The sequence below is a fragment of the Heptranchias perlo genome, chromosome 15, assembly GCF_035084215.1.
Source record: "Heptranchias perlo isolate sHepPer1 chromosome 15, sHepPer1.hap1, whole genome shotgun sequence".
NCBI lineage: Eukaryota > Metazoa > Chordata > Chondrichthyes > Hexanchiformes > Hexanchidae > Heptranchias > Heptranchias perlo.
In genome coordinates, this window is record NC_090339.1 from 29,507,549 (window position 1) to 29,568,496 (window position 60,948).

The 60,948-nt window shown below is 41.7% G+C and overlaps 1 protein-coding gene across 1 annotated transcript; it reads right to left on the reverse strand.

Moving 5' to 3' along the window:
* Positions 1 to 26,879: 26,879 nt before the first annotated feature.
* LOC137332941 (enolase-phosphatase E1-like) lies at positions 26,880 to 59,848 on the reverse strand. Its single transcript, XM_067996987.1, has 4 exons — positions 59,713 to 59,848; positions 33,142 to 33,402; positions 32,534 to 32,806; positions 26,880 to 32,172 (listed from the first exon to the last, which is right to left on the reverse strand). The coding sequence occupies exons 1-4, from the start codon at positions 59,741 to 59,743 to the stop codon at positions 31,721 to 31,723; spliced, it is 1,017 nt and encodes a 338-aa protein (XP_067853088.1). The 5' UTR covers positions 59,744 to 59,848; the 3' UTR covers positions 26,880 to 31,720.
* Positions 59,849 to 60,948: the final 1,100 nt, after the last annotated feature.

The window sequence follows — 60,948 nt, forward strand, 5'->3', positions numbered from 1 at the left end:
CATGAGATTGTATGAGGATTGGGTTGAGTGGTAGTGGCGGGATGAGTACTGGCGAGGTGAGTAAGTGCAGGTAAGATGAGGATGATCTTTGAGTGGGTGTGAGAGGTGATGTGACAGAGTAGTGTTGGCAGTGCAGAAGGAGATGTGGGGTGGGGGTGGTGATGTGGCAGACGGAGTGTAGGGGAATGAGTAAGTGTACTCACTTTGGCTGACCTACTTAGGTCATTGCAGCGCCTCCTGCACTGTATGCAGGTGCGTGATATGTTGGTGGTGCAGGTGACCTCCTCTGCCACCTCGAGCCAGGCCTTCCTGGTGGCAGAGGCAGGCCGCTTCCTCCCGCCCGCCGGGGGGAAGATCTCTGTCCTCCCCCTCCTCCTCACTCCATCTAATGATGCCTGGAGTGAGGCATCATTAAACTGGGAGCAGCCTTCCCCCTGGGCTGCTCCATGCTGTAATTTTTCCTATTTGTTGCAGCATCTGTCAGTGGAGGACTGCCCCTTTAAATAGAGCTCCTCCAGCTGACAGAGCTTACTGCGCATGCGCAGCCCGCCCGACGTGCAGATCAGCAGTGGGGAACCCGGAAGACCAGGTAAGTGGATCCAATTAGGCTGCGATCGGGCGGGGGGCAGACTGATTTCGCCGGGCGCGTTACCCACGCGCCCAAAAGCCCCCCCCGCCGCGAACCCGCAGCCCTGGTAACATCGAGCCCCAAGTTTTTCAGCAATGATGAAGGAGAAATAGATCTCTGGTAGACTTTTGGAGCTTCCGAACACTAGCAATTTAGTGATGTGTTTGCATTGGTGCTTTTTTCTGATGCTTTTTTTGGTCTGGATGGGGGAGCTATGTACACATCTAATCCTTGTACGAGTGAGCATGAGAAACAGATTTAAAATTTATGAACGTTGGCAGATTATAACCTGCACCTATTTGGGACCAGTGCTCGTTCTCACAATATCACAAGATATATAAACAATGACCGACAGGAAAAGACACTCTGGTCCATCCAGCCTGTCTCACATAATCCTGATATCTTGTGTATCACAATAGATACACTCCCCACCCCACACCATGAGATCTCCTGGGAGAAGCGAGAAACCAGATAAAAACTCAGGCCAATTTGGGGGGGGGAAAAATGGGAAATTCCTCTTCGACCCTTTTGGCAATCGAAACTAGTCCAGGAGATCACTCTGGCCCTGATAATTCTATACATTACATTACCTACCTTTTGTAAGAGGCGCTCTCTGCCCAGCCAGAAACAGGTCCAGCTGTCGCATGAAGGAATTCAGCAAATTGACGTCTACCGCGTGAGCCGGCAGCCTGTTCCAGAGGTCCACTATTCTCTGGGAAAAGAACCACCTCCTGACATCTAACCTAGATCTGGCCTTGTACAACTTAAAATTGTGGCCCCTAGTCCTCCCTAACGTATTTAATTGGAACAAACTGTCAACTAGAACATAATCTATTCCTTTCATCATCTTATAAACCTCAATCAGATCAACCCTAAGTCTATGCTTCTCTAAAGTGTAGAGTCCCAGATATGGCTTTCTTCATTGGAGCTTTTGGTGCATTTGGGGGCTGACTTCCCAATCAGGCACTACCAATGAGCAGGGGCACTCACCGGGAGCAGGGCTAAAATGTTCTGGACCTACAGCCCCTGATTTTAAATTAATGGATCAAAAATCAGGGACTGCAAGCCTGTGATTTCCCAACCAGCTCTCTCTAAGAGTACCACTTCTCACCAAGAGAATTCAATTGGGGAATTGGCCTGATGGTCTCATCCCTCTAGAGTACCAACTCAGCATCTTCTCATTACAGCATCTAGCCATTACAGTCAATTCTAGTCATATCTGAACTGAGTTTCAGTGTGCTGAGACTAACAGCCCTTCCTCAATCTCCCGAGGCGTTCCACACAGACAGTGAACACTAAGTGCAGTTTTCAGGTTAAGTGGAGTTAGGATAATTGGACTAGGGAGGGAGAGTAGGTGATGGAGTCAAAGGGCATTGCAAGGGGAGGGAGGGAAGAAGAAGGAGGGAGAGAGGGGAGGAGAAGTGCGAGGGAAGGGAAGGAAAAAGGAGGGGGTGGAGGATGGAAAAAGAGGAGGAGGAGAGGTGAGCAGAGATGATGGACAGAGAACGGGGAGTGAGGGGCAATGGGGGTGAGGAGGAGGAAGAAAGTAGAGGAGGAAGAACAAAGAAAGGGATGAAGAGTGGGGGAGAAAGGTAGAGAGAGCAAGGGGAAGGGCAAAGGAGGAAAAGAGGGTGGGAGAGGGGGGAGACAGGAACAGAGGGGGAATGGATGAGGTTGGGGTCAAGGGGAGAGGGATGCAAATTTTAAGAAGACTCTAACAAACTGACTGAAATGTAAAATGTAATCAAGAGTACCTTCTAGGCTAATGGAGCTGCACGCTCAGCACCATTTATAGTACATTGTGTTGAAACGGGTAATCAGTAAACAGCAGATGTCTTTTGGGTTTATTACTGACTGAACCTAATAACAAACACTAGAACAGCTATATTGCCCTTTATCTTTGGCTCCAGCTATTGCAGCAGATTAGTAACCCTCAGGGTTCTGACCTGAATAATAGCCAATGCAGAAACTAAAACAGAAAATGCCGGAAACATTCAGCAGATCAGGATCAATTGTTTTGCTTATTACAGCCAATGCAGTGTACATTCATAATACACTACATTCCTGCTAGAATGGAACAAATATCTCAAGTAAAACCAATGTCTTTGTTAGAAATGAGATGGCAGTCCGAAACAGGCCAAGTAGTCTCAAAACAAATAAATCCCCAGAGATAGATGGTATTTAACCCAGAGTGCTGAAAGAGACTAGGGAGGATATCTATGAGGCACTGACAATTAATTTGAGGGTGTAAATGGACAGTGAGGAGGAAGCAGTGGTTTGAAAATAACCCATATTCAAAAAGGGTGACAAAACAGACATGGCTAACTACTGACCCATTAGTCTTTTACATTCCATTTAAAATAATGGAATTAATTATCAGGAGTTAACTTGAAGATCATCTGTACAATTAAAGTTAATGGCAGGTGAGGAGCACACAAGATTGGGAGCAGCAGTAGCAGCTTGAGGAGCCGTTCAACTCAGTCCAGTGAAGTGCAACACATTGGAAGGAAAAACAGATGACACACATACTCCATGAATGGTGTTGGAACAGCTGAGGATGAAGCTTAAAGAGTCCTAGGAGTCTCACTAGATTCAACACTAAACATGTCCAATCAATGCAGATCAGCAATCAACAAAACCAATAGGATGTTGAACTGCATAGCCAAACAGTAGAATACAAGTCAAAGAGGGTAATGATTAAAAACTTTATAATGCTCTGGTTCGACCATACCTTGAATACTGTGTGCAGTTTTGTTCACCAAAAAACAAAAGAGACATTCAAGGGCTAGAGACAATGCGGAAAAGGGCCAATAGGTTGATCTTCAGTGTCAGGGGTCTGAGTTATGAGAAAAGACTGAAGGAACTTGGGCTTTTCAACCCCGTAAGGAACCACCTGAGAGATGATCTATTAAATGTATATAAGATTGTTAAGGATATAGAAAAAGTTAACCTGGAATATTTCTTTAAATTATGTTATAGAGGTAGAACTAGGGGATAAGGTTTCAAACTTGTAAAAGGTAATTTTAGGACAGATATCAGAAAATTCTCCTTCATGCAGACAGTAATTGTGTGGAATAAACTAAAATAGATGAATTAATAATCTTCCTCATCTGGAAAAATCTTGTGATCTTTGAATGCTCAAGGCAAAGAGCATGACGCTGTGACTGAAGTACACAGATTGATTATGGTTTAGATTCAAATTGCTGGACACAGTATTGGTATTCCAGACAAAGAGTACACTATTCTGTTTATCTGATTTCAAAATATTTGACCACATATCACACATTCTGCTTTTCTATAAATATTTAAATATAAGACAGACTAAAATAGTCTCACTGTTTGTCAGTTATGTCACTGTTTGACTTTACTGAAGTAAAGCTTAACAGTCAAATGTTCAAAGAATTGATTCTGATCAACATTCAGCAAGTCTTACTGAAGGCAAACATTCCAGTTTCAGAATGTCTCTTGACATAATTTATTTTTACTTTGTAGTTTCTTTTATATGTCTGTAATCCACACTAACATTTGGAGTAAGTGACATTTACCACCCATTTTTGGGTGGGTTTGGGGTAGCAACAAGAGGAAAGTGGATTAGGGAGGTGTGGCGTTGAATCACTCATCCTAAAACCCCTGTTGCAGTTTTCTTTGAAGCGCAATGTGGGCAGCCCGCAGCAGTCTCCGAATATTGCTCTTTGCATGCTAATAATATTTAAATCTTCCTTTAATGTTGCACATTGAATTTTCCTCCCTTAACGGCTGTGCCTCACTTCCCAAAATGAACAACAGCATAAAAAAGGCATTTGGGGTTGCTAGGCTGCTGCCCACAAGTGAAAGTGGAGTTAAAGACTGCTTGCAGAAGAAACTTGCTAGTTTGCCACAGAAGATTTGTTTATCTAATTGTTTTCAGTTTCTGCCTCTTGCTGATACGATCAGCATTGTTTTTGGTGCTTTTTTCTGTTTTTCAGTTGTGATTTGTTGACCTCAGGAAACAATGGTGTTTCCGTTGGGGATTCCTCTTTTTACTCTGCTATGAAGAGGAAGAAGAGAAGGATCAGGAGGAACAATGCAGGGAGGCCAGGCTAATGAGACACCATAGATGGCATCTGGCACCCACCAAAAGGTCTTTCTGTATGCAGACTCAGGCAGTCATATCTGAACCTTGTGGCTGAGCGATGGTTGAGAAGATTGCACATCCCTTGTCAGACTTTAACAGAGTTGTGCTACCTGTTTACCCCAGATGGGTGCACAAGGTCCAATTTCTACCCCTATGTACTATGGCAATAAAATAAGCTTGAGGTTTATGGCAATAAATTGTATAGTGCTATCACCAGAAAGGATTTTTTTAACCTATTATGGAGATTCTGGGTATCTGTTGTCCAGATGTAATGCACACCATGTCTGAAATAATGATGGCATTTGTCTCTTCACAGTTAGTTAAGCAGCAATTGCGAATCTTTATGATGTACAGTTGTTTTAGTTGCTGTTACCTGCTCTAATAATTAGTCTTTCATCTCCAACACAGCAAAAGCAGCATACTCATTGCAGAGAGATTCATCACTGTTACTAATTTCAGGTCTGCCTTAGATATTGTCTAGGGTACAGCAATGCTGATCACTCCCATAAACTTCTGAGCATCTTACTTTCAGGAGTGTGTCCATACTGCCCAAAATCTAATTATGCAATAGTATAACCCAGGAATGTAACAAGAGAAGCCTCTTGTGATTTGAACTGGATATTGGCCCATAAATTGCTCTGAATGGCGAAGCAGCAGTGGTGGGCGCTCATTAGATTTAAATTCACCCAGTAAGTTACCCCATTCCTTTTGGCGGCAGCTTCCTTGAACTGTGAGTTCAAATAATGTTCTTTCCTGGGCTTTGTGAGTGGTGAATGGATCTCTAAGACCCCTCAACCAATCAGCTTGAAGCAAGGCACACTTTGAGAACCAGGAAGTGCAGTTCATTCACAAACCGCGCAAATTAAAAATCCAGATGTGCCCAATAAAGTATTATAAAATGACATAGGAAAAGCGAAGTAAAGAGAGGGTAAGATTAAAAGACTGAGATAAAAGAAACATAAGGAAAAAGTACAAAAAAAGTTTAATTTAATTTTTTAAAATGTCTTACAACTAATAAAATTAGGCGTAATGAGACTCCACATTTTTAAAAGTTCATTTTTAGTGCCAGAGAGGTTGTTTGGCAGTTGTTAAAATTCAGTTTAGACTTAAAAAACTGAATGCACCTGTTTTGTGGCCAGATTAGTTCATTTCCAGCTGGGCAGGATAGCAAGTTGATGCTGGTCAGTTGATTTCATTGATTGCTACCGGTGATATCCTTTTAAGGAGAAGCTGTCACATCGCCAGCGAACCAGGAAGAGCAAGTCGTGTATATTTGCATTTAACTGCACACGTGCAGTCACTGGAACTTGCTCTTCGATTTCGCCACTAATAACGGTGAGCGCTGTTAAGCTCATTGTTATTTTAAAAGCAATTTCTGGGCCATTTCTTCTTTCACAAGTACACTAATACACTTCCCCAATCTTTTCAAAGACATTGGGAAATATCTAGTCAGTTGAGGACAGATAAAAATTGTTATAGCTGTTTCATTTTACAGACTGCAAGTGAACGTACAGAGAGATTTACTTTTCTGTTTTGTTATTGACTTACTTTCTAAAACAACCTGTAACTGCAAAACATGACCTCCTGCATTTTAGTTTCCAGCTCCAGAGACCAGGCCAGCAGCTAGCATTCTCTTGTTTCAAAAAGGTAACTGGCTGCTCCTGAGCCCCTTTTTAGTTTTTCCTGTGTTCCCAAAACGGAGGCAAGGCTGTGACACCAACCTCCCCCCGTTCAGTGGTTCATTCGTAGGTTTGTCATTAAAGCTGGCTCCTCCCTTCCCCCTTGGGGTATGGGTTTAACAAAAACTTCTCCTACTGTTCCCAGAATGAATAACGGACCATCCTGGCTATGGGTCCTGGCTATGGGCCTGGGTTGAAACAATTGACCATATTTTATTAATTTGAAATAGACCAAGCTATGACATTCCACACATTGGCTTATCTGGCTTTAATACACATCTTCAGTGCCTGCAGCCTATGGCTTTTGTTAAATCTCTGCAAATTCATTTTGTTTTAAAACACAACACTTAAACTAAACTGCAGGAGAATGGTCAAAAAGTCGCATAACATGAAATTGCCATATCACAAGATTGATGAAGGAGTGCTGTTTTTAACATTTGATTTCAACTATCTAGAATACCATCCCTACTGTCTTTCCATTACAGCTTTTAGCTGTTTCGTGAATAACTCCAGTCTCCTGGGCTCATCCACTCTTCCTAGAAACCTCTTCCAGGTGTTTACTACCCTCTGTGTAAAGAAATTATTATGTACATAAAACATCCTCCATCCTTAAGAGATATGTGGAGAAACATGTGCCCTGATAAAATATGACCTCAATCTGAAATTAAGCAATCATCGAAGGATTTCAGAATCGAGGGAATCTGATAAATAGAATATCCACTGTGTATCTACATCCCAGGTGGCAATTTTTTTTAGTGTCATAAGATTCACTGATAGGTTCCCTAAAAGCCACTACAGTTTTGCCAGACAAACGCCTTTAACGCCACTCTCCTGCTTTAACTTTGACAGGAGATCAGCAGAAACTCTGGAAGAATGTCTTAATTAGCCAATTTCAGCCATTTACAACGTTTCTCTGGCTGATCTGTTAAAATTATAATGAGAGATTAGGTGAACTCCCACAGAAATTTCAAATGATAACGTTGAGCATGCAGTATAAGAATATATCTAATACTAGCAAGCTCAGGCTAAACAGATGTGACCCTAAATATATTAATAAACAAATCAAATGTGAAATAAAAAGGAAAAAAGAAAATTGGCCTCTAGAAATCCTGCAGAGAGAAAGGGGATGGAGTTGACTGGAATGAAAATAAGAACATACATAAAGAGACATTGAACAGAGCTGGGAACCATAAAGGATGCAAACGAGTTTGAAGCAGAGCACAGATATTTAGAAATTTGAATGATTACTTCTTCCAAGTAGTCACAAGTGACAACACAAGCGATACTCTCTCCCCGAACAGAGATAACCCAAGCAAAATTAATGATTTCAGCATATATGTTCTAGACAGGCAAAAATGGCTTAAAACTATTGGGGGTAACTTTAAACTTCCGCAGAAACGTAAATCGGGTGGGGTGTATAATGGGCAGCCGATCCATTACCACCCATTTTGCACCCCCACCGAAGTTGAATTTTAGGACCCTAAAATTCCACAGGAGTTCTCCGAGTCTCCCACAGGAGTAACAGTGCAAAACCGGCAGAACCCCCTGTGGAATTTCTGTGTCTTGGTATTTATCCTAGAGTTTTTTTCACTCTTAGGATGTGGGCATCACTGGCAAAGCTGGTAAATATTGTCCACCCCTAGCTGCCCTTGAGAAGGTGGTAGTGGGCCTGAAGATGCAACAAATACAAACTTACATGGACTCTAGGTGAAGGACAAGGTGAAGCAGACACAGAAGGCTATCACACAGGGGGTGGGGCGGGAGGTAATTTTGACTGTGCGATAGTGTTAAACGGATGATAGCAAATCATCAGTCTGTTTTACATTTCTCCCAATCTTTATTTCCATTGAAGTCAACTGAAATAAAAATTGGGAGAGCTATAAAACTGGCTGCCAATTCACTATCACACATTATGCACTATTGCACAAAATCAAAATTACCCCCAGGGGTCAATGTGAGAACCTGCCACAGGAGATGTGAAAAGGATATTTGGAAGAAGATGCCAGACTTGAAGAAAACTGCTAAAGTAAGAAATAAGAATGTGTATGAACAAATATAGCCTATAATAGACACTGCTATATATAGAGGTGGCCACTGATGACAATCATAGTAACTTGCTGGAGTTTGTTTGAGCCTTTTAGGGTTTATAAACTGAACTGATCCTACTGCAAATACAACACAATTGAATATGGTTGAGAACCAAACAGCAGGTTCAAAAAAAGAGAAATACACATGAACACAAGCATGACTTAGCTCCGATGCACACCCTTTGGCAAAATGAGATTTACTTGACATCATATAATGTTAAAGTGCTGTAAAACCAAAATCAAGTATGAGGTTACAACCCCTTCTTGGGATCTGGAATTTTACTTTTCCAACATCCTTGCATTAAATATTGGTGAATTAATCTCACTCCCCCACAGGGGAAAACTGCTGGTAAATAATTGAGTGGAAATCGGATCAAGAAAACGAGGCAGCAGCAAACAGGGCTAAAAAATAAAGGAAGCATATTCCTATGAGAAATTTATTAAGAGTAGGACTTTAGTGGTTATATAAAGAGGTCAAAAATAATCTACGTAAAAAAGATGGAAGGAATCAAGGAATAGTGAGGATTGGATGCTATACAAAAATCATTTGGAAAAAAATATATAAAACTAAATATTGGGACAGGTAACTACAGAATAAAAAGTTGGACTGCAAATGGCAGCCAACAAATCAAAAAAACTTTCTTAACTGTGCATGAAGTTTATCTCGTGTTAAAGGCAGATAGGTACTTAAGGGATAAGTTGGTTTCATCATTTGGCTGCCATAAAGTCTTCAGGTTTAGGGCTCCCCTGGTGATTTAAACTTTGGGATTCTTGATTTTAGGATTGCAGATCTCAAAGATTTAAGGGATAGTTTTAACCTAACCAGCCTGGTGGGTAACTGACAGAATCGAATCAACTGCCCATATTACACCCCGCATGATTTTACTTCCCATTGAAATCAATGGAAGTCAAGGCCGGCTGATCCAATCCCATCAGTTTCCCACCCAATAGGTCAGGTTAAGATTACCCATATTGGGTCCTTGAGCAGGACCAGTGCACTGATGCTGCAGCAACAACAGGATAATCATAATAACAATGTTCAAGTGACTAAAGCACTGTTTTCATCCTGTGTCAAATGTGAACATTTATGTCTTTATTTGAGACAATTTCAAAATAGCTACAGATAATATAAAAATGTCTTCCCTTCCCAAAATTCAATGTGATGTAGTGAATAGGTTGTAATTCCAGTAGTCTTTAAACCAAGCTATTCAATGTATTGGTCCTTTGAAGGACAACAGTTATTGATGTGTTAACTCCAGATCATGCCAATCAGAGAAAATGATTTGTTTCAGTCTGGTGTCAAAAACAAAGACTATTAATTGGTCAGGACATGACAGTTTATACTGAAGTGCTAAAGGGTTTACATTGTAATTGCACAACCAACAGTAAGAAATTATTTGATCATCATATATCAAAGAAAGAACAGCTACTGGATTCCAATCCCATGGTTTTCAGTTTTCTATTCAGCTCACCACTAATACTTGCCAATAAGGGGTCTGAGCAGAATTATTCTCATATAACTCACCATTCAAGATTGTTTTCAACATTTTTTTAGAAGAATCAGCAAGGAACATCTGTCTGAAATAAGTTATACCATCCCTTTGTGCAGAGATTTTATTTTTATTGTGTTTAAGTATTGTATTTTTTCTATCTTGCTGTATCTTACTACTTTTGTGAATTATTCTATCTAAATAAATCTGACTATTTTAGCCTATCCCATTAGTCTGATTGCACACCATTTTCTGTCTTTGGAAGGATTTAAGAGAACATGGTTGACATTCCATGTGATCTCCTGTGTACAATATACCATAATTAGGAGATAATTGTTAATTTTTTTTTATTCGTTCATGGGATGTGGGTGTCGCTGGGAAGGCCAGCATTTATTGCCCATCCCTAATTGCCCTTGAGAAGGTGGTAGTGAGCCGCCTTCTTGAACCGTTGCAGTCCGTGTGGTGAAGGTTCTCCCACTGTGCTGTTAGGTAAGAAGTTCCAGGATTTTGACCCAGCGACGATAAAGGAACAGCAAGTCGGGATGGTGTGTGACGTGGAGGGGGATGTGCAGGTGGTGTTGTTCCCATGTGCCTGCTGCTCTTGTACTTCTAGGTGGTAAAGGTCACGGGTTTGGGAGGTGCTGTCGCAGAAGCCTTGGCGAGTTGCTGCAGTGCATCCTGTGGATGGTACACATTGCAGCCACTGTGCGCGAGTGGTGAATGAAGTGAATGTTTAGGGTGGTGGATGGGGCGCCAATCAAGCGGGCTGCTTTGTCCTGGATGGTGTCAAGCTTCTTGAGTGTTGTTGGAGCTGCACTCATCCAGGCAAGTGGAGAGTGTTCCATCACACTCCTGACCTGTGTCTTGTTGATGGTGGAAAGGCTTTGGGGAGTCAGGAGGTGAGTCATTTGCCGCAGAATACCCAGCCTCTGACATGCTCTTGTAGCCACAGTATTTATGTGGCTGGTCCAGTTAAGTTTCTGGTCAATGGTGACCCCCAGGATGTTGATGGTGGGGGATTCGACAATGGTAATGACGTTGAATGTCAAGGGGAGGTGGTTAGATTCTCTCTTGGTGGAGATGGTCATTGCCTGGCAATTGTCTGGTGCGAATGTTACTTGCCACTTATCAGCCCAAGCCTGGATGTTGTCCAGGTTTTGCTGCACGCGGGAAAGGACTGCTTCATTATCTGAGGGGTTGCGAATGGAACTGAACACTGTGCAATAATCAGCGAACATCCCCATTTCTGACCATATGATGGAGGGAAGGTCATTGATGAAGAAGCTGAAGATGGTTGGGCCTAGGACACTGCCCTGAGGAACTCCTGCAGCAATGTCCTGGGGCTGAGATGATTGGCCTCCAACAACCACAACCATCTTCCTTTGTGCTAGGTATGACTCCAGCCACTGGAGAGTTTTCCCCCTGATTCCCATTGACTTCAATTTTACTAGGGCTCCTTGGTGCCACACTCAGTCAAATGCTGCCTTGATGTCAAGGGCAGTCACTCTCACCTCACCTCTCGTATTCAGCTCTTTTGTTCATGTTTGGACCAAGGCTGTAATGAGGTCTGGAGCCGAGTGGTCCTGGCAGAACCCAAACTGAGCATCGGTGAGTAGGTTATTGGTGAGTAAGTGCCACTTGATAGCACTGTCGATGACACCTTCCATCACTTTGCTGATGATTGAGATTAGACTGATGGGGCAGTAATTAGCTGGATTGGATTTGTCCTGCTTTTTGTGGACAGGACATACCTGGGCAATTTTCCACATTGTCAGGTAGATGCCAGTGTTATAGCTGTACTGGAACAGTTTGGCTGGAGGCGCGGCTAGTTCTGGAGCACAAGTCTTCAGCACTACAGCCGGGATGTTGTCGGGACCCATAGCCTTTGCTGTATCCAGTGCACTCAGCCGTTTCTTGATGTCACGTGGAGTGAATCGAATTGGCTGAAGACTGGCTTCTGTGATGGTGGGGATATCAGGAGGAGGCCGAGATGGATCATCCACTCGGCACTTCTGGCTGAAGATGGTTGCAAACGCTTCAGCCTTGTCTTTTGCACTTACGTGCTGGACTCTGCCATCATTGAGGATGGGGATGCTTACAACATGTTTAGTTGTTTAACTGTCCACTACCATTCATGACTGGATGTGGCAGGACTTCAGAGCTTTGATCTGATCTATTGGTTGTGGAATCACTTAGCTCTGTCTACAGCATGTTGCTTCCGCTGTTTAGCATGCATGTAGTCCTGTGTTGTAGCTTCACCAGGTTGGCACCTCATTTTTTGGTACACCTGGTGCTGCTCCTGGCATGCTCTTCTACACTCCTCATTGAACCAGGGTTGATCCCCTGGCTTGTTGGTAATGGTAGAGCGAGGAATATGTCAGGCGGTGAGGTTACAGATTGTGCTGGAATACAAATCTGCTGCTGCTGATGGCCACAGCACCTCATGGATGTCCAGTTTTGAGCTGCTATATCTGTTCTGAATCTATCCCATTTAGCACGATGGTAGTGCCACACAACACGTTGGATGGTGTCCTCAGTGCAAAAACGGGACTTTGTCTCCACGAGGGCTTTGCGGTGGTCACTCCTATCAATACTGTCATGGACATGCTACTCCAACCATGCTATGCATAAGAACGCAAATTTCAGATCATAGGAGAATCAGTCTGCTTTGCAAATTGCTTTTTCACTGTGAACATGACAAAAGCTCTCAGAGAAAGCTCACATTGTGAGAGTTCATTTTCACCATGCAGTGGATTAGCTGGTGGAAAGTTTGCAGCTTAATTTGTGAGATATCTCCTGTTTTAGGCTATAGAATGATTGCAATGAAAACTGCCATTCTGGGAATATCTTCCAGCATTGGGGCTGCAATAGAAGATAACTTTCAATCTCTGACAGCATCTGAAGGTTGGCAGTAGCATTCAACAAATAAAGCCCCTTAACTGCTATAAGGAGGCAATCAGCATTTTTCAATCTCTTCCCTGTATCCCAGTCTTTGATATAAGTGCAACACTGAAAACCACTCTTGTGTTTGCATTAGACATGGAATCAAATCTCCAACAGTTCTATCATCAGGGCTTTTTAGAAACTAAAGAGGGATTCCAGTTATCTGCAAGAGAAGATTTAGCAGAAGTTAAGGATGGCGTTCAATCTGGTCTCAGGCAGATGGATGGTCATCTTGAGCTTCTGAAAAACTCTATTGGCCCCAGTTTGGGATGTCATAGACAAGACATTAAAACCTCTGCAGAGATGTCTAAAGCAATTCATTGCCTCGATACTTAGGCATCGGAATGTCATTGGTCTTGTTAAAGTAAAATTTAAGCTGTTGGGTTAAAGGCAAAGATGAAGTGACTATTGTGTGCATGGCTACGGTCACTGCCCCGAGACCACACTGAAATGCGCTTTGCGCAGACCAGACTAACCATAATTAAAAGCTTAAACATAACATATGACAAATTAGTGTACTACTAAACAAAATGGACTCTACTAAACAAAATGGATTCTGCTCAAGATGGACTGTGTGAGAAGACATTAAAAAATGCTGAGCTTGTGTGTTTAGAAAGCTGACTTACAGTCTGGAGTTACAAAGATAAAAACTACAGAACCAGACTGGATAGATAAAGACCATACTGTCTTAAGTTGATAACAGTTGTTTTAATGTGATTGGAGGTCAATTGTTGCTGTGGGGGCCTAATTGGCTAATGTGTAACTAATCAAGACTAATAATGTAATAGCTGCTGAAAGTCTGTACTTGAAAGGTATAAAAAAGCGCGACAACCATTTTGAAGTTGAGAAGGTGGCTGCGTACACTGCGGAGTGTCCAGTTCTTCTCCCAAAGTACTTTGTCCAATAAACTGCATGTTGAATCTTTAAGTCTGACTCCGAGTGGTGATTTTCCCACAACAGTCTCCTCATTTTCCATTTGGATATGATTACTTCCTTCCCTGGTACCACTATCAAAATCCAGGAGCATTTACATCCCCACAAACTTCAGCCTACTTTATGTATTCAAGTCTCTGATGTGTGAACCCACAACTTTGTGAGAGGCAAGAGTAGGATAAGGGGTCAGCCATTTAAGACTGAGATAAGGAGGAATTTCTTCACTTGTGAATCTTTAGACTTCTCTACCTTGGAGGGCTGTGGATGCTGAGTCATTGAGTATAGTCAAGGCTGAGATAGATAGATTTTTGACTCTAGGGGAATCAAGGGATATGGGGATCGGGCAGGAAAGTGAAGTTGAGGTTGGAGATCAGCCATGATCTGATTGAATGGTGGAGTAGGCTCAAGAGGCCGTATGGCCTACTCCTGCTCCTATTTCTTATGTTCTTATGTACTACCACTGAGCCAAGGCTGACACTAGATATTAACTTTATTACATACAAGCAGATAATCAATTAAATAGCCTGTGAATAGATTTTTTTAAAGAAAGCTGGAAAATAAACATAGGGCTTTGTAGGGTGTAAAGAGGAAAGAAATAGTAATTATCACCATAAAGAAGGAAGGAACAAAGACAAGTTTTAAAATAGAAATAGTGAAGAATGTTCTGAGCAAAGGGGTATCACTATTAATTAATGTTCTGCCAATGGATTTAATAAAGCTCGGTGGTAATCCTTCATACCAGTAAGATTAAAATTAAAAAACAAAGACAAAGTAAATATTCTGCACATTGTAATCATAGTCAGGGGGTGGGGGGAGGTTAATTTAGCTCCATGAAAATCCATGGGGCCAAATTAGGGTTACCCAGCATAATGGCAATCTGTTGTCATTTTCAAAATAATCATGTTTTTGAACAGTTTAATAAATGCATATTTGTTTCTTTTTAAATAATCATGTAATTATGGAAATTATTATAATCTCAGTGACTACTGCCAATTAAAATAACTTTTTTACTCCCTAGAAATTTGCACCCATTGGCTCTGAATTTCCTCGGAGTTCCACTAGACTTCCGCTACAACTCCAATAGGAGTCTGGCATAACCAACTGAAAACAGCAGGGACCCAGTTGTGCTGGGTTTCTGCCATTTCTGAGATTTTCCTATCAGCCTTGTAATAGTCCAAACCTCCACTTGCCCCTTACAAGGCCCATAATGTCAGGATGCAACCCCAGGGGTGGAGCCAGAGGCAGGGAATTCCTACACCAGAAGTTCCTACTTCCCCAGCTCATTTGGAACCCAGCGTGGACTGGAGACTAGTATGCCAAGTGGATTGAGGCATTCCGACCTTTTGATGGGTGCAAGGGGGACCACACCAGTGGGGTCAAAGAATGGACCCGCAAAGACTGGCAAACTTTTTTTAAAGGCTGAGGAGGTGCACAATTGGTCTGAGTGAGGGCCTGGCCAACCCTCCCATTTTTTTTTATTTGTTCATGGGATGTGGGCGTCGCTGGCGAGGCCAGCATTTATTGCCCATCCCTAATTGCCCTTGAGAAGGTGGTGGTGAGCCCGCCTTCTTGAACCGCTGCAGTCCGTGTGGTGAAGGTTCTCCCACAGTGCTGTTAAGTAGGGAGTTCCAGGATTTTGACCCAGCGACGATGAAGGAACGGCGATATATTTCCAAGTCGGGATGATGTGTGACTTGGAGGGGAACGTGCAGGTGGTGTTGTTCCCATGCACCTGCTGCCCTTGTCCTTCTAGGTGGGAGGTGCTGTCGAAGAAGCCTTGGCGAGTTGCTGCAGTGCATCCTGTAGATGGTACACACTGCAGCAACTCGCGGCAGGCAAACACCATATTTTTCAGCTGAATGGGACAGGCGAGTGCGAGGGATGCCAATTCCATGCAAATTAGATGTCCTCCCGCTGACCCTAGAAATTCTGGTGAGCTCAGTGCTGGAGGGCGCTGGTGAGCACAATGCCAGTGTAATGGCTGGGATCGAGGCTTACAGATTTTTAAGGCCATTATTGAGTTTTTCTCTTGTAAGAATGTTGTGTACTAGAGATTAAATTAAATGTGCGTCTGAAATCAGAGTAAAACCAAGACAAATCTGAGGCTTGGAATCGGAATTTGTTTTCCCAAAGTTAAAGTGGAAAGTTGGAGCTAAGCCATATTTGGAGCTCAGCCTGTTTGATGCCAGGGAAAGGCAGAGAATTATTATGTTTGCAGATCGAATTTGTTCTGAATTCAGTGGAAGGCATTCACTCATTACAGATTAAGATGTACATTCATAACCATGAGGTTTTTGGGGTTAAATTTCAGGGCTGCCTTACACTTCAATCTGTTAGTTGGAGCTAATACTGAGTTTTGTCTCATATTAATTGGGTTTCCACAAGTGATTGTGACTGCAGAACATATCACCTAGCAATGAGAATACGAAAGGTGAATGCAATCTATGTTAATGATATTCTGTCAACGTCAATACTTACTTAAAAGGAGCAGTTGATCAGACATTAATTAATTCCCCATATAACATAGCATTTGCCTGAAGGGGTCTTGCTGCTGGGACTGTTAAAAATAAATTAAAAGGTATTAAGATTTTCTTTCTCATGTTTATGTCTTTTTAATACAAATATTTAAACAGTGAGAAACAAAAACAGAAAATGCAGGTCAGCAGGTCAGACAGCATCTGTGGGGAAAACAGAGGAGTTAACCTTTTTGGTTGAGGACCCGTCATCAAAATTCATATAAACAGTGAGTGCTGATGACAGCACTGAAGGAAAATAGCTAGGGGTAAAATACTGAGGCTATGCATGAACTCAGTGAATCCAGCCATTAAGCTAAGGGCTTCTGCAATTGTGTCCTTTCAACTGTGTTTGCTATTTCAGTAGTTAGGTGCTGTTACAATTTTGGAGATTTCTATCAATATTAAATCCTTTCACAGAGTTGCATGACCCAAGGGTTAACAATTATTCTTGCTTGCAACAATCTGCTCATTGGATTTACCATAGTCTCACATGATGCTACCACTTGCTTCGGATTGGCAAAATATTAAACACAGACCAATGAAGTGACAGGCTAAAGTAACTGTGATCTTTATTTACTAGATAGCTCAACATTAGATGCTCTGTATAGATCAAAGGAAATTAGATGCACAAAAGAGTTTGGTAAATAAAATTGAGACCAATATTACAGGTAAAACATTGAGCGAAGTCCATAATGGGTTAAAGACCCTTTTCCATAAGTTCTGTTAAAGGAACGTAAAAATAATTTCCATTTTCTGAAACAAAGTGCAGGCGGGGCAGGTGCAGCAAGTATTGATCTCCACTCCCACAGAATTTGGCAACATACAAAAAATGGGGTGAAGATGCAACAGAACTAGTTCCTGCCCCTATTTCTGTCTAATTGCCCATTCAATTGTGCTGCCACGATGTTTCCTCGGCCCAGGAATTTGAGCCTAATAAGCTTAGAAATTACTCTTGATGATGTAAGCAAATGAACACTTAACATGCTTGCATGACATACTTGTGTTTAATATTTTAATGATTTAAAGTAAACAGGTTAGTACCTTTGTTAAAAATTTGTTACTGGTCCTCTCCTCCATCCAGGCAGCCTATAATAAGAAGTTTTAATGTTATCCCATTGTTTCTCTCCTGTTTCAGGAGAGTGACCTCAACCGTTCCAGCCAACAATGACCTTGTCAAGTGGATGAATAAATTTACATATTCATACAACCAGCTTGTTCAACTCATCATTTTAATGCTAATTTAGTTTATTGAGAATCTCCACATTTTTCAGTAAAAGCTTTGTTGAAAATTTTCAGAAGTTAATAAACTTCCTGTCAATCAAACAGGAATACAAGAAAGGACAAGGATGAGAAATGGTCTTCCATCCTGTCACAGATCATCCCTGTAGTGCCCTAACACTCTCATTTCAGTTTCCAGCCTCATTTGAATCTTTCCAATGATTTTGCCTTCCAAAAATGTATCATTCTTTGACTTTTGAGTCCATTAATGGTCTTACACATCCATTATCCATGTCCTTGCCATGCTCCACTGCCTCTCTCTCAAAACCACTCCTCCTTGTTATCCCTCTCTCTTCCTTCAAAAGCCTCTGAAAAACAATTTCTTTGACAAGTCCTTTAGTCTTCCTCCTTAATAATTCCTATGTTCTGCTTCAAGTCCTCCTCTCTCTCCTGTAAACTATGAAGATGCAAGTTGTTGTTGTTTGTATAGAGAAATTCTTCCCAATATCTATTTAAAACTATTTCTCAACTTAAAATTTGTGTTCCTGACCCTACTTTTCTAGATTAATTTGAAGTAAATACCATTTAACACTTGCTTTTTATTCATTCATGGGATGTGGGCATTGCTGGAAAGGTCAGCATTTACTGCCCATCCCTAATTGCCCTTGAGAAGGTGAGCCGCCTTCTTGAACCGCTGCAGTCCATGTGGTGAAGATTCTCCCATAGTGCTATTATGCACTGGAGTTCCAGGATTTTGACCCAGCGACGATGAAGGAACGGTGATATATTTTCAAGTTGGGATGGTTTGTGAGCGTCCCTTAGCGAGATCCCCTCTTAATTGCTTTCTTTTGAGAGTGTAGAGCTGGAGTTTCTTTAATCGTTCCTTATAGCTCATCCCCTGTACACTCAAGATCTGTCTTGTAGCTCTTCTTGGCTCCTTCTTCAATGTTTGTATATGTGACGTAATTACCAGAAAGGAGCGCAATTCTCCATGTGTGGTCTGACCAATACATTGTAAACTCAACATAGCCTTGGAGACTTGTATTCTACTACTCTAACTATATACCCCAATAGTCCAGTACTTTATTTATTGCATCACCACGTTCAGATGTTGAAAGTGAGTCCAGCATTACTCTCCAGTCCTTTCTGAGTCTCCCCTTACCAATTCAATAATATTCATTTTATAATTACTATGCATAGTTTGTGAACATTGTGTAATACTATACATTCTCAGTGTTAAATTTCATTTGTCATTTGTCTACCCAATTGCACAGTCTCTTTAATGTTTTTGCTGTATCCTCCGTCTCTACTGCTTTTCCTATTCTAATGTCACCAAATCTGACAAGTTTACATTAAGTTTTGATATCCGGAACAGTAACATAGATTAGGAACAAAATGGGTCTAAAGAATCACAACAGATTAATAAGACCTGATATTTTAATAATTTGAATTCAACCATGTATTTTATTTAATATTTAAACTTTCATGATCTTCCTTGAAGCTACATTCTTTACCAACTGAACTAAAATAGGTTATAATCTATCAAATTCAAGAGGAAACAAACAAAACAATGTTTTACATACAGATCTATTAACATATGGAAGAAAAATGAGTAGCCTGGTGTAATGAAGGTTTGAACTGAGCAGTACACCTCTGCCTTGACTCCTTGCTTTATTTCAATAATAGATGGCAGACTGCGTCGAGTGCCATAAAAGCAGACATTCCATTCACTCCAGCTTCGATTTCTTTCTCCCTTTGATGACTGCTAGAAAATTTTGAGCAAGATCTTAAAGTGTACAGAAACCTGACTCATCTAGAACAATATGTCAAGGAACTAATTAGGGAACAGGCTATTTTAGATCTAGTCTTGTGTAAAGAGATGGGGTTAATTAGTAATCTTATAGATAAGGATCCTCTAGGAGAGAATGATCATAATATGATAGAATTTCGTATTGAGTTTGATGTAGTTAAGTCCGAAGCTAGGGTCATAAATTTAAACAAAACCAATTAAGTAAATATGACGTGCAAGTTGGCTAAGGTAGATTGGGAAAATAGATTATAAGATATGACGGTAGATAAGCAATGGCAAACATTTAAAGAAATAATTCATAATTCTCAATGAATATACATTCCCTTGAGGAATAAAAACTCCACAGGAAAAGTGATCCAACCGTGGCTAACTAGAGAAGTTAAGGACAGTATTAGATTAAAAGAAGAGGCTTAAAATGTTGCCAAAAGAGCAGTAAGCCTAAGGATTGGGAGGGTTCTAGAAGTCAGCAAAGGAGTACCAAAAAATTGATAAACAGGGAAAAAATTGAATATGAGAGTAAACGAGCAAGAAATATAAAAACATAGTGTGAGTGCTTCTACATGTATGTGAAAAGGAAGAGATTAGCGCAGGTAAATGTGGGTTCCTTAGAGGCAGAGACAGGAGAAATTATAATGAGGAATAAGGAAATGGCAGTGACATTAAACAAATATTTTGTATCTGTCTTCACAGTAGAAGGCACAAAAAACATATTGGAAATAGTGGGGAACCAAGGGTCCAATGAGATTGAGGAGCTTAAAATAATTGAGATTAGTAAAGAAAATGTACTGGAGAAATTAATGGGACTAAAACACAACAAATCCCCTGGCCTTGATGGCCTACATCCTAGGGTTTTAAAAGAGGTGGCTGCAGAGATAGTGGATGCATTGGTTTTGATTTTCCAGAATTCCCTAATCTCTAGAATGGTCCCTATGGATTGGAAGGTAGCAAATGTAACCCTGCTATTCAATAAAGGAGGGAGAGAGTAAATAGGGAACTATAGGCCAGTTAGCCTGACATCAGTAGTAGGGAAAATGCTAGAATCTATTATTAAAGAAGTAGTAACAGGACACTTAGAAAATCAGAAAATGATTAGGCAGAGTCAACACGGTTTTATGAAAGGGAAAACGTGTTTGACCAATCTGTTAGAGTTTTTTGAGGGTATAACTAGCAAGGGGGAATCAGTGGATGCAGTATATTTGGATTTTCAAATGGCATGTGATAAAGTGCCACACAAAAGGTTGTTACACAAGATTAGGGCTCATGGGATTATTAACGGACAGAAAACAGAGAGTAGGAATAAACGGGTCATTTTCGAGTTGGCAGGTTGTAACTAGTGGGGTGCCGCAAGGATCAGTGCTTAGGTCTCAGCTGTTTACAATAGAGATCAATGACTTAGATGAGGGGACCGAGTGTAATGTGTCCAAGTTTGCAGACAATACAAAGCTAGGTGGGAAAGTAAGCTGTAAGGAGGATGCATAGAGGCTCCAAAGGGATATAGATAGGTTAAGTGCGTGGGCAAGAAGGTGGCAGATGGAGTACAATGTGGGGAAATGTGAAATTATCCACTTTGGTAGGAAGAATGGAAAAGTATAATTTTTTTTAAAAAGATGAGAAAGTTAGCTTGCAGGTACAGCAAGCAATTAGGAAGGCAGATGATATGTTAACCTTTATTGCAAGGGGGTTGGAGAATAAGAGTTCCTGGAGTACTTTGTACAGTTTTGGCTTCCTTACCTAAGGAAGGATATACTCGCCTCAGAGGAGGTACAACAAAGGTTCACTAGATTGATTCCTGAGATGAGAGGGTTGTCCTATGAGAAGAAGTAGAATTAGCTGGAGTTTAGAAGACTGAGAGGTGATCTCATTGTAACATATAAAATTCTTAGAGGGCTCGACAGGGTAGATGCTGAGAGGTTGTTTCCCCTGGCTAGGGGTCATAGTGTCAAGATAAGGGGTCAGCCATTTAGGGCCAAAATGAGGAAAAATTTCTTCACTCAGAGGGTTATGAATCTTTGCAATTCGCTACCCCAGAGGGCTGTGGATGCGCAGTCGTTGAATATATTCAAGACTGAGAGCGATAGATTTTTGGGCACTAAGGGAATCAAGGGACATGGGGATAGGGCGGGAAAGTGGAGTTGAGGTAGAAGTTCAGCCATGATCTTATTGAATGGTGGAGCAGGCTTAAAAGGCCATGTGGCCTACTCCTGCTCATATTTCTTATGCTCTTATCTCTATCAGCCTCAATTCATCAAAACTTGCTGAAGCCACAGGCCATTAATTTTAGGTTGCAGCATTTGCTGTAAATATAAGGCCCCATATAAATAGCCCCTCCCACTACTTCCACTGCTTTCCAGCAACCATGCATTTCGTGAGTAGCCTAAAGTTGGCCCATTGTTCATGGGTCATCTGTACTTTATAGTGTTAATAGGCTTGTTTTCTCTGCGGAACAGTGGAAGGTGGCTTTGTTTGGCAAAGGCTGTTCTTTTTGAGATTATGGGATTGAAAATTAAAGTTATCCTAACTGTTTTGTTTTGCAATATTTGTAGTTTTTGCAGCAGTTACTTATTTGAATGATGCCCCCAGAAGACAGTCATGACTTGTGTGAGACAATACAGCTTTCTGTGTAACTTAGATATATACAAATGCCATTTTCACTGATTAATTTGGTTATGCAAACTCTAAAGCATAGTATACTTAGGGGTGGTCTCAAAAGTTCTCATTCAACCCCATGTGCAATGAGTTTTATTTTCCTAGATGATATTTGTGTTCCCTTTTGTGTGAGGATTTGTATGTAAAAACCTTTCCCAAGTCTAGTCAAAATATATTCTTATTATCCAGGACAGAAATACCGATTTTAGTCAATCTCGTATGGCACTGCACACAAGGAATTAAAACCAAGTATGATCTTCAGGTGAAGCAGGAATAGAAGCTGGATGACAATTAGACCAGGATGTGCAGACTTAATTCAGTCCCCATTTTAAAGTCATAAATTCTGCCCTGGTTTTTATATATTTTCATTTTAAATTACTATGTTCACATTTATAATGTAAGGAATCTTACAACACCAGGTTATAGTCCAACAAATTTATTTTAAAATCACAAGCTTTCGGAGATTATCCCCTTCGTCAGACTTTGGCCGAGTCACAGGAGTATGAACCATGTACCTGGTGGGTGGTGTCCTCTCGTTGGCCACCAGGCCAACGTTGTCTACCTCATACATTGCAGGAAAGGATGCCCCGGAGCATGGTACATTGGCGAGACCATGCAGACACTGCGACAACGGATGAACGGACACCGCGCAACAATCGCCAGACAGGAGGGTTCCCTCCCAGTCGGGGAACACTTTAGCAGTCAAGGACATTCAGCCACCGATCTTCGGGTAAGCGTTCTCCAAGGCGGCCTTCGAGACACACGACAACGCAAAATCGTCGAGCAGAAGTTGATAGCCAAGTTCCGCACCCATGAGGACGGCCTCAACCGGGATCTTGGGTTCATGTCACGCTACACGTAACCCCACCAGCAAAAAGGGGGAAAAAAATTATATGTTTTTTAAAATTCTCTCTCTCTCTGCCATTTTGAGTTTCTTTCTGCCTGCCTGTGTAATCGACACAATGTATATCCAGTGTACTGGGACGTGCTGTTCTCCGTGACTGGCCTGTTTGAATAACAACGACACCTTTTGATTGGTGTGATGCTGTCCCAACATAGTATAAGATATGCGATTTGAGAACCTTTTCACACATTCATCTGACGAAGGGGATAATCTCCGAAAGCTTGTGATTTTAAAATAAATTTGTTGGACTATAACCTGGTGTTGTAAGATTCCTTACATTTGTCCACCCCAGTCCATCACCGGCATCTCCACATCACATTTATAATGGAAAGTGCTTATGTAAACTTGTCACACTGTAATTACAACCATCTGCTAGTAGTGGCACTGCAGAGATGCAAAATTTGCTGACAGAATTTTGCTGGTTGCAAGTAAAAATAAATTAGTTAGTTAAAGCCATGTGTTTATTAGCTATTACAGAGTAGCAGAGACAAACAATTTAATATTTATGCAGTTTTTTTTCAGGAAAACAATATTATTCTCAGGAAACAATCAAACAATGCTTAATTCAATGTTTCTGGTGAAGTCTCTTCCAAACATACATATCGGTCAGACTCCTGGATCTCCTTCTCATGCTGGCCTTTCCCCCCAATGCTGACAAACCCCAGGAATCACCCAACGAGGCAAAGCCCAGACTCCACAGTATTGCCAAACCACAGGACTCCCATCTCCCAGTGGCCCAAGTCCAACACCCTCCTCAAGCTTGCCAAACACCAGAATCCCCATGCCAATGCTGCCAAACCCCAAGACCATCTGTGCTGCTGAACTGCAAGACCCCTATTCCAGTGCTGACAAACCCCAGCACCAATACGCAAGTGCCAAATCCCAAAACCCTCAACCTTTCACTTCCAGTGCCAGGTACCTGATCCCAACTTGGACGTCCTGTGTACCATCTTGCTATGTATCCTAGGCTTAAAAAAATTAAATATTAAAAAATTAAAGAAACATGTAATGATAATAATAAAGACCATTCATTTGCAGTTTTCATGTACGATATCACTCTTTTGAGCTTTTTGGGGGATTTTTTTTGCAGGTAGTTTGGTCCATGGTTCGTTTGTGCTATATTTTTGCATTTTTATAATGTTTTAATTTCTTTCTTTATTCATCTTCTACCATTGAAGGGTGTTCTACTCTCAGTTTAAACAACCTACAATGAGAGAATGGTAATTCCTTGTGCCCTCAGAGAGCCTGAAGATGAGGAGGTATGGCAAAGGAATAATCAAAGGGCGGTCTGCCTGCCCCTGAGGCAAATTGCAGAGACCCACCATTACCGAAGGATGTAGATCCCCTGACCACCACCCCCACAAAGACCTATTTGAGCATTTTTGCGATGCGACTTTGTCACCTATCCTTCAGCAGGGAGGTTGGGATTAGGATCTTTATGTGTCATCTTGTCATACAAGCAGAAAAATAGTCTTCCAGTGCCGGAAATTGAAGGAGCGCATGCACAGTGACAGACGTGTGCATAACCTACATGCTCACTTGGGTTTCCTAGCTGGGCACCTTTCCTCGCACATACAGCTGCACATCTATTCTGCCAGCCATCCAACAATGGGTTGGGTGCGGTATCATTCCATCACTTGCCCGCAGAATTTGTTTCATGTTTCCACAATGAATTTTCCTTTACTTCATTTTTCCCTGACGCATCTTCTCTTCCCTCACCAACAACCCGCCCCCCCACCCACAGCATTATCAAAAGTGACACATAGTTAAAATGCATTCTGAGTTTTATAAAGACAAACAATATTTGTCTTCATATGCAGCCATTTATCTTCAGTGCTTTAAATTTAACTTCTTGGCCAGATATTTAACCTCTCCCATTCGACTGGTTCATTGAACAGACAGCTATCAATAATTACTCAAATCAGCTGACCACATAAAATTGGGGACAGTCAGTTCACTGTGCTGCTGGCTAATGTTACTCCAGCTGGGCAAAAAAGTCTAAACTGAGCCTGAAAAATTAGCCCCATTTTCTTCATCATACCTAATTTGTTTTGAATTGAAATGATGATTACAACAATGTGCAGTCTATTGCTGCTAACAACAGCTCAAACTGAGTAAAGTCTAATTTAATTTTCCAAATCTAAGCATGGACATGACTTTCAACCGTCCAGCTTTATTCTTAATTTCCAAGATGCATCAAATCAGGTGGCCCTGTCAAAAATTTATATATTACGGGTGCAACCACAGCCGTATATAATGAAATCACACAAGTGCATTAATTACCTCAATGTTCAAAAACCAAAATAAGCATATTGCATGGTCAAGATCATTTATGTTTGAAACACAAGTATAGAAGACACATTGGGCTCAATTTTAAAATGGAGCTGGGAAGGGGAGGGCGGGGTTAACTTGAGGTGGGGAAACCCATGAGTACGGGACGTACTTACAATTTTGACATAAGGACGTCTTTTATTTTTTTTTGTCAGTTTCCCGTCTAACTGACCGGCCTGAGTGATAGACTGGTCTCATTCGGATAGGAGACCAGCCAGGGAGAGGACGTGTTCAGGCAAGTCTGCAGGTAAGGCTTTGTTTGTAGGGATGGAGGGGGCACGGGTGGGCACAGGTTGACACAGATGGGCACAGGGGTCATGAGTCATGGGTGGAGGGATCAGGGGTCAGCCACGGTGGGGGGGTGTCAGGATCGGGGGTCATCGCGCGAGTCCGCGATCGTTGAGGGGGAGGATCGGGGGTCGGGGGTGGGAGGATCGGAGTGTGTGGGGGGGTAATGAGTGGGGTTGGGGCCGGGGATCGGGGGTCAGCGATCAGGGTGGGGAGTTGGCGCAGGTTGGGCCTGGGGAAGCACTCCTGCTCCTCCGGGCCCACAAGCTCTGCCTTTCTAGGCACCTACTTTTAGTCTCGGGCCTTCTCTCCTCCTTTCACGAGGCGTAAAACAGAAAGCCCGGGAATTCCTGCCTCCCGGGATTTAAATCGGGAAGTCCAGAAAAATGGAGGCTCGAAGCCTCCTTGAAAGGTTTTAAGGCCCGACCCACCTCCTGGAAGCAGGTTGGTTGCCCACCCCAGTGAAAACCGTACATTGATGAGTTGGAGGTGGCTTTGAAAATTGAGCCCATTGTCCCTGACTTTAACTGGGGGCCAGTTTTTGATAGGTGAGTTTTGATCAGTTCAAAACTCACCCTCTGCAGCAAAAATGAGGCCTGGGATACGTTAACTCTCATGCCTCATTTAAATGCTGCCATCTCAGGGTGAGAAGCGGCACAAATTCACGCTGTCCAGAGGTCGTTCGTGAAGATCTGGTAAATCCATGGGATTGGATACACTCTTGCTCTTCCTGCCCCCATCAGGACATTTTTTAAAATTAAATTTACCTTTTGGGGTTTCTGCTAGCCCCAATCTGGTTCCTCGCTGGGTAGGCCTGACAGGAAACTCACTAACATTTAGCTCTCAGGCTTACTAGTAAAAATTGCAGTCTGATCCCAATGATGTCATTGGAACCCAACATGCATATGGTAAAAAGGACTCTGCAGGCTTTTGGCAGCCTTACTGCGTGCAGTGAAAATCGTGGCAGGTCAGCTCCCAGCAGCTCCAGGGTGGGTAACTGACCTGTGGGGTTTTTAACAGCCCACTTGCTCGGTTACTGCTGGATGAGTAGGGATAAAATGACTTCCATTAAGTTGGTTATCCAGGTTATGCTGAGACCACTGCAGAAATCTTAGAAAATGACAAAAAAACAATGGGGGTGCTCAAATTCCGGGATGTTCTCCCAGTCTCCTGCCATAACATCAGCAGAAGACCATTTTTAGTATAGCCAAGATATATATATTTGTAAACAGCGCAATACTAATGCTGTATTGTACGTGGATTTGCAAACAAACATACACGAGAAAAGTACCCAGAGTTGCTTTAATTTATTCTTTGACTGTAAGAACCAGCAGCTTTATAGTATGGGTCAAATCCTCCAAATATTCTTAATCATTTTACAATTAACCATAAAATCTCTGTTCTTACATCCTGTCTCAGTGTTAATTTACAATAGATTATTCATACAGAATATTAGCCCATATGAAAATGGCTGGAAAGCTGAAGCATTGTTCTGGGAAAGATCGCTGGAATCTTTAATGATCTGATCCGTTGTGGCTATCAACTGTCCTTCTTGATTTCAGTTCTGATCATTTGGTTTTACATCAATTTGATCAACATAATGCTGACACTAGACTATTGTTATAAAGGTTTTGTTCGTTTATGATCAAAGAAAGTAATTGTATAAAGTTTTTGTAATAAAAGAGATACACTCCAGGCTTATTATAAAACTCATAATACTACTGTCTGTCCTAAAGTTACTGACATTGGGTGGAATTTTCAACTTCAGCTGGGGCATGAAAAGGGCAGAAAGAGATTGGCCGCCCATTATACGCACAGCCTAATTTTTTTCTTCCATTGACTTCAGTGGAAAGGAAAATCAGGCGAGGTTTCCAAGTAAAAATATATTTGTTCTATAAAATACCAGCAACAAACCCTTGGTTAATAAAATCTTGAATAAAACCAGAAAATGCTGGAAACACTCAGCGTGTCAGGCAGCATCTGTGGAGAGGAGGGTAGGGTTACTGTTTCAGGTTGTATGCCTACATGTACAGAACTACTCAGTATTTTAAAAGACTCTACAGTTTCTCTCTGAAACAAGTATTTACATTTGATTTTCATTCTCACATTGCTTTGAAAAAAGTGTATTGATTACTCTTAAAGATTATTACAAGTTTTGTTTCAAATTTATACAACCATGATATTATAAAAAAAATTAAAAGATTTCTCATCAATTTTTATATTTTTTTTGTAGCTTACTGTGCTACATTTTAAATGTATAAATCCTTGTTCCTTGATCACACTGCATGATATTAGTAATGAACTTGTAATGGGGTCATAGGAAATTTCTCTCTTCTCCATTCTAACATATACATTTGTAAAAAAAATTCTCTAACATTTAAATTGATGTTCTAATGATGTTTGCAAAGGGATCAAAGCAGTACAAATATATGCACTGGGAACAATAAAACAGATAAGCTAAATTTAAAAATGTTTTTCATAGAACAGCATTACAGGTGACCATTTGGGTTCACAATGACTACAATATTTGTACTGTATTCACCTTTGTTAAAATAGCCAACACTCTAACAAGAATTCAGAAATAGACTACATTGGTATCTGGGAGCAGGGGGAAAAGAAGATGGCACATCCTAAAGAAGTGGTAGTTGTTATTATGGGGGGCACTTTACCTTTTCTTGTTCGGCAGGACCTTGCTCACCCAAATTGTGCCCATTGGATAATTCTCCATTAGGTACATTGCAAATGCAGTTGGAAGCTTCATGGCTAGGACAGTTAAGGTACTACAGGAATGACCTTTGGTGGGACAAGTCGCCTTTTCTTACCTTTAACAGTTCTTGTGGTTTTATGATCAGAATCCCACACTTCTTTGATCATCAAGTTCTACTTAAAGATGTGTTAGGCTGGCAGCAGAATGTAAACAATTAAGTTGTGTCACCTGTGTTGGTTTCAGTAAACTAGCAAAACTATTTACATCCCTTTGAAGAGTCAAAGAATTTGAATATTCAACATACTGCCAGTGATCATGAGATAGTTAATTTATTCCTGTAAGGGCAAGTTACTTTCAAATGATTAAATTAAAAGATGCACTTTATTATAGTACAGTTGTAATGCTTTACATTTAACAAATCACAAAAAGAAATGTCAAAAAATAGCACTCCCTATATATTCCTCCCTAAAATCAATCTTCACTAGTACCACAGCCTATTGCTGTTAATGCAGTTTCATCCTACCTAAAATCAAATCTCTGTTCAGATAAACCTAGTCACTAGAAATTAAACTAGTCGTTTGAGTTCCACTACACTTCAGTTATTTATTAATTTTAAACAGAAAAAAACATCATTGGATTCTGCACAGTTAATCAAAACTGTATCTACACCCTTATGAATTAATTAGTTTCCACTTACACCTTGTATTTGGATCAATCATGGGCTTGATTAGCAAAAAGCTTCAATTTTGGAAACATATTTTACAAAATTGCACACCCAACGGGCAATTTCGTAAAATGATCGTATAATTGAGTATACGTTACCTGGTATTATTTGCTTTTATTTGGGGGGGTGGGGGGAGGGAGGCAGTGATATACACAATATATTTGTTACTGTTGTGCACCGTCCATCCCTGGGAAATTGCCATTAAATTTTAAAGTCAAGCTCCGTATTGTTATATATCAGAATATGTTCAAAGAATAGAAAGCTTGAACTTATAGTGATAATAAGGGGCTTGATTTTGGCGTCGGGTTTCCGGCGGGTTTCCAGCGGGGGGGCCCCGAAAATCCCGATATCCGGTCACGTGACCGGATCGCGACGAAATCCCGCCCACTTCCGGGTACCGCGCTGACGTGCGGGGCTGCGCGCGCAAGCCCCGCTGGTGGGAATCCCGCAGGCAATTAAAGCCAGCGGGGTTCCACTTGAGAGTACTTACCTTGCTTGTTGAGGTCAGTTAATGAGCTGAATCAGCTGTCAAAAGAGGAAGTGTGGGATTTTAGGTTCAAGGCAGTGAGTTTCCCACACTGGGGGAAACAGTCTCTCTCCAACCAGGAGTGTTGCAGCCAGCAGCCTGTGGCAGGTGCCAAGGTGCACTCCACGGGGGAGAGCCCTCACCCACGCAGGAGGCTACCGCCCCCACCACCCCCCGCCAAGCCAGAGGACAGATCGACACGAAACCGCAGCCCCAGTCCGAGGAACCACCCACCTACCCTGCACAACCCCTCAGACCAACACCTGCCAGATGGGTGGTGTGTGGACACCCTCGGAGGACGAACAGCATGACCAGCCCCAGCAGCCTCGCAGTCCACGCCGTCCGCCGCAGAGACGTGGAGCCCCCCAACACGGTGTTGTTGCACGCCCACCTGCACAGCAAGAGGGAGGGCTACCGCAGAGAGAGACGCATCGCAGAGGGCACTACCCTCGCCACAGGGTCCACAGACCGAGGCGCAGCTCCCCGGACCTCTCCGAGCAGCAGTGCACAGGGAGGCGCAGATTCGCTCGACATGTAGTCGTGGAGATCTGCAGCCTCTTTCATGCCGAGCTGCTCCTGGCTGGCCCCAGCACCAACTGCTTACCTGTCGCTGTCAAAGTCACCACTGCCCTCCACACCTTCTCCTCCGCATCCTTCCAGGGTGCAGCCGGCTACACCACCGATGTCTCTCAGTCGTCTGCGCGGACGAGCCCTGCAAATACACCTGCACCTACTCTGCAGTAACACGATGGGTGGCATCAGTGGTGGGTCCTCATAGTGATACCCAGGAGCGGGCATTATTGGACACAGCGGACAGGATTCGTGGAGACATAGCAGTGGTGGTGTCAATATAATGTGTGCTGTTTGTTGCTCTGAAATTCAATATAGGTAACACCCATGACAAACCCTCAGACACCCTTGTGCACCCCCTTCATGCTCACGACATGTTTGCCTTACGCTGCCTACTGCACATATGTGATGCTTGCCCTGTGGCTGCAGCACAGGTGGTGGCAGGTTGAGTGAGGCTGGCCGTGAGGGAGATGCACGAGAGGGTGAATATGGGATGGAGCAATGAGATTGTATGAGGATTGGGTTGCGTGTTAGTGGCAGGATGAGTACTGGCGAGGTGAGTAGGTGGAGGTAAGATGAGGATGGGGTTTGAGTGGGTATGAAGGGTGATGTGACAGAGTAGTGTTGGTGGTGCCGAAGGAGATGTGGGGTGGGGGCAGTGTTGTGGCAGACGGAGTGTAGGGGAAAGACTTCGTGTTCTCACTGTGGCTGACCTACTGCGGTCATTGCAGCGCCTCCTGCACTGTATGCAGGTGGGCCATATGTTGGTGGCGCAGGTGACCCCCTCTGCCACCTCGAGCCAGGCCTTCTTGGTGGCAGAGGCAGGCCACTTCCTCCCGCCCGCCGGGTGGAAGATCTGTGTCCTCCCCCTCCTCCTCACCCCATCTGATGATACCTGGGGTGAGGCATCATTAAACTGGGAGCAGCCTTCCCCCTGGGCTGCTCCATGCTGCAATTTGTTCCATTGGTTGCAGCATCTGTCAGTGGAGGACTGCCCCTTTAACTAGAGCGCCTCCAGCTGACAGATCGTACTGCGCATGCGCAGCCCGCCCGACGCGCAGGCCAGCGCCGCGGACCCCGGAGGATCAGGTAATTGATTCCTATTAGTGTGTTGCCTGCTACGATCGCGCGGGCAACCCACTGATTTCTCCGAGCGTGTTGACCACGCTCCCGAAACCCAACCCGCCGGAAACCCGCAGGCCTGCTAAAATCAGGCCCAAGATGTCAAATTCCCACTATTTTATGATTGTCAAGTAGACTGGACAACCACAGTAAATGAAACTGGAGCTAATGCACTTAATTAGTAGTGATTGTCAGTGAGAAACAGCAGAAGGTTCTGTAGTTGACAGCATGTGCTTGAATGTAATGGAAAGTGTAGTCTAGGTCAGACGGATAGTGCGTTAACCATAATAGGTACTAATGGAAGATCTAGTAATCTATTTATTTCTCTATAGGTAGTCAGCTATTCTGATAGATGTTAATGTTCCACAGTGCTGATATTTATATTACCAACTTTTCATTTGTCAACTCTGTCAGGAGAAAGTTGCCAAGTATAATTGCATAAAGTGTTATATCTGTTCTGATATTCACCTTATTTCCTACAGATTTACACATCATATTTCTTTAGCAATTCATTTTGCCAGTGCCTTTGCTTCTTCAAGAACGTGGAGGGTATTTTAAGTTTTTTCAAATCTTCTATGCATTTCTGTAGTTCTGCCTCCAATGTTTGTTTTTCATCATTATTTTTACTTTGATCCAGTTCTGTGGTATTACCTAAACTGCTTTGATTTGTGTTTGCTTGATTGTTGGTTTTCTGCTGATGCAGCACTTTGTCTTCATTCCGTTGTATTCTTTGCACATCATCTAGTTCTAGAGTGGTTGGTCGCTCCTGGAAATTTTTGTTCATGACTCCTGACCCAGTGTTTACCTCAGAACAGTTCTCCGTGCTGGACGTGATAATGTCATTGCAGTCTGTTGCATCTTCTGTATCCTCATTAGTTTCAATGACTTTGTTCTTTTCTTCTGTGGCTCCAGCCAAATCAGGTGATGTTTCTTCAACTGTAGTAAAACATAAAAATAAATACTGAATTATAAAGGAGATCAATCGACTTATTAGTCACATTTCAGAATAAGCAAACTATTCAGTAAAAAGTCTTCTCAAGTAATCATTTATTTTAGAGGACAATTCTTCTTTGAAATTATTCCTATATTTAAATAAATTACCTTCTTTGCCTGCATTGCTTTCGAAGAGTTTGAAAAGAATAATTTTCAATTTAAAATACATAAATATTTGTTCAAAAATAACATTGTTGAGAAAAAGCACAATGGACAGATTGATCTTTAGCCCTCTTGGATAGTGCCATTGTTGGTAATAGGCTCAGCTGTTCAAGGCTTTTACCTCAACTGCTCACTTCCTCACCTTCTTCAGAGTGATGACAATGCACCATGAGCACTTTGTCTTCAGCCCCTAGCACTTCTTGCATGTCATCTAGTTCTTGTGTGGGTAATTGCTGTGTGGACTCATGGGAACTTTCGTTCATGACTTTTGACCCAGTGTTTGCCTCAAAACAGCTGCCCATACTGGACGTGGAGATGTCATTGCAGCTCGTTGTGTCCTCTGTATTCTTTTTAGTTTCAATGACTTTGTTCTGTTCTTCTGTAACTCTAGTTAGATCAGGTGATATTTCTTCAACTGCATTATAGAGATCAATCGACTTATTAATCACATTTCAGAATAAGCAAATTTTTCAGAAAGAACAGTCTACTCAAAAAATCATTTATTTTACAGAGTAATTCTTTAAAATTATTCCTATATTTAAATAAATTATCTTCTTTGCCTGCATTGTTTTTGAAGAGCTTGAAAAGAATAATTTTCAATTTGAAATACATAAATATTTGTTCAAAAATAACATTGCTGAGAAAAAGCACAATGGACAGATTGATCTTTAGCCCCCTTGGATAGTGCCATTGTTGTTGGTAATAGGCTCAGCTGTTCTAGGCTTTTACCTCAACTGCTCACTTCCTCACCTTCTTCAGAGTGATGACAATGCACCGTGAGCACTTTGTCTTCAGCCCCTAGCACTTCTTGCATGTCATCTAGTTCCTGTTGTGTGGACTCATGGGAATTTTCGTTCATGACTTTTGACCCAGTGTTTGCCTCAAAACAGCTGTCCATTATGGACGTGGAGATGTCATTGCAGCTCATTGTGTCCTCTGTATATCTATTAGTTTCAATGACTTTGCTTTGTTCTTCTGTGACTCTAGTCAGATCAGGTGATGTTTTTTCAACTGTAGTAAAACACAAATATAAATATTGCATTATAGATGAGAAAAATAGATTTATTATTCATATTTCAGAATAAGAAAACCATTCTGATAGAACAGTGTACTAAAATAAACTTTTATGTTAAAGGACAATTCTTCTTTGAAACCAAATATTCCTATATTTAAATGAATTGCCTTCTTTACCTGTATCCTTTTTGAAGAGTTTGAATAGAATAATCTTCAGCTGGAAATTCATAAATATTAGTATTGATAAACAATCATGATGGACTGATTGGCCCTTAGCCCTCTTGGAGAGTGCCACTGTTGCTGGTAAAAAGGCTATGGTGTTCTAAGCTTTTACCACAACTGCTTATTTCCCCAGAGATATGACAATGCCCCACATGCATGAAACCTACCCTGAACAAAATACTCAACATTAATGATGTTTTAATGAAAACTGTGCTAGACCTGAGTATTGAAAAAAGATTGTGCCTCCTTTTTCTGGATTCCCCCACCGAAGTAAATAGCTTCTATGTTTATACCCGATTGAATCCTTTTATAATTTTAAACATCTCAATTAAATCACCCTTCAACCTTCCAAATTTAAGGGAATACAAATCACGTTTATGCAACCTGTCTTTATAATTTAACCCTTTAAGCCCTGGTATCATTCTGGTCAATCTGCACATTACCTCCTCCAAGGCCAACATAACCTTCCTGAGGTGCAGTGCCCAAAACTAAACGTAATACTCCAGATGGGGTCTGACTAAGCCTCTAATACAATTGAAGCATAACTTCCTCACTTTTTAATTCTAATCCCCTTGAGGCAAAGGCTAACATTCCATTTGCCTTTTTAATTACTCTTTATGCCTGTACACTAACTTTTAATAATTTATGTACCTGGACACCCAAATCCCTTTCCTCCTCCACAATCCCTAGTCTCTCTCCATTAAGAAAATATTCTGATTTGTCTTTTGTGGATCCAAAGTGGAAGACCTCACACTTCCCCACATTGAACTCCATCTGCCACAGTTTTGCACTCTCATTTAATCTGTCTATGTCCCTTTGTAACATTCTGCTCCTATCTACATAACTTACTGCGCTTCCTAAATTAGAGTCATCTGCAAATTTGGATATACAACTCTCTATTTGTTCATCCAATTTATTGATATACAAGTTTACCCAGTAATAGCTCAGTCCAGTTTACTGTGGTCAATTCATTTTTCATTCCTTTGAAGCTTGCCTTACTTAAATTTAGAACTTTGGTTTGTGATTCTCGATTCCCCCTCAAACCTAACATCAAATTCAATCATATTATGGTCACTACTCGCAAGATATTCCCTTGCAGTCAGACTGTTAACTAATTCTGTTCGTAACTCATCACTAAATCTAGTATGGCCTTGCTCTTGTTGGTTCTAGAACATATTGTTCCAGAAAAATATCCCAAATACATTTTTAAAATTCATTGCCTTTACTACTTGAGCAATTCTGCTTCTCCCAGTCTACGTTTAGATTACATCCACATTGTTGTTGCTACATGTTTCACTGATCTCCATATTTATACATCCCCTCACTATATCACTACCATCAGGACATTTGTAGACAACTCCCACCAGAGTCTCACATCCTTTACTGTTCCTTGATTCCACCCATACTGTTTCCAATTCCTGTTCGCCCTTACTGAAGTCCTTTCTTTCTGCTGCTGTAATTGCGTTTTTTATCAATATTGCTACTTCTCTTCCTTTCCCAATCCTTTCTAAAAATCCTATACCCTGGAATATTTAGCTCCAATCCACACCCAGCTCGTAGCTAGGTTTCTGCAATAGCTACTACATCATGTCTTTTAAGCTGAATTTGTGCCATGAAACCCAGTTTCCTTCAGCTCTGTGTGCTTTTCAAGTGGGTACTTTAAATTGATCAAACACTTTTTAAAATTTAACTCTATCATACTCAGTGTGATGGTATCAGCTAAAAGGTTAATTAGTGCATAAACTTAAAATGTTAAGCACTGGGAATCTCTTATTCAAAATATGCCATTCCCAGAAAAACTGGAGATGACATGTAACCTAGCAAGTAATTGGAAAAGTACTAAGAGAATTTAGAGTAAAGTTATGAGATTGCATCATATCTCACTAAGCAATCAAAAGATATCAGAACTGCTACGTTAATTACCTGTGTATGTAGATTGTCTTCAATTTGGAATGGATGAAGACAAGACTGATAAAGGTTGTTCTTAGCAAATAAAAATAATTTTACATTGAAAGGATTACTGAAACCTATGAAAGCTATATATTTGATAATTGAAACAATTGAATCTATTTAGTGAATTTCTGCATTCTAACTAAAACATGTAATTATTGGGCTCTTAAAGAAAAGTGTCATCAGAGATGGAATATACGGAACAATTCTGCCAGCAATAGACTTTTACAAGAACCAAGACTGACATTGAAAGCTTCTGTTGACATATGTAATGCTAGTGAATCGACAGCAAAGCAGCAGAAAGAAATAAGTACAGAGGAAGAAGTGCAAAACTTTACTGTATAAGAAAAAGGAGAATGTTTCCAGATGCGCCTGCTGGCTACCTTTCCAACAGCATGTGGGTGATTTTACTTTGTCCGGACATCATGCACTCAGCTGGTGGTAAGACGCGCCACTGGCCAGATGTCCTTGGCGAGAAGCCCAAGCCATTTTGAGGGCTTTGTCTCATTTCCATTTCCAGCTGCAAGCGGGAAATGTGGCAGCTTGTTCGTGGAACTGAAGTGGAAGTAACTGTTGGACTTTATAATTGATGTGGATTTTATGTTGTTGTTTATAAAGTGTTTTCATTTAAAAGTTCAATGTAAAAAAGAAGCTATACTTCAGGAAAGCCAAACAGCTTTGTTTTACAATAAAAGTACCCAAGAGAGCATGCTTAGAGAAGAAGAAGTTGTCAGAATTCAGCTAGTGGGAAAAGGGAATTGGATGGCAGAACAAATACAACAGCAAGCAGATAGCACATCCTATAATGTAACAGAAGATAGGATGATAATTAGGAGGAACTGGAGACACCTGCAAAAACCAGAACCATCATTTGTGGTGAGGCCTGACAGCCCAGTTGCATACTTCAGAATACAAGTGGAACTAGCAAGTCAGTTCACAGTAAACAAACAACAGGTACAACAGACTTCAACAAAAGAAAATATAGTAGCTGGTGACTAGCAAAACAGTGAGCTACCTCCTCATCTAGAGTCTCTGATGGAAAAGGTTCCATCAACAGTATGAATAACAAGACCATTATTCTAACCATGATGTGGAGATGCCGGTGATGGACTGGGGTTGACAATTGTAAACAATTTTACAACACCAAGTTATAGTCCAGCAAAAGAGTGTGAAAATCACATAACAATTTGATCAATGATTTTGGTTCAGCTATTGATATTGGCAGCATTGGACTTTATAATTGTTATGGGATTTTATTGTTGTTTATGAAGTGTTCTTATTTTCAGGAGGGGCATCTATTAATATTTGTGTAACTTTGAGTTCATAGTCAAATATAGGAAGTTATGTGACTATTCCTCCAGCCTGGAAGAGTTTGTATGATTGATAGTCGTCTGTAGTTAGTTGGAATGGCTGATTAATTTTTTTAAAATTAAATCTCTGAAAACTTTTCTAGTTTGTTATCAAATGAAATTAATAAATGCTACACTTGTCTGTATCCCAGCCCCAATTGCTTGGAGTTCAGAAGGGACAGTCCTCTCCAATCTAGTGCTTCAAGCTTTGTTTGGAAAGGGCCTTTGCTCATTTCTTCCCTTACTACTTCCTTCAAGCATTCACAAGGGAAGACATGAGCAACAGATTCTCTCCAAGAGGTCCCAAATATAATCAGTGGCTCAATCAATAAGTGAGATGGAAGTCCTAGACAGGCTAAATGGATCAAAACAAATAAATCTCTAGAAATAAATTGTATTTATCTCAGAGTGCTGAGAGAGACTACGAAGGAGATTTGTGAGGCACTGGCAATCATTATGAGAGAGTCAATGCACGATGGATTGGGAACAGGCGAATGTGATGCTCATATTCAAAAAGGGTGACTAAACAGACAGAGTCAACTATAGACCAATTAATGTTACTTCCATTCTATGTAAAATAATGAAATCAGTTCACAGAATCATTGTAGTTGATGTACAATTAACTAGGTTATTGTACATCAATAACTTAGTTAACAGCAGCAAAATTAATTTAGATGGGGAAGATTCTGTCTGACTAACCTCCCCAACTTCTTTCAGGAAGTGACAATCCAAGTAGACTGTAAGAGGCCCTGCTATGTGATGTAGCTTGACTTCCAAGAGGCTTTTCATAAAGTTCCACATGAATGACTATTAAATGAACTCATAGTTTTGGGGATTCAGGGTAAACCCTAAGAATGCATGAGAAACTGTGTGAAGGGTAGGAAACAATAAGTACTCGTTAGAGGAGTTATATTGGAGTGGAGGTAAAAGTACTATGTGGGGTGCCTCAGGTGCTGGGACTAGTATTATTTCCAGGAGCAGCACCAGCATACCTTAAAATGAGGTGTGAACCTGGTGAAGCTACAACACAGGACTACCTGCATGCTAAACAGCGGAAGCAACATGCTATAGACAAAGCTAAGCGATTCCACAACCAACGGATCAGATCAAAGCTCTGCAGTCCTGCCACATCCAGTCGTGAATGGCGGTGGACAATTAAACAACTAACGGGAGGAGGAGGCTCCATGAACATCCCCATCCTCAATGATAGCGGAGTCCAGCACGTGAGTGCAAAAGACAAGGCTGAAGTGTTTGCAACCATCTTCAGCCAGAAGTGCCGAGTGGATGATCCATCTCGGCCTCTACCCGATATCCCCACCAACACAGTAGCCAGTCTTCAGCCAATTCGATTCACTCCACGTGATATCAAGAAATGGCTGAGTGCACTGGATACAGCAAAGGCTATGGGCCCTGACAACATCCCGGCTGTAGTGCTGAAGACTTGTGCTCTAGAACCAGCCACACCTCTAGTCAAGCAGTTCCAGTACAGCTACAACACTGGCATCTACCGGACAAAGTGGAAAATTGCCCAGGTATGTCCTGTCCACAAAGAGGACAAATCCAATCCGGCCAATTACTGCCCCATCAGTCCACTCTCAATCATCAGCAAAGTGATGGAAGGTATCGTCGACAGTGCTATCAAGCAGCACTTACTCACCACTAACCTGCTCACTGATCCTCAGTTTGGGTTCCGCCAGGACCGCTCAACTCTAGACTTCATTGCAGCCTTGGTCCAAACATGGAAAAAAGAGCTGAATTCCAGAGGTGAGATGAGAGTGATTGCCCTTGACATCAAGACAGCATTTGACCGAGTGTGGCACCAAGGAGCCCTAGTAAAATTGAAGTCAATGGGAATGAGGGGGAAGACTCTCCAGTAGCTGGAGTCATACCCAGCACAAAGGATGATGGTAGCGGTTGTTGAAGGCCAACCATCTAAGCCCCAGGAGATTGCTGCAGGAGTTCCTCAGGGCAGTATCCTAGGCCCAACCATCTTCAGTTGCTCCATCAATGACCATCCCTCCATTATATGGTCAGAAGTGGGGATGCTCGCTGATGATTGCACGGGCTGATAAGTGGCAAGTAACATTCGTGCCAGACAGGTGCCAGGCATTGACCATCTCCAACAAGGGAGAGTCTAACCACCTCCCCTTGACATTCAACGGCATTACCATCACCAAATCTCCCACCATCAACATCCTGGGGGTCACCATTGACCAGAAACTTAACTGGACCAGCCATATAAATACTGTGGCTACAAGAGCAGGTCAGTGGCTGCGTATTCTGCGGCGAGTGACTCACTTCCTGACTCCACAAAGCCTTTCCACCATCTACAAGGCACAAGTCAGGAGTGTGATGGAATACTCTCCACTTGCCTGGATGACTGCAGCTCCAACAATACTCAAGAAGCTCAACACCATCCAGGACAAAGCAGCCCACTTGATTGGCACCCCATCCACCACCCTAAACATTCACTCCCTCCACCACCGATGCACCGTGGCTGCAGTGTGTACATCTACAAGGTGAACTGCAGCAACTCGCCAAGGCTTCTTCACCAGCACCACCCAAACCCTTGACTTCTACCACCTAGAAGGACAAGGGCAGCAGGCGCATGGGAACACCACCACCTGCACGTTCCCCCTCCAAGTCACACACCATTCTGACTTGGAAATATATCACCGTTCCTTCATCGTCACTGGGTCAAAATCCTGGAACTCCCTACCTAACAGCACTGTAGGAGAACCTTCACCACGCGGACTGCAGTGGTTCAAGAAGGTGGCTCACCACCACCTTCTCAATAGCAATTAGGGATGGGCAATAAACGCTGGCCTTGCCAGTGACGTCCATTTCCCATGAATGAATAAAATAAAATCCATTTTTATTTGTTTTGAATTTTTAAGTAAACCTTTTACATAATAAGCACACAATAATAATCTTACACCCTACCAGTAATTTTATAGCTCAAGAGCACATTTATAGCTCCTCCCTAATTGCCCTTAGGTGACGATGGCCTTCTTCTTGAATCGCTGCAGTGATCATGGTGCTGCCACTATTGTGTTGGGTTGGGTATTCCAGGATTTTGACATAGCAACAGTGAAGGAAAAGCAATAATGTCCAAATCAAGGTGGTGTATGATTTGGAGGGGAATTTTGAGGTGATGCTGTTCCTATGATTTTGCTGCTCTTGTCTTTCTTGATGGCAGAGGTTTTGGGGTTGGGAGGCACTGTTGAAACAAGCTGCTCAGTTGCCACAGTGCATCCTGTGGATGGTACAAATCACAGGCAAGTGTACTGATGGTGGAAGGGAGAATATTGAGTGTACTGGCAGGGGCACCAATCAAGTGGACTGCTTTCTCTTGGATTGTCTCTGGCTGTTGTTGCAGCTGCATCCATCCAGGCAAGTAGTGAGCATTCCATCACACTCAACTTGTACCTTGCAGATAGTTCAGAGGCTTTGAGTTGTGCGGAGGTGAGCCACTCATCACAGATCGCCCAGCGTCTGCCCTGTTGTAGGCATAGTGTTGATATAACTGGTCCAGTTAAGCTTCTGGTCAGTGGTGAATTCTAAGATGCTGATGATGGGAGACATTTAATTGGGGCCATTAAATGACAGGACAAGATGTTTGGGCTTTCTCTTGTTGGAGATAGTTATTGCTTGGCACTTATGTGAGGCGAATGTTACCTATACGTCAGCCCAAGCCTGGATGTCTTTCAGGTCCTGCTGTAGGCTGGCATGGGCTGTTTCATTATTGGAGAAGTTGTGAATAGATCTGAATACTGTAGAATTACCAGCAAACAACCCCACTCCGGACATTGGGAAGGTCATTAATAAAGCAACTAAAGATGCCTGATGAAGCTTCACTGAGGAACTCCTGCAGTGATGTTCTTGGGCCTCCAACAACCATGACCATCTTTTTGCATCGGGTATGACTCCAACTATTGAAGAGTTTTCTCCCTAATGCCCACTGACCTCAGTTTTGCCAGGCTCCTTTGTGCCAATACTCGGTCAAATGCTACTTTGCTGTCAAAGGTAGCTGCTCTCACATCTCCTTTGGAATTAAGCTTGTGCCCATCAAGGCTGTGATGAGATCTGAAGCCCAATAATTCTGATGGAACCTGAACTGAGCATCACATGAGTAGGTGTTGTTTGATGGCACTATTGATGACTCCTTCCATCACTTTACTGATGACTAGGAGACTGTTGATTGAGCGGTTATTGGTCAGGTTAGATTTATACTTTTTCTCATAGATACCTGGGGAATTTTCCACCTAGTTGGAATGCCATAGCTGCACTGGAACAGCTTGGCTAGTACTAGTGAGCAGATCTTCAGCATTACAGCCAGGATGTTGACAAGGCCCACAGCCTATGCAGCATCCAGTGCACTCTGCTGCTTCTTAATGTCACATGGAGTGAACTGAATTTACTGGATACTAGCACTAATGAGAGTGGGGATCTTGGGAGAAGACGGAGTGCAATTGTCTACTTGGCAATTTTGGCTGAAGACACTTGTAAACATCTCAACCTTGCCTCTTGCATTTATGCTGGGCACCACAACAGTTGAAAAAGGAATGTTCATGAGCCTCCTCCTCTCCCATTAGTTACTTGATTGTCCACCAGCTAAGTGTGATAGGGACACAGAGCTTTTCTCTGATCAGTTGGTATGGCATCACTTAGCTCTGTCTATTTCAAGTTGATTTTGGTGTTCAGAATGCAGGTAACTCTGTGCTGCAGGTTCACTAGGTTAATACCTCAGTTTAAGGTTTCCATGGTGATGCTCCTGCTTTACTCTTTTACAGTCCCCATTAAACCAGGGTTGCACTCCTAGCTTGATAGTGGTGGAGGAGTGCAGAATGCGCAGGGCCATGAGGTTACAGATTATGGTGGCATACAATTCTGCTGCTACTGAAGGTGCACGGCACCTAATAGATGCTCAGTTTTGGGCTGCGAAATCTGTCCTTAGTCTGGCATGCTAAATACAGTGGTAGTGCCATGCTATACAGTGCAAGGTGTCCTCATTGTGAGGATAAGATTTTGTCTTCATCAGGACTGCACAGTATCACTCCTATCAATGTTATCACGGATAAACATGTTTGTGACAGGTAAGTTGGTGAGAATGAGGTCAATTAGGTTACCCCCTCTTGTTGGTTTCCCAATCACCTGATGCATGCCATCTGGCAGTCTGTCATTTAGTTCTCAACCAGTGGTGGTACTATCAAGCTACTCTTGTCTCTTCTGTGCCCTTGCTTTCCTCAGTGCTTCAACATGGAGGAATACTGATTTGTCAGTTGAGAGTGGGTGGTATGTGGTAAGCTGCAGGAAGTTTCCTTGGCCTTGTTTAATCTGAAGCAATGAGACTTCATGGGGCTCACAGTCAATGCTGAGAACCCCGGGCACTCCCACTCAACTGTATATCCACTGTGCTCCCATCTACTGGAGGGACAGGATATACCCAGAAAAAAAAGAAAATAATGGAAAGATACATCAGAACTCTGATTAAAGGCTGAAGACAAAACATGAATCCATCTTTCTCTTTTCAGATACTTACTAACCTCCATTACATTTCCAGCATTTTCTGTCTACTTCAGATTTCTTTTTATTTTGGTTATGCTCTGAGGATCATTATAATTGGTTAGAACTTTTAAATGGATGTGTCTATTGTGGTTTCCAGTATCAGCTGAGCCCTTTTACAACATCTGGTATTGAATTCCTCTGAGGCCTGAATCACTGTTCATTTTTTACCTGTTATATACTAAATGCACACTTGCCAACCTAGAAAACTAGCAAAAGCTGCCACTGCTACAAATAAAAACGGGCACAGCCACAAAAAAGCTGACAACTCAAGACTATGCCATTTGAAAGTATTTACACGAGCTTTGCAACTTAGTGGGGAAACTTCCAAAGGTGTTTTCTCACTTACCTGTCATAACAGGATTGGGCTTCTTTGTAACACCCGACCAATTGTTCCCAGTTGTATATCCTGTCCATAGGCTTAGGACGGGAATTCCAGTGTGTGGGGCTAGGCAGCAGAAGGCACAGCCACTAATGGTGGGCTGAAGTGAGGAGGGATGCGCAAGAGGCCAGAGTCAGAAGAATGGGAAGTTCGGGGGAAGGCAGGAGGACATTTGAGGGCTGGAAAAAGTTATAAATATGGGGTGGGCAAGACTATGGAAGGATTTAAACATAAGGATGAAAATTTTAAATTTGAGGATGAGGCAGTAATGTATTTCACCGAGGAAAGGAGTAATGGGCAAGCAGGCCTTGGTGCGGGATAGCAGAGATTTGGATGAGCTGCAGTTTCCAGACGGCAGATGATGGGAGGCAAATAAAACAGCACTAGAATAGTTGTGTCTGGAAGAGACAAAGACATAATTGAAGGTTTCAGCATCAGATGGTCTGAGGTGGGGGTGGAGGTGAGTGATGTTACAGAGGTCTTTGTGATGGAGAACATAGAAGATCAGGCCAGGGTACAGACTTTTTGGTGAGTGCCAAAGGCAATAGCTTGAGTCTCCACGTAGCTGGAGTAATTTACAGCGCATCCAAAACTGGATGTTGGACAAGCAGTCTGACAACAAAGAAGCAGCGGAGCAATCGAGAGAGGTGAAGAGGTAGAGCTGGCTGTCTTAGCATATACGTGGAAGTTGACCCCATGTCTGCAGATGATGTTGCTAAACGATAGCCTGTAGATGTAGAAGAGGGGGCTGGGGATAGATCCTTGGAGGTCTCCAGAGGTAATGTTCCAACAGTGGGAAAAGAAGCCGTTGCTGGAGATTCTCTGGCTACTATCGCATAGGTGAGAGTGGAACCAAGTGACAGCAGTCCAACTGAGTTGGACAACGGAGGAGAGGCATTGGAGGAAAATGGTGTGGTTGACAATGTTAAATGCGGCAGAAAGGTCAAGGAGGACGAAAAGCGATAATGCAACATGGTCAGAATCACAAAGAATGTCATACATGACTTCAGTACCAGCACCAGGATCTGTCAGTGCCTTCAGATGATGTTCTGCATCTGTTAAAACTCCTCAAGAAAAGCAACAGCCAGCAGCACTCCTGAGTTACAATCATTAAAGATCAGATTTAATGTATGAATTCCATGAATGTAAATAATTTAATTGTCCAATGATTTGATACTAATTCATTACAGTGAACTATCATTTAATGACCTGATCCACATGAGAAAGTATAGAATATATTTGAAACTAAATAAGAATCTTGGATAAATGGAATATTGCACCACTGACATTATACTATGGCTGATCTTTCTGTCATGCAGAAACCCACTATAGATTACAGGCAGTTTGCAACATTTGTGACTTATGAGACTTTTATGCTGTACTATCAGTCATACAATATCCCACATAGAATTCATAATGTATTAATTCCAGGATTTACAACGACCTCACTCTTGATGAGTTACTATTAGATACATTAGGCTCGATTTTCCACCGAAGTAACGGGTGCGTTGGAGGCGGGGCAGTTCCGAAAATCGGGGAAATCTCGTTCGGGTTTGGAGCCCGGCTCCAACCCGCAGACTTCCAGGTTCCCCACTGACGCATCTGGGTGCACGCGCGCCACCCGAATGCGGAAGTCCCACTGGCAATTAAAGCCGGCGGGATGATCATTTACAATGTTCTTGAGGTAGTTTAAGTACTTGAGGTACTTAATTTTCTCCACATTTTGGCAGGGGTGCGATTTTGAAGCATCCTCAGCGTGTTTCCCATGCTGTGTTTGTGTTTCCCGTGCTGTGGGAAACACTCCATGTTGCAACAGATGTGTTTCAGCCAGTAGCCATTGGGAGAGACAAATGCTTATTTGACAGATGGGGAGAAAAGGTCACGTATTGCAGCAGGGCACTCAGTTCTTTCAGACAAAGTTTGCACTGAAAATCTTTACTTTCCACTCAAAATTCTGCTGTTCAAACATATTTAACTACTTTGTGGACCCCCTCAAACTCACACTGTCAGGATGGGGGATGCCATGGCAGCATTCACCACTACATCGGAGGACGAACAACATCACCAGTCTCGCCAGGCACGGTGTCCACCTCCGCCACATGGAGCTCCACAACACAGTGCTGCGCCACAGGCAGCAGCACAAGAGCACAGAGGGCAACAACAGAGAGAGTGACGCTCCAGGAGGCACTACCCTCGCGCATCAGGGTCTACAGACTGAGGCTCAGCTTTCTGGACCTCTCTGAGCAGCAGTGCATACGGAAGCTCAGTGTGAATCACCAGGTGGTCGCAGACATCTGCAGCCTCCTTAATGCTGAGCTGCTCCTGGCTGGGCAGAGCAGCATCTTCTTATCTGTCGCTGTCAAAGTTACCACTGCCCTCAACTTCTTTGCCTCCGGATTATTCCAGGATGCAACTGGGGACATTGCCGGGGTCTTTCAGTCGTCTGCACTTAAGCGCATAAGGCAGGTTACCGACGGCTTGTTTCACAGGGCCTCGCAATACGTCAACTTCCCCATGGATGATCTCAACCATACGGAGAGGGCAGTGGGATTCCACTTCAGTGGCTGGCTTCCCAATGGGTGTAGTGTGCAATCAACTGCACCCATATAGCAATCAGAGCACCGCCACACGGGCCAGGACTGTTCATTAACAGGAAGGGGTATCACTCCATCAACACTCAGCTCGTTTGTCACAATCTCGGTCTCCTCCCGATATCGGCACCATCACAGAAGCCAGTCTTCAGCCAATTCGATTCACTCCACATGATATCAAGAAATGGCTGAGTGCACTGGATACAGCAAAAGCTATGGGCCCTGACAACATCCCGGCTGTAGTGCTGAAGACTTGTGCTCCGGAACTAGCGGCACTTATAGCCAAACTGTTCCAGTACAGCTATAACACTGGCATCTATCCGACAATGTGGAAAATTGCCCAGGTATGTCCTGTCCACAAAAAGTAGGACAAATCCAATCCGGCCAATTACCGCCCCATCAGTCTACTGTCAATCATCAGCAAAGTGATGGAAGGTGTGGTTGACAGTGTTATCAAGCGGCACTTACTCACCAATAACCTGCTCACTGATGCTCAGTTTGGGTTCCGCCAGGTCCACTCGGCTCCAGACCTCATTACAGCTTTGGTCCAAACATGGACAAAAAAGCTGAATTCCAGAGGTGAGGAGAGAGTGACTGCCCTTGACATCAAGACAGCATTTGACCGAGTGTGGCACCAAGGAGCCCTAGTAAAATTGAAGTCAATGGGAATCAGGGGGAAAACTCTCCAGTGGCTGGAGTCGTACCTAGCACAAAGGAAGATGGTAGTGGTTGTTGGAGGCCAATCATCTCAGCCCCAGGACATTGCTGCAGGAGTTCCTCAGGGCAGTATCCTAGCCCCAACCATCTTCAGCTGCTTCATCAATGACCATCCCTCCATCATATGGTCAGAAATGGGGATGTTCGCTGATGATTGCACAGTGTTCAGTTCCGTTTGCAACCCCTCAGATAATGAAACAGTCCGTGCCCGCATGCAGCAAGACCTGGACAACATCCAGGCTTGGGCTCATAAGTGGCAAGTAACATTCACGCCAGGCAATGACCATCTCCAACAAGAGAGAATCTAACCACCTCCGCTTGACATTCAACAGCATTACCATCACCGAATCCCCCACCATCAACATCCCGGGGGTCACCACTGACCAGAAACTTAACTGGACCAGCCATATAAATACTGTGGCTACAAGAGCAGGTCAGAGGCTGGGTATTCTGCGGCGAGTGACTCACCTCCTGACTCCCCAAAGCCTTTCCACCATCTACAAGGCACAAGTCAGGAGTGTGATGGAATACTCTCCACTTGCCTGGATGAGTGCAGCTCCAACAACACTCAAGAAACTCGACACCATCCAGGACAAAGCAGCCCACTTGATTGGCACCCCATCCACCACCCTAAATATTCACTCCCTCCACCACCGGCACACAATGGCTGCAGTGTGTACCATCCACAGGATGCACTGCAGCAACTTGCCAAGGCTTCTTCGACAGCATCTCCCAAACCCACGACCTCTACCACCTAGAATGACAAAGGCAGCAGGCACATGGGAACACCACTACCTGCACGTTCCCCTCCAAGTCACACAGCATCCCAACTTGGAAATATATCATGATGTGGAGATGCCGGTGATGGACTGGGGTTAACAATTGTAAACAATTTTACAACACCAAGTTATTGTCCAACAATTTTATTTTTAATCCCACAAGCTTTCGGGGGCTTTCCCCTTCCTCAGGCGGTGTGGAAAAGACAATTTCCACACCGCCTGAGGAAGGGGAAAGCCCCCGAAAGCTTGTGGGATTAAAAATAAAATCGTTGGACTATAACTTGGTGTTGTAAAATTGTTTACAATTGGAAATATATCGCCATTCCTACATCGTCGCTGGGTCAAAATCCTGGAACTCCCTTCCTAACAGCACTGTGGGAGAACTTTCACCACATGGACCGCAGCGGTTCAAGAAGGCGGCTCACCACCACCTTCTCAAGGGCAATTAGGGATGGGCAATAAATGCCGGCCTTGCCAGCGACGCCCACATCCCATGAACAAATGAAAAAAAAAAGACTGTTTCCAGTGATTGAGGAGTCTAGAATGAGGGGACAGATATATAAGATTAAATGTAATAGGTTTAGGAAAGAAAACTAGAGAATCATTTTTGTGAGACTGTTAAATGCACTACCTGAGTTAATGATTGAAGCAGAGACCATGTCAACATTTAAAAATAGGTTAGATATGTGGTTGAAGGAAAGGTGAATAAAGGTCTATGGGAACAGGGTGAACACATAGAATTAGGACTAATGCTCATGTGGAGGATAAATACCAACAAGGACTGGTAGGGCCGTATGGCTGTTCTGTGTTGTAATTTTTATATAATTCCATGTAGGTTTAATCCTCAATCTATGCAATATGAGCTGATCGGAGTTAAGGTGGTGGTAGGGTCACTACACCTGATTTCGATGCCCCTGAGCTAGGGAGAGAATCTGGACAGTGAAGCAGACTTGACTGTGGCAGTATCACAGCTGAGCCCGATTTGGTCTTCATTCAACATCAACACATGTGCTTTCCAGTAGGAGTCATTGGATGCCAATCGGAAGTGGCTACCCTGGATGATTTTCCCCTCCCGAGTTTAGGGACATTTAGACCAGCTGCAGGACTTGCACTGTTTCTCTAACTGAGATCAGCTATCATTTGCTATCAACTCACTATCATTTGATTTTGTCACTTCCTCAACTCAGTTACAATATCATTGGTTATTCAATAACTCTGGTTTGCAGTTTTCACTGAAAAATGGGAAGAATCACAATGTGTCATCCCCAAAACACTGGTTAAGAAATCCTGGAATCCCATATTATAGAAATGGAAATTGACTTACTCAGTCACCATAAGTGTCCTTGCTAATAATTTCTTTGCCTAAATTATTCCATCATTAAATTAAATCTTTTGAAACTAATTGGCCTAAAAAGAACATTTTCATGTAAATAGGGTTTACAGATTTTCTCATTTAAGTCAGAATCATAGAATCATCAAATCATAGAAAATTTACGACACAGAAGGAGGCCATTCGGCCTATCCGCGCAGGCCGAAAATGAGCCACCCAGCCTAATCCCACTTTCCAGCACCTGGTCCTTAGCCTTATAGGTCACAGCACTTCAGGTGCAAATCCAGGTACTTTTTAAATGGGTTGAGGGTTGCTGCCTCTACCACCTTTTCAGGCAATGAGTTCCAGACCCCCACCACCCTCTGGGTGAAAAAGATTTTCCTCAGCTCCGCTCTAATCCTTCTACCAATCATTTCAAATCTATGCCCCCTGGTTATTGACGTCTCTGCTAAGGGAAATAGGTCCTTCCTAGCCACTCTACCTAGGTCCCTCATAATTTTGTACACCTCAATTAAATCACCCCTCAGCCTTCTCTGTTCCAAAGAGAACAATCCCAGCCTATCCAATCTTTCCTCATAGCTAAAATTCTCCAGTCTTAGCAACATCCTCGTAAATCTCCTCTGTACCCTCTCTCGTGCAATTACATCCTTCCTGTAACGTGGTGACCAGAATGTACGCAGTACTGATGCTGTGGCCTCACCAATGTTTCATACAGTTCTAGCATAACCTCCCTGCTCTTATATTCTATGCCTCGGCTAATAAAGGAAAATATCCCAAATGCCTTTTTAACCACCTTATCTACCTGTCCTGCTACGTTCAGGGATCTGTGGACATGGACTCCAAGGTCCCTTTGTTCCTCTACACCTCTCAGTGTCCTCCCATTTATTATGTGCTCCCTTGCCTTGCTTGCCCTCCCCAAATGCATTACCTCACATGTCTCTGGATTTAATTCCATTTGCCACTTTTCTGCCCACCTAACCAGTCCATTGATATCTTCCTGCAGTCTACAGCTTTCCTCCTCACTATCAACCACACGGCCAATTTTTGTATCATCTGCAAACTTCTTGATCAAGCCCCCACATTCAAGTCCAAATCATTAATATATACCACAAAAAGCAAGGGACCTAATACTGAGCCTTGCAGGACCGCACTGGAAACAGCCTTCCAGTCGCATAAACACCCATCAACCATTACCCTTTGCTTCCTGCCACTCACCCAATTTTGGATCCAACTAGACATTTTTCCCTGGATCCCATGGGCTTTTATATTTTTGATAAATCTGCCACGTGGGACCTTGTCAAAAACCTTGCTAAAATCTATGTAGATTACATCAAATACGTTACCCTCATCGACACACCTTGTTACCTGCACAAAAAATTCAATCAAGTTAGTCAGACAAGACCTCCCTTAACAAATCCATGCTGACTGTCCTTGATTAACCCGTGCTTTTCTAAATGATGATTTATGCTGTCCTTCAGAATCGATTCCAATAATTTGCCCACCACCGAGGTTAGACTGACTGGCCTATAATTACTCAGTCTATCTTTTTCTCCCTTTTTAAACAACGGTACAATGTTAGCAGTCCTCCAGTCCTCCGGCACCATGCCTGTAGCCAGGGATGATTGGAAAATGATGGTCAAAGCCTCCACTATTTTCTCCCTTGCTTCTCTTAACAGCCTGGAATACATTTCATCTGGGCCTGGCGATTTATCTACTTTCAAAGATGCTAATTCCCTTAATACCTCCTCTCTCACTATGTTTATCCCATCCAATATTTCACACTCCTCCTCCTTAACTACAATCTCTGCATCGTTCCCCTCTTTTGTGAAGACCGACCTGTGACCTAACTCCATATACCCGCCTTAGCCCCATATCCCTCAATACCTTTGGTTAACGAAAATCTATCAATCTCTGATTTAAAATTAACAATTGAGCTAGCATCAACTGCCATTAGTGGAAGAGAGTTCCAAACTTCTACCACCCTTAGCATGTAGAAAGTATTTCCTAATTTCACTCCTGAAAGTCCTGGCTCTAAATTTTAATCTATGTCCCCTAGTCCTAGACTTCCCAAACCTATCAGTTTCCCTTAATATCTTGAAAACTTCGATCAAATCACGCCTTAATTTTCTAAATTCCAGGGACTACAATCTTAGTTTGTGTAATCTCTCGTGATTTAACCGTTGAAGTCCAGGTATCATTCTATAAATGTACGCTGCACTCCCTCCAAGGCCAATATATCCTTCCTAAGGTGGGGTGCCCAGAATTGACGCAGTACTCCAGGTGTGGTCTAATCAGGACTTTGTATAGCTGTAGCATAACTTCTACCTCCTTGTATTCTAGTCCTCTAGAAATGAAGGCCAGCATTACATTAGCCTTTTTGGTTATTTTCTGTACCTATCCATGACATTTTAATGATCTACGTACATGGACCCCTAAGTCCACTGTTGCGATCTTTTCACCATTTAGAAAGTATTCTGATCTATCCTTTATATACCCAAAGTGGATGACCTCACACTTGCCTAAGTGAAATCCATTTGCCACAGTTTTGCCCATTCACTTAATCCATTAATATCTCCCTGTAATTTTAGGCTCCCATCTACATTGCTTACAATGCTGCCTATCTTAGTGTCATCAGCAAACTTGGATATGTGGCTCTCTATCCTGCCATCTAAGTCGTTAATAAATACAGTGAATAGTTGAGGCTCGAACACAGGTCCCTGTGCGACACCACTAGACACATCCTGCCAATTTGAGTACCTGCCCATTATCCTTACTCTCTGTCTCCTGTCGCTCAGCCAATTTCCTAACCAGGTCAATGATTTGCCCTCAATTCCATGAGCTTCAACTTTAGCTAACGGTCTCTTATGAGAGACTTTATCGAATGCCTTCTGAAAGTCCATATTACCAACATCCATAAACATTCCCCTACTGTCCACTACTTTAGTCACCTCTTCAAAAAATTCAATCAGGTTCGTCAGGCATGACCTACCCATTACAAATACACGCTGGTTCTCTGATCAGCTGAAAATTTTTAAGGTGCTCAGTCACTCTATCCTTAATTATAGACTCTAGTAATTTCTCAACAACAGATGTTAGGCTAACTGGTCTATAATTCCCTGGTTTCCCTCGCTCACCTTTCTTAAATAGCAGAGTGACATGTGCAATTTTCCAAACTAAAGGAACGGTTCCTGAATCGAGAGAACTTTGGAAGAATATAGTTAGGGCTTCTGCTTTGTTCTCACCTACTTCCTTTAGAACCCTGGGATGGAAACCATCTGGTCCTGGGTATTTGTCACTATTTAGTGCCATTATTTTCTTCTTAATTTGCTTACGTTAATTATAGTGAGTCCCCATCTCTGATTCAAAATTAGTTTCCTTAGGATATTTGGCATGCTACCCTCTTCCTCTACTGGAAATACTGACGCAAAGTAATTATTTAACATGTCCGCCATTTCCTTATTTTCATTTACAATATCACCATTATCAGTTTTTAAGGGGCCCATATTGCTCTTGACCATCCTCTTTTTCCTAATATAATTGTGAAAAATTTGTGTGTTGATTTTGATATTCCTTGCAAGTTTCTTTTCATACTCCCTTTTTGTAGCTCTTACTATCTGTTTTGTCACCCTTTGCTGTTCTTTGTATCTCTCCCAGTTGGCAATTTTTTTCATTTTTGTACACTTTTTCTTTTAGTTTTACATTTCCCTCACCTCTTTTGTCGTCCATGACTGTTTTTTGGCAAGTGAAGCTCTTGCCCCTTAGGATTATAAACTGGTTCTGTATCAGGTTAAATTACTTTTTGAACACCTCCCACCGATCTTCTGCCATCTTACTCATTAACAGATTTGCCCCAGTTTACTGTGGGGATAGTAATGGTCAGCTCTGGCCTAAAACTAGGGTGCTCCTTCTGTAGACATTGTTGATCTATGGAATGGTGCTGTGAACTGGCACAATCAACTCAAGCAGCACCACTTCAACTTCAATAGCCAACATTTCCTTCAGAGCTGCCATGGAACACATAGGGGCATCACCTAGCAGTAACCTAGCAGTAAACAAAAACCAACACAGCCTATATTTTCCTTCATTCGCCTCCACAATCTTGATCCTTCAATTCTAAGTTAAAAATAAGAAGTGGCATGAATCTTTAATGTCAGAAATTTCTGGCATCAAATATATAGATCAAGAGGTAATGATGGACTCTGTGGTGTCAAAAGCAACTATAAGTTAGCTCAAAAATCCACAACCATTCCCACATGCCAGAACATGTGGTAAGTAGGCTGGGATTCAGTTACGCCAGGTACAAACTCAGCGGTGAATTTTCGGAGATGGGCTTGTGGAGGGGGAACCTCTGCCCATTCCTTACAAAACTGTAGTAAGGGAGCAGGTCTTCCCTAGGTCAGGAGTTCCCACAACCCTAGCCTTCAGAGGGACTCTCTGTATGGTTGCTGCAAGTATGCCTGGTCAGTTCGGATGTACCGGCTGATCCTTCAGAGATTGTGGACACAACCTGAGGGGTCCAAGCCAGGATTGTCATCCAAACATTTGGGCACCAGTTTTCTTCTTTATTTTTTAAAAGTGGTCCCCTTTTTAAAAGGACTGTGGGGGCATCTACATGTTTCATCCCGGGGAGACTTGGCACCCACCTTCACAGCCCAGCACCGGACTTTCTAGCCTTGTATTAATAGCAGTTGCCCAAGGTGTGCCCTTGGTGGCCTGACATTGGCGTGAAAATTAAGGAACCTTGCCCTGACCTATGAACTTTGTTGGGGTCAGCAGTGGAGGTCCTAGGCATTCACATCTCAGTGCATATACCATGATGCACCACCCTGTGGATTTTTGGAACCGTCAACATGTAAGATCCCATAAGAGGCAAAATCACATGCAGTCTTTTGACTATGTGTTTCTGGTGGATTAATGCCACAGGTTGAGTATGATTGTTTTCTCTTGTAGCACTTCATCGGCAATAACCACTGGATTCTAGAACTGAGCCACCTGTGGGTTTATTGTCTGCAGAAGGACTTGCTGCTAAACTGGCCTTGTCCATCTGTATTGGTAATTATTAAGTAAAGATTTGGAATGAAAGCCAATGTGGTATTACAGAATAAAATGCTGGTATTGATTTTGGCAGTTGATCATTAACAGTTAAATTAAATAGTAATGTTTTAGATCTATATGATGTTTAAAATCAGTAGCAGCAGTGGCAGCAACTTATGAATGGACAGAGCCAGGAGATTTCAAGGAAATAGCAAACAAAAAAAGTGATTGATTAATGGGGAAAGAGAAATAGAAAAGAAGGCAGAGACCCATTGCAAAATAAACCCCTAGAAGGTAGGGTATAAAATAAAATTGAAAGACAGGGTGAATGAATTAATCTTAAGGGGTTAATTTTCTCAATGTGAGTTACGCTACTGTTCCACTTTAAAAACGGTACAGTCATACAGTCAAATGGTGCACTCATTTGATGCTGACTTATTCACTCAGGTGATGATTACTGGCACAGTCATGTGTGGGCAAAGAGGGCTGATACATTGTTATGTTGTAGGACGGGTAGTGGATTGAAGGAATGTCTCTTTATTTGGAAGTGGGGAGGAGGTCAAGCTGTGGTGTCAAAGATAAACTGAGTTAGACAGAGAAGACTTCCAAGATTACCTGTCCTCTTGCAGCAGTCACCGAGGACTCCTCTGAGTGCAGGTCATACTGATGGTCTGCTCCATGTAGTTCTGGATCTACCAATCTACTGTAAACCAATATCTTACCATCTAAAGGCTTTTCAGCCTTTTCAGGTTCATCAGTGACATTATACGCCCTCTTCTGTAAGCGCTTCCATTTCCACCCTGCCAGTTATTATATGTGTAGCTGTGATGTATGAATGTGCCAGTTTAAGAAGTAACTGCTGCAGCCACATGGTGGGCTGATAAAAGTGACTTATTTTGTGATCAGTAAAATTGCTCATTTTAAACCTTACCCAGCTAAGTGTCAACAATTCCTAATTCATGAACCACACAAAAATGTTAAATCATAGCACTTTCATCTTTTGTTCATTAATTTTAACAATTCTTTGCTGCAAACTGAACCTTATTGATTAAATGAAGGAAAAAGCCCTCCAACATTCCTTTTTTCTGAGCCTGAATGTCATACACAGTTTAGGCTGGACCTCAACAGACAAATTAGAAACCATTGGGAGGTTATTAGGGAGCTATCCAAGATACGGTGTTGACATTCATAACCACCAATTTTCAATTCTAATTCCAGCGTCCAATAACTATTGATAGAGAGAGATCCCCCTTTTAACCCATGAACCCAGAATATCTTAGTATTCATCTGGTTAATGCTGGTTTATGACAAGAATTTTATTACACTTTTCATAATATTTTTCCAAAAAACCATCTACATTAGTATTACACCTAACCTTTTGCCACGGGCAATCAGTCTAACCAATGCCCTGTTGAAGAAAATGCTATAAGTTTCTATACTATGGAGTGAAAGAATGCTGGTCAGGGCCTGCAATTCTCCACCTATTGAGCTCCTGATTTCACTGAGGGTTGTTGTGAATTGGAGACGAGACACTTCATCCCAAAAATAGAAAGAAATAACAAAAGTATAGAACCAATAGTTCTATTAAATAGTTGCATTTTAATAGGGCCCTTCCATTTGCTGTATGGAAATTGGGATAACCTTGCTGCTTAATAGAACCCTAACCTACTTTTGCACAAGAAAAGGAGACGGTATACCCCCAAATTCCCACCCGGTCAGAATTCCACAGCTGGACAGGTTATTATTGAAGGTCCCATAGGTACATAGAGCAATGAATCTGCTAAGGGACATAGGTGAAATGAAAGTGAGCTGCAAATGGTCTCCAAGCCATGTTATGAGCACCGATATTGAGTTACATCAAATTTGCTTCTGCAGTAACTAACTCATTTCATGGCTTAAATCTGCCACCAAGCTTGAAATCCCTAGTTCCCAAACAGCATCAACCACTGACACAGATATAAAAATACTACCTCGTCAGTTATTACATCAGTTTACTGAGCTGCTAATGTTAATTCTTATTAAAGATTTAAAGCTCATCAGCAGTGCTGAGAAGAGTGAATTTCCCTGATGTTCCACATGGAACCACTGTATTACCCTAATTAACAAGCATCTCACTCGCAGACAGAACAGATCACCGAAGAGAATTGGAGTTGGTGGTTGTAAAAACTATTTCTGTCACATTGCGTTATACAGTCTATAGAAGTAAAACAATAGGCTTTATGATGAGATACCTAATTGTGATAGCATTTTTATGAAAAAGTACTATTAAAGTGATCTTATCACACAAAAAGATATAGATATGTTTTATATATTATAAATCTAATGTAATTAGATATAATTTAGAATTAATGAATATTTGTTATTTAATCAAGCTTCCATTTCCATGTTAATGAAACCTACACATAATTGGAGTCTAATAATATTTATGATATTGATCCAGTTAGTGAAGAGTGAGATTGTTTTTATATTTTAACTATGTATTCTGCAGTTTATGTTACACACATCTCCTGCTTGGTGTTAATAGTATTTGTAATGTGACCTCTGAGATTGACTAACTTCCTTGGGAGTTGGCTTATCTTCGAAAAGCTTGTTGAGTTTCACTTGTTTTAGTTTCAAAATATTACCTATTTTGATACATTTATTCTTAAAAATATACCTTGAAATGTATTTGCAATCTGTTTACACCTTTTCATCATAAATCTCATTATTGACATATGCCCAAATTTCACAGCTCATATTTCCAAATAAACATAGGTGAACATATACTGTACCTGTTACAGGAAGGTGCATGATATACATATACAGCACCAGTGCCTGTTACAGGAAATTGTGTTACACACATATACGGATCCAGTATTTGTTGCAGGAATGTATATTAAACACATATACAGCTCCATTACCTGTTGCAGGAATGTGCATTGCACACATGTAAAACACTTAGCTTTGATATAGAAAGTGGAGTACAAAGATGTGTAAAATGTGCAATACACTGGACTATAATTCTGCTCAGTGTTGATTAACAATTAAGACTGGTAATACCAATCTCTAAGCATATTGTAGTTTTGCTTAATAGTGTGTGGAAAATGCAAGTAATCTGAATTTTGGCTGATTATGCCAAGTGCCTTGGGATGTTTTTCTATGCTAAATGTGCTCTATAAATCCAAGTTGATGGTGGTGTTTACATCCAGCACCCATCTTGCGATAAAATGCATACATTCAATTTTTTTATATTCTTTGTCTACAAAAGATTTTTTTTGCACATATTGCCAGTTTTCTCCTATAGGTATAAGCATGTGCTCACCGCTGACAGCACTCATCCCTTTCCAGTGATTGGATTATTCAAGATTTGCAATACCTTAGTAATCTGGAGTGAAAGTGAACTCCTTGGGGATGATTTTAAACCCCAAGAATGGACGGGTTGGGGGCGGGTGGGAGTTGAAAATAGTTGTTTTTTTGGGTCGCTACCGCAAAATTTTTGGACTTTGCATTCCCAGTGGGAAGCCTATACTTTTATGTGACGACGTTAAATCCGCAAATAAAGCCAGGTTGCAGTCGTGACCCAAAAAACAACTATTTTCAACTCCCACCCGCACACCTAACCCACCCGTTCTTGGGGTTTGAAATCACCCCCCTCATTGAAAATAGAAAAATTAGCTGTCCCGATGGCTTTTTGGTTAAATGTAGCACATAGTGTGGTACTGAACCATACAGACCCTCGGTTTGATCCTTGGTCTGTGCTGAGTTAGCTGATCCATTGTTGAAACTGTATTTCAAAATAAGTCAATGCCTTCAGCAGAAAACAAGAATTAAAAAGATACCTCTTTGGGGTATTTTCAGATAAGTGCTTTAGGATAATTAAAGTTCAGATTAAAATGCCTCTACAATATAATACTTTAAACAACATGACAGATTGTTTTTTCAACAGAGTATGTAAAATAATGATCAAAAAATAAATATAGATAACGAAGGCTTCTGTTAAGAGCTCCAGTTGAAGAATACAGACAGCAACCAGATAGTTCTGTCAGGTACTTAAGGAATTCTTTAGGACCCAGTCCAGTTGAGAATACTGCATTATAAATCAGCCTTGCCTTCCAAATTAAACTTACTCCTTATCTTGAGTTTGAGCTTCAAGTCTCAAGCTTTACTAATTGAGGATAAGGTGGGTAAGAAAGTTGATAGCTTTTTACACAAAGTCTTGATTGCCACTAGGCTATTGAAACATAAACATTAAAAATAATAGTTTATTTCACGAGTATGAAAGAAGTAGCTAAACTTCATTTAGCAGCTGGCACAGTTAGCAGTAGCTTTAATTATACATCTGTTCATCTTATTTACAAGATTTATAAAGCACATGTACATTCTTACCAATCTTTGTCTAATGTGAGTGTTGCTAATAAGACTACACTGTGATATTATTGCACAAGCATTTAATGCAACTGAATGAATTTCTTTTGTCTGCTATTTTAATAGAGCATTAACCTGTTCATTTTAACATCTCTATTAAAAAAACGAATAAAGTAATTTCATGCAAACGATTTAAGCATCTATACTCTAATATCTCACAGCATAATGCCAAGGCCATAAAAAGGCAATTCCATCTACCTTACTACCGCCTTCACAGCTTTCAAAAACATCAAAACCCTCCTTTTTGACTGTTTAATTCCCTATCTCAAACTCTCTAATTTCCCTTTTTTCTATGTATCGTCTTCATCATTGTAAAGTGCTCTGAGATGTCTTCCTACATGTGAGAGGATCTATTTAAGTGCAAGTGGTTATAAAGTAGTCCTTGGTAAAGCTGATGATTATTTTGTAGCATTTTACTGTAAATGGTGCTGAAGATTATTACATTACAAATACTTTTCTTTACCTTAATAATAATGTGACCACTTCTCAGTATAGAACAGTATGCTTCCTGTAAGCTAGGTTTTTTTTCACAGTCAGAACAAAGACATTGCTGAAAGACTAAGTGAAATTCTCAGTGAACTTTTTCCAACCCCACTCTCTAGAAATTAAAACCCCATAACTATGCAACCAGCTATAACATAAACACTACTGTTTTCTAAGCTTCAGTGCAATGTTTCTTTATGAGTACAGCCATTAAAATTATTAAACTACTCCTTCCCAAGATGAGCTAGCAATGTGAGAGCAGAACATTACTCAGTGTAGCATTCAGAAACACCATTCTCCAATAAGCATTGAAATTCTGAGAGCATATAACTGACAGGAACAGGATTGTAAAAGAGTTTAAAGGACCATGTATACTGAGACACTATTTAGAAACGGGGCTTTAATTTCTTTTTGTCTCTAATATAGTCCCCTGTGCCCTCCTCTTCTGAAGATGGTGTCTCAGACAGTTCTACAGGCATTACTATCCTTATGGTACTTAGCCCAAGTGGCCATCCTCCATATGTGAATGTAGACATTGAGTGCTGGGACCATTACAGCTGAGCCCAAACCTATCCTTACCTCACATGAACATGCACACTTCCAGCAAAAGTGCCTAGATAGCGATCAGTAGCAAGATCCTTGACTGATTTTTGTTTTTTGCCTTTCGAAACCAAGAGTGCTAAGGCTAATTGTAATCCTCCCTGCTTCAATTATCCCAGCTGGGATTCATAAACTCAGCACAGATCAGGCATTAACCAATGACCTTCTTCAGTTTATGGCTCAGTTGCACAGTACATTTACCAACTTAACCATCAAGAAAGCCCCGGGAGTTAAAATTCCATTGAGTATTATTTTAGCACTTGCACTTGTGTAAAAAAAAAATCCTTATATGTGCTATTTAACAAAGTTGTTAATCTCTTTAAAATAAATGGGTTAGCAACTTTGTAAAAATAGCATGCATAGGAATTTTACATGATACATTGCGTTTAGCAAAATTCCAAACCTGCCTCTTCAGGTCTTTAACTCACTAATCCTAACATGACAACTGCTTTTTTTAAGATGGGTGATTTTGATCATCAGACACAAATATTAATGTTCCCAAAAATACCTTGCTCACTTATTGTGAAAATGTTTTTCAATTAATCCATTTTAAAGAATTGTGAAAATCAAATAAACAAGAACAATGAACAAAAATTAAAATAAGCCATTTTATGAGCTTTACTTTTCAGATTTTCATCACACCATCAATGTTGAAAAGAGTAGGAGAGAAGATGAGATAAGTCAATCAATATTAATTGGAAACAATATTAATTGGCACCAGGCTTGACTTTTAAAAGTCTCTAGATTGTAGCAGGAAAGAAAAACAGAAAGGCAAGAAATTTCACAGTTTTGAGGTACTGGAAAAGAATGAGTTTGCACTAGATATGTAACACGATAAAAACACCAACTTAGTCAACATACATAAACCAGGCAGCTTTGTTTCACTGTTGTGTTTGTTTACCTGCTCTGTTGAGCTGGTCGGAGGCATCCATCTGACTCCAGGAGTTGGGAGAACCTGTTCAGAGAAAACCAGGACACAGCTTGACAGCTAATTAAAGCATTTCAACTACATCTACTGCAATAAACAAAATGCACCAATGCCATACAATCACGTCAGTGGATCAGTGCTTCAGTCCTATTTGTAAAGGCAAGTACAACTTTTGGACTGTGCAGCTCAAACAATAACTACAACATTCACAATCTCAGGAAGCACACATCTGGATGTTTGGCACACACTCAAGAAAAACTTTACTACATTTTTAAACTAATGTCTAATAATATAAAAATTTCCAAAATACAATGCAAAAGGTTCAACATCAATGTTTTGATCGTCAGTTTCTGTTGTCTACAGACCATTTTATTTTTCTTATTCAAACTTTTTTTATAGAATTAACTTGAAATTTTAATTCTTAAACTCAATTAATTAACAGTAGAATATATTTCTTTTAACTGATGGTGTCTAGAACACAGTAAAATCCACAAGTTAAGTGGAACTGTGGAATAAAGGGTGTTTGTGTCAACTTTTAAGCAGTGATTACAGGTGGAGTTCTTCAGTCAATGAGAATTCAAACTGATCCAAACTGGGGCACCTTAAATGTCATTATCTGCTATTTTGTGATATAGTGCAATTTTAGGCATCATGCGAGTAATTTTAACCCGACCTGCCTGCTGGGAAACTAACAGGATTGGGTTGAACTCCGGTTTTACACCCCGCCCGATTGTACTCTCCCTTAAAGTCAATCAAATGTGGTATAAAACTAGCGTTCAACCCAATCCTGTCAGTTTCCTGCCTGGCAGGTCAGGTTAAAATTACCCGCACAATGCCTAAAATTGCATTACATTACAAATAGCAGATAATGGCATTGCTAGACCTGGTGCCATTTATCATAGGCCGTCCAGTTTATCACTTAGCACATATTGGTTGCACAATGTCAGGTTTATAAATCAATAATATGCTATTTTTTTAAAAAAGAGTCCAACCTAAACTATGACTAATGCAGAGGTGGTTGCATTGTAAAAGGATACTTTCACTTAAAGATATCTAGTAATAACAATACTGACTGTGCATAGTCCTTATCAGGACTATGCAATGAGAAAATGAAGATTGCAAGATACCAACCAGAGACTTGACAGCTACATATTGTTTTTGGACCCCACACAGATTGCATATATTTTCTTAGCTTTTCTTCAGTGGGGC

Bases quoted from the DNA above. Each gene is read 5' to 3' on its own strand.
- LOC137332941 (XM_067996987.1), bottom strand. From the start codon at position 59,743: ATGGATGCCTCCGACCAGCTCAACAGAGCAG. The intron at 32,807-33,141 runs GTGAGGAAGTGA...TCTATAATGCAG, and splicing joins TTGTCATCACTCTGAAGAAG to TTGAAGAAATATCACCTGAT. The intron at 32,173-32,533 runs GTGAGGAAGTGA...GTTTTACTACAG, and splicing joins TTGTCATCACTCTGAAGAAG to TTGAAGAAACATCACCTGAT.